Below are 72,089 nucleotides of genomic sequence, written 5' to 3'. Positions count from 1 at the left end.
CATTCTACCCTAGTGTCTGTCACCTTGGCTTTTAATCTAAAGGGAGGGAAGACAGGTATTTTATCCCGATTTTATAGATGAGAAAACTGAGACACAGAAAGGACAAATGATTTTCCCAAGGTCACATAGAAAGTGGCAGACCTGCTCCTGAGCCAGGAACACTCTCTACCCTCTATCTGACCACAACCTGCTTTCTCTCCCACACACCTCTGCCCCACAAATCTGTGCTGTTCCTTCACAGAGACCTCCAATCTTTTGACCCCATCCAATTTTTTAATCGATCATGCTCCATTTAGCTTCCATACCCAAACTACCTTTCCTTGATAACCAAGTTGACACTCTCAACACCACCGTCTCTACTGAACTCAACTCAATTACTCCCTTCTCCCTATCAGTCATTCAATCAGTTGTATTTATGGAATGTTTACTCTGTGTAGAGCACTGTACTAAGTGCTTAGGACTGTATAATATAACAATAAACATGCATATTTCCTACCCACAGTGAGCTTACAATATGGAAGTGGAGACAGACATTAAATATAAATAAATAAATTACATACATGCACATGAGTGTTGTGGGGCTCTAAGAGGGGATGCATAAAGAAAGGGAGCAAGTCAGGGCAATGCAGAAAGAAGTAGGAGAAGAAGAAAAGAGGGCTTAGTCAAGGAAGGCCTCCTGAAGGTGATGTGCCTTAAAAAAGGCTTAGAAGTAGGGGAGAGTAATTGTCTGTCATTCTGTCTGTCATAAGAAGAAGCACCTTCCCCTCTAAAACTTGATATTTTTGGAGAGGGTGTATGTGTTCTTTGATTTGATTTGTATGTCGCTATAGATGAGGGCAAATGTGTGTTTCCACGCACTTTAAGTAGGTGTTGTGTTAAGTATGTTAACTATGTGTGTGCATATGCAGTTAATGATAGGGATCCTAAAATGAGGAAGATCAGAGTAAGCAGAGTGAAACAAGAATAATAGTTTCAATCTGTAGTTTTCATTTTATTTTACTTTTATCAGTATAGCACTGGTAAACCAGATGGATAAAGCCTTGAACAAGTTCATTAGAAAAAGTCCAAATGTAATGGAGGTTGAAGTTAAAAGCACAAGCCACATGCATATGACTTAAGTTATGCTGTATTGTCCTACATGTAACATACTATAATAAAAGGTTACTGCAAGTACTCTGTTAGGTTGAATTTGTGCCTTGGGTCTATACTGGATGTAATTAGTTTTATGTAAAATGGCTATTTTCAATTTGTTATATATGAATTATATATACCAAAACTCTGGAACGCAAAATTGATCAGTAGGAAAATTGAATAAGATTTATCTGTCTTTGGTGAAATAGATAAATGGTCAATCCAGCAGCTGCCAAAAGATATATCTTACTATAAATTTGCCCACAAATGAAGTAATTAGCTCTATCAAAATAAAATTAAATAGTACATAAAGATGTCTCCACCAAGGGGAATGTGTAAATTGTAAAATTTACACAATAATAACTTTAAAACTTTAAAACATCAGAGTAGCAGCGTGGCTTTGTTGAAAGAGCACAGGCTTGGGAGTTAGAGGTCATGGGGTCTAATCCCGGCTCCGCCACTTGTCAGCTGTGGGACTTTGGGCAAGTCACTTAGCTTCTCTGTGCCTCAGTTACCTCATTTGTAAAATGGAGATTAAGACTGTGAGCCCCATGTGGGACAACCCGCTTACCTTATATCTACCTCAGGACTTAGAACAGTGCTTGGCACATAGTAAGTGCTTAACAAATACCATAATTATAATTAATTATTATTATTAAAATTGCCTATAAGTGCATTTGCCACATACAACTATATTTCTATTTGTGACATTTTTAAAAAATTGAGAAATAAATTGAATGAATTTGCTCTGGTTACTAAAAATGAATGATATTGAAATACAATGTACATATTGTTGTTGTCCTTTTATTAATTTAAAGAAAAATCAGTAGAGAATTATAATCATCATCAAAATCATTTACTGAGTACACAGATTAGGAACTAATGGATAGTCAGAGAAAAATTAATTGGAACAGTTTTCCCACATGTAAATCACAATCCTAGGAGAGAAGATAAACATAGAAACCATTGTACATTCACACTTCAGCAATAAATAATATGGGAAGTAATAGAAGAAAGCAGAATTCTGATGATTACTCAGTGCAGCACAACAAATCCCCTGCCTCTCCTGCCTTTACTGGTGGGAGTCAGCCTGGTATGGCACTAGATCACAAGAGATTTGGGTTCTATAACTGACGCAGCCACTGGCCATTGAGTAACCTTGGACAAGTCACTTACCCATCCTAGGCTTGAACTTCTGCATCTATAAAGAGCAAAAAATAGTATTATATAACCTTGCCTACCTCCAAAGATAACTGATGTGAGAGCTATGTTCTCCCAATAATAACAATAACAATAATAAAATAATAATAATAATAATAATAATAATAATAATAATAATAATAGTATTTATTAAGCACTTACTATGCACCAAGCACTGTTCTAAGCACTGGGAGAGATACAAGGTAATCAGGTTGTATCACAAGGGGCTCACAATCTTAATCCCCATTTTACAGATGAGGTAACTGAAGCACAGAGAAGTTAAGTGACTTGCCCAAAGTCACACGCTGACAATTGGAGGAGCCGGGATTAGAACCCACAGCCCCCACACATAGATAAGGGAAAGTATAAGGGCCAGAAAACTCCTTCCTGAAGGATTTCTTAGGACCTCTAATTTCGCATTCAATAATATTCAACTAACTGGTGGCATCAGCAAGAGCACAGCTGATTTCAAGATAGAAGTTGAGCAAGGAGGTATGGAGGAGAGGCAAGGAATTTAAGAAACAGAAAGGTTAAGTACTGAGTTCAGTTAGGAAGAAATACTAAACCAGTGACAGGTCATTACATCTAGACTTAATTTAAGATTCTATTTGTACAACTATTGCTGATGCATAAATACTTAATAATAGTATTCAGAAGTTCTTATTTCTGATCCAAATCACTGTGCTAAGTATTTTGAAGAGATACAAGAAAATTAAATCAGATGCACTTCCTCTCCCATTCAGCACTCATATTACAAGAGATAGGGAGAGTAAATATCATACCTCCATTCCACAGACGAAGAAACTGTGGTACAGAGAGGTTAAATGACTTAGCCACTCACCAGTGGCAGAGCTAGGATTACAGCCTGCACCTCTATATATCTAGTCCCAGGATTCATTCAATTGTATTTATTGAGCACTTACTGTGTACAGAGCACTGTACTAAGCACCTGGGAAGTACAAGTCGTCAATAAATAGAGACGGTCCCTACTCAACAACGGGCTCACAGTCTATTTCCACTGGGCCACACACAGTCTCCCAAAATCTTTAATTATGTAAATGCAGATTATCATGCAATGAATCAATCAATAAACGGTATTTATTGACCGCTTATTTATTGCAGAACACTGGAAGTACAATCCAATAGAGTTGGCAGGTATGTTCCCTGCTCACAAGGAGTTTGCAGCCCAGAGGGGGAGACAGGCACAAAAATAAATTACATATATGTACAGTAATTCTTTATGGATTACTGTTATGTACATAAGTGTTGAAGGTAGGATGAATATCAAGTACTTAAAAGGTAAAGATCCAGGTGCATAGGTGATATGGAAGGCAGAAAGAATAGAGAAAATGAGGGCTTAGTTGAGGAAGATCTCTTATTAATAATAATAATAATAATTTTGGTATTTTTTAAGCACTTACTATGTGCCAAGTACTAAGTGCGGGGGTAGATAAAAGGTAATCAGGATGTCCCATGTGGGGCTCACAGTTTTATTCCCCATTTCACAGGTGAGGGAACTGAGGCACAGAGAAGTGAAGTGACTTACCTAAGGTCACACAGCAGGCAAGTGGCGGAGCCAGGATTAGAATCCATGACCTTCTGACTCCCATGCCTGTATTCTATCCACTACACCATACTGCTTCTATGCTTCCTTCTCTTGAAGGAAACATGATTTTAATTTAGCTTTGAAGGTGGGAACAGTGGTGGTCTGTCTTATATGAAGAGGTCTTCATATAGGAGTCCTTCCCAGACTAAGTCCCCTTTTTCCTCTGCTCCTCCTCCCCTCCTCATCACCTCTACTCCCTCCCTCTGCTCTACCCCCTTTCCTTCCCCAGAGCACTTGTGTATATTTGTACATATTATTCTATTCATTTTATTAACGATGTGTATATATCTGTAATTCTACTCATCTATTATGATGCTATTGATGCCTGTCTACTTGTTTTGTTTTGTTTTCTGTCTCCCCTGTCTAGACTATGAGACCGTTGTTGGGTAGGGATTGTCTCTACCTGTTGCCAAATTGTACTTTCCAAGCGCTCAGTACAGTGCTCTGCACACAGTAAGTGCTCAATAAATACGAATGAATGAATGAATGAAGCTGAGGAATTACGGTCAGAAGGAGGATATGGATAATTATTGAGGTACAGGGAGTGGCTTGGAGGAGCAAAATGTGCTGACTTGGTTGTACTAGGAACTCAGTGAGGTAAGGCAAGATGGGGAGAGCAGTATGGCTTAGAGTTGGTATAGAGTTCGTTGGGTGTCAGGAGGACCTGGGTTCTAATTCTGCCATTGTTACATATCTGCTGTGTGACCTTGGGCAAGTCACTTAATGTCTCTGTTCCTTAGTTACCTCATCTGCAAAATTGGGATTAAGAATGTGAGTCCCATGTGGGACAGGGACTGTGTCCATCCTTATTAACTTGTAACTACCCCAGCACTTAGAACAGTGCTTGGCACACAGTAAAAGCTTAACAAGTATTATTGTTATTATTTATTATTGGTGCTTTAAAGCCAATGGTAAATAGTTTCCGTAACCAAGGGAAAGTTACTTGTGTCTGTATGTATAATCTATTTATTAGAAGACTCGCTGTCATAAGGGGAATGGTGCTTTGTAGGCCTCAAAGCTGCAGCCAGTAAGCCCTAAGTGTGCCTAACTCGTTTGAAGAATCGCAGATGCTTCCTATGCCTTTGGGGTTTCCAAATCAGAGTCATGACATGGTGGCGAATGGATCCACCAAACAAAAGTCCCAATTAAGTGAAAAATAACCACAGACTAAACATTAAAACTACCTCCAGGCATATGACCTAAAGAGGAACTGGAAATATCACAAAAGTAGCTTGGAAAAATGCAAGTGTTATTATAAAGTAAGGCATTGTTAATCAATTAATTGTATTTATTGATCATTGTACTAAGCACTTGGAGACTACACCATAACAGAGTGGTAGTTATGTTCCCTGCCCACAACGGGCTTATTGTCTAAATATTATTAAATAGTAAATTTCCCTGTGGAGAGTCTAGATTTTGTTTCAGTGTTCATGTGCTCTTCACCAGGACTTTTAGGACAAGAACCTAGAGTCTTTGTTCAGTGGAAAGGTTGGCAAGCAAAATGCTTTGAAAAATTAATGGCTTTACATAGGTATGGAGCTGATTCTCTTTAGCTTTCTTAGGGTCTGCTAACGTTTGGAGACATAAATAAAATTATGTACATCCTAGACAATAGGTGAAACAGGAAATTTGATAACGGTAGTGCCAGACACAGCCTGAGACATAAAAAGCAAAGCAAGACTGGTTAGTTACAATTATTTAGGATTCAGCAGTGGAACTATGCAGTAAAATAAATCAATACGGAACTGTCAAGACCTGCAACATCTTTGAAATAATCTCTTCATATTTCTGTTCACAAAGTGTTAAAGAGTTGTGTTCACTTTTTGTCACCAAAGGATAGAAAGTCATAGAGAATCTGGAAAGAGTCCAGAGAAAAATGACCAAAATTATTGATTCAATCAATCAATGTTATTAATTTAGCACTTGTGTGCAAAGCATTGCATTGTGCCTGCTGTCAATGAGCTTAAATTTAGTGGGGATTAGAAAATAGATTTTATAAGTAAAGATTAAAGGAGTTTTTAAAGGAGTGATTGATTAGCCTAAAGGTCAGAGGAGGCCTGTGGGTAACCAAATATTTGTCTTCTATGGGCAGTATACCATATCTTAAAGTGGTAATGGTTTATTTAGCACCCACTATGTACAATGTAAAGTACTTGACTACAAGAGTATAAATATAACAACAAGTATTTTCACTATTAAAGGGAAGATGGGTATAAAAATAACATGTTTAAAAGCAAAATTGTCCCACTTCCTCACTTGATTTCTGTTACATTAAAACATGGGTGGGGCAATTATGTGTAAAAGAAATGTCTAGTAACAAAAAAAGGAAGAAAGTGAAGGAAAATAGAGGAAATAAAGGTAGAAAGTAAAGAAGAAAGAAAGAAAGAATAAAGAAAATGTTGAAGGTGCTTGAGACTGGTCTCATGTCTACTGAACTCTTTAAAGGCCCTCATACAATAGGCACTCAGTGAATTAACTCCCCCTTCCTGCAGAATTATTATTCTTCCTCCTACCACTGCTTTACAAATTAACTCCCTGTCCCTGCATCTTATCCTTTCCTTCTTCTTCCCTGAGTGCACCCATTTCAAGAAGAACTTCATCTCCGCTGGAATCTGTCTAAATAAAGAAATCCTCTCTCCCTGCTGCATTTTTAGGATCTTTCTCTTCCACTCTCCATGAGCTCCCAGCTTAGTGAAGAAATTTCCCTCCTCATTTCTTCCCTTTCTCTTCCCTTTAATTTCCAACCAAAAAAAGCAGGATGGGTTAAAATCATATGGTCAAAGTATGAGAATAAATGATAAAATAAAAAAAATACACATACGTATTAACTTGAACTCTGAGGATAGTTATAAATAAATGCATAAGTGACAGTTGAGATAGTGGGGGAAAACTTAAGGATGGTTCCAGAGATGGGGAAATATGTTTTTTGGCAGATTTGGGAGGAAGATGAGGAGGAAGTTCTAGGCTGGGGCAACAGTCAAAATAGATCGAGACAAAAGAGTTGAGAATGTGGCATGAATAGGAGGTTATTTTGTGAGAAATGAAGATTGTGATGTGAGTAATGGAACTGTTATGCAAAATGGAAAGGACTGATAGCCCTAAAATCAGTGATAGTTGATCTAAACGTTTCCTCTGTTTTCACTCTCCAGACCATACTTTTCTCTCCTTCCAAGATTGTTTTTCTAATGTCATTATGCACATCACCTCACCCTTCAAAAATTTCCATTGTCTTCTCCATCCTGCCAACATTAAAGCAGATGCTTTAAGGCATTCAGTCAGCTCTCTTCCTCATATTTATTCATTCTTTTCCTACAACAAGTTCTCAAGCTAACAGACTCACTTTATATTTGTCTCTCCCACCACCACCTAATCTCTTGTTCATGTTGCTGACCTGGAAAGCCTTTGTCAGAAGTCCTTTATTAACATCAAGCCACTCAGGGAACCTCAACTCTCAAAGATTTCAACAAAGCTACTTTCTGTTATTGCCACTCAGTGGCACTGAGTCTTGAGAATTTGAGTTAAGCTCCAGGCATTATGAACATCCAAAACACTTGAAGGACTTCAATCCACTAAAGGATTGGTGTGGAATTTTGTTATTCCCATGCAAGGTCCATAAAGGAGCTGATTCCAGTATGCCCAGAAACTATGAACCTGTCCCTTTTGTATATAAATTTGGAGCCTGTCCCTCTTTGTGCCTCAAGCAAAAACTCCTCACTCTTGGCTTTGAGGCTCTTCATCAGCTCGCTCCCTCCTACCTCACCTCCCTTCTCTCCTTCTACAGCCCAGCCCGTACCCTCCGCTCCTCTGCTGCTAAACTCCTCACAGTGCCTCATTCTCGCCTATCCCATCGTCGACCCCTGTCCCATGTCTTTCCTCTGGCCTGGAATGCCCTCCCTCCACACATCCACCAAACTAGCTCTCTTCTTCCCTTCACAGCCCTACTGAGAGCTCACCTCTTCCAGGAGGCCTTCCCTGACTGAGCCCCCACTTTTTCCCTCTCCTCCTCCTCTGCCCCTCCCCATCGCCACCCCCGGCCCTCCCCATTCCCCTCCTCAAGGCACTTGAATACATTTGTACATATTTATTACTCTATTTATTTTATTTGTACATATTTACTATATTTATTTTAGTAATGATGTGTATATATAGCTATAATTCTATTTATTCTAATGTTATTGACACCTATCTACTTGTTTTGTTTTTTTCGTCTGTCTCCCCCCTTCTAGATGGTGAGCCCGTTGCTGGGTAGGGACCGTCTCTATATGTTGCTGATTTGTACTTTCCAAGTGCTTAGTACAGAGCGCTGCACACAGTAAGTGCTCAATAAATACGATTGAATGAATGAATGAATCAACTGGGATAGTCAGCTTCCCTGATTCTTCCCATTTCCGTTCTAATAGTCATTATTCTCTTTGTTCCAATTCCTTCTATCTCACTGTAGCTGTGCTATACCATTTATATTGACTGAAGGAAAATTCCACTTTAATGCCACAAATGGGGACCTTGCTATTTTGAGCTGACCATATGTTAAGGTTTTTTGAGGGGGTTTTTTAATGGTATTTGTTAAGTGCTTACTCTGTACCAGGCACTGTACTAAAAGCAGCATGGCTCTGTAGAAGCAGCGTGGCTCAGTGGAAAGAGCACGGGCTTGGGAGTCAGAGGTCATGGGTTCTAATTGTAGATCCACCACTGGTCAGCTGTGTGACTTTGGGCAAGTCACTTTACTTCTCTGTGCCTCAGTTACCTCATCTGTAAAATGGGGATCAGGACTGTGAGCCCCATGTGGGACAACCTGATTACCTTGTATTCCCCCCAGTGCTTAGAGCAGTGCATGGCACATAGTAAGTGCTTAATAAATGCCATCATTATTATTATTGTTATTTTGGGGTAGATCTAAGCAAATCATATTGGACACAGTCTGTGTCCCATGTGGGGTTCACAGCTGTAATTCCCATTTTACAGAGAAGATAACTGAGGCCCACAGCAGGCAAGTGTCAAAGCTGCCATTAGAACCCAGGACCTTCTGACTCCTAGGCCCACATGCTTTATCAACTAGGCAACACTGTTTGTTGTTAACTGTCCTTGGATAAGTCAAAACTAGACTTGACTATTGATTATCAATCAATCAATCAATCATATACATATATACAGGTGCTGAGGGGAAGGGAAGGAGGTTAGGCGGGGGGGATGGAGGGGGGAGGAGGGGGAGAGCAAGGAGGGGGCTCAGTCTGGGAAGGCCTCCTGGAGGAGGTGAACTCTCAGTAGGGCCTTGAAGGGAGGAAGAGAGCTAACTTGGCGGATGGGCAGAGGGAGGGCATTCCAGGCCAGGGGGATGACGTGGGCTGGGGGTCGATGGCGGGACAGGCGAGAGCGAGGTACGGTGAGGAGATTAGCAGCAGAGGAGTGGAGGGTGCGGGCTGGGCTGTAGAAGGAGAGAAGGGAGGTGAGGTAGGAGGGGGCGAGGTGATAGAGAGCCTTGAAGCCGAGGATGAGGAGTTTCTGCCTGATGCATAGGTTGATTGGTAGCCACTGGAGATTTTTGAGGAGGGGAGTAACATGCCCAGAGTGTTTCTAGACAAAGACAATCCGGGCAGCAGCGTGAAGTATGGATTGAAGTGGGAAGAGACAAGAGGATGGGAGACCAGAGAAGAGGCTGATACAGTAGTCCAGACAGGATAAGATGAGAGCTTGAACGAGCAGGGTAGCGGTTTGGATAGAGAGGAAAGGGCGGGTCTTGGCAATGTTGCGGAGCTGACACCGGCAGGTTTTAGATTAGTTCATGAGATCATTTCTGTGCAGTTCCTGCTATTCCAATTACTAGTGGCTATTCTTGTACTGATTGCTTTGTTATCTGTCCTTTTGTATAAAACAGGCTGAACCATGGAAAAGGTCTCTCACCTGGGCAACAAGTTGTTGGAAAAATCAGCAGAATTTAGCAGTAGATTAAGTGTGAGAATGGAAAAACAGTGAAGAGTCATAGATGACAGTATGGTGGGGGCCTTGAGAGATTAGTAATAGTTTTATCCATAAAGACGGGAAAGTTAGGAAGAGAGGAATGTGTTTAGGATCTAGTCTTCTCCAATGGAGGCAATATATCATAACTTTGATCAGCTTGAGGAGGACTAATTGCTGCATGAAGCAACCTGATGATTTTGCAGAATAGCAGTGACTGTCTGAAATTAGCTTTGCTCTGAAATATTTAATATCCTTTTCCACCTTTTGCAGTCATGAAAGAATTATTTAGTATTTATCATGACACATTCCTTATGATAAATTGGATTGATTTTTAAATTTTTTATTTTTAAGGGAATGTCTATTGAACCAACTTTAGTATACTTTGGTGAAGTGAAGGAACAGGACAGGATCCCTGGCTGGTGGGAAAAATAGTCATTCTCTTGTCCAGTGCTGCTAATTTTTTTATTTGCTTATGCAGTTTAAAATCTGCGGCAGGTCAACCATCTGCTTCCTTGATATAGTACAAAGATAATGAACAAAGAATTTTTGTTGGTCAATTTTGCAGGATATTATGTGTGTGGAAGAAAAAATAATTTGATTTTCCTTCCAATTCAAAGTCTAAAAAAGAAAGCATCAGGGAGATAGATGTTGAATATCACAATATAAGGGTGTTGGAGCAGAAGCATTTCATGTTTCTGTCAGTCTTCAAATGACTTGATAGGATAATTAAATAATATGACCCTAAATATTTAAGTGCGACTAGATTGCAAGCTAAGCTAAATTGTATCTAATTTTCGACCTTATGAGAATATTTGGTGCAGAATGGCCTAAGCAAAACTGAACCAAAAGAAGAAAGCCATTCAGCCCTAAACACTGTATGCTACAATAAAGCATATTTGAATAAATTTGTGAGTCTTCCTTTCTCTTTGGAGGCTTCATGGGCAGATTTATAACTAAAGGAGATTGCTGAACCAGAGACCTGAGGGAGTGCTGTCAATTAATTACAATGCTTTTTTATCTTTTTATATTGCTGTGTCAACTCTGGTTCCTCTTTGTGTACTGTGTGTGTTCTATTTCTCCTTTTCTACTGCTTGCTGAACAGCTGTTAAATGGAGCAGACTGATGTGCTGAGAATAGGACTCAGAGTCATTTTTGCAGCACATATTATTGCATTGTTTCATCAAATAAAAAAAGGGAAAGGATTTTGGAATGATGTCAGCTTGCAATAACTGAGGAGTAATTAATTATAATTTTCTCTATTTTTAAAACAATTATGAATATATAGAGAGTAGTACAATTTGTCATTCTGGCAGTCCACAGTTTCAATAAATAAATAAAAATTCAGTGTTTTTCAATTACTTAAAAATTCAAACTAAAGAATAATGCAGTAGATGTATATCAAGTTATCAGGTTTTAATTTCCCTATTGTAAAGGAAAAAAAATTACATTTAAAAATAGTTTTAAGTTTCTAAGATGTCTATGGATTTTTGACCTTGGTTTAATATTTAAAATCGAACTAATTGTAAAAGACATTTTTATGAACCCTAGTAGTTATTGTTCATTAACATATCAATATATTTCCACCCAAACGTTGTTCCTTGTGACATGGCTGATTCAGATATATTTTCATCTTTCATTGTTCTCCTTAAATTGTTTTGATCATGGACCCTTTGTTAATCTGCCTTTTTTCAATACAGTGCTAGAAGCATGTTTGATAACTTGTACTGTGGTCTAGATTCAATGGATCCCAAGATACATTTTAGAGTTACAGTTTATACTAGTAGAAAGTCACTTAGTTGCTTTTGAAGCTTGGTTCAGACACAGATAGTTAATTCAGTAGCATTCCTTGAGCTTTGCTCTGTGAAAAACATTGTGCTAGGTACTTATGGGACTATAATAAAATAGAAGACATAATACTTGCCTTCAAGGCACTTACAGTCTAATGGGGGAATATTTTTAAGTGATAACGTATCAAAATCAATTATTTTCTTCTGTCTTATTAAATATCTGGTAAGTCCAGAACATAATCAGAATCTCCTAAAGTTCGACTATGACTTTTCAAGTTGAGATATAGTAATAACCACATTTTGATCTGACTGTGTAAAACTGAAGTAACCATAGTTTTAACTGTGGAATACATTACATAGATGGTGTCCTCCTCTGTTAGCAATCCAAATTCAAGAACAGCAAAAGCCTGCTTGGTGGGTATTTTCAAGGCTAAATCCCACCAATAAAGGAACAAAACAAAACAAAAAAAACTTTTCATGTTACAAAATGTCAATGACAGTGAATTGAAGCAATGTTTAAGTAAGACACGTTTTAAACATGTCAGCATTCGACTGCTGCAGTAAATTTTAAATTCAGTTGTTGAGGTCACCAAATATCCTGTGATTTAGAGGACTTTAGTTTCCAGTGCTATCAACTTGGCCATTGTTGCTAATATTAAATTCTATTTTTGAAAGGCTGAATCATTTACTCATCTTCCACTGTAATTACTTCAGTCGATGAGAGATTGAGAAATAAAAATGAAAGATTTCAAGGATGAGTGAACATAGAAAATTGGTAAGATGTCAGGAAAGTCCATATTTGAAGAATGAGAGGGCTAGTCTACTTTAGGAAAGGGGATTTCAAAAATATATGAAAAAATACATAAATGTTTGCTATTTAAACATTAGAATGTGCATGTTCTCATTAATGCTTTGAAGAAGTTGACAATTTTTTGAACCCCTGGTGCTCATCTTATTGTTATAGACTTAAAGCAAGGATGATTTTAAGAAGAAAATGGTGTGCAAATATGCATACCAGTAGAAGTGACAAAAATTAGATTGTATACATATAAAGGTTATTGTTTATATTAAACCTAATTTTATAATATCACTAGTGAATAACCTAAGTACTATTATAAAATTAGTTTTAATATAAACAATATTAGGATATATGCATTTCTCATATTTTTTCTGTCTTTTCATTGGACTTTCAGGCTTCAATTCCAAAGGCTTATTGGGGTGGGTTTTTTATTATTTTGAGTAATAATATGACTACTGAAGAGCAGTTTTAAACTATCTACTGTGGGGTATCCAGGCTTCTAAATTCTTGATGTAGTTTCTCAACTCCATAAGCAATCTGGTGCATTCGGTCAATTATAATTAGCCCAGGCAATGGAACACATTTGCTCTAGTTGATTGAGTAGGTTGTCATGAGACTCACCACAAAATTTCAAGACTTGCCAAAAATCTCACAAGAAAACTCCCAAAATTTCCACACGGTCTCACTTGCTTTATAGTTAAAATAGTGAAGGAGAAAAGCTTAACTGCACACCTCAACCTGGTACTTGGGCAAAATACATATTCAGAGAAATAACAGCAGTTCTGACTGAGGTGTTGGTATTTCATGCTTTAACTTTATCCATGAAGGGTATTGTTGTTTTGCACAATGACTTGTTGATCAAGTAAAGAATTTCAGGATGACCCAATAAGCAGCTGCCATATTTCACTGCCTTATCTACTGTCTAATTGGTTTATCCTATGTAGTTGCCAGCCTAGCAACAAGGGGACGGAGTTGGGGAAAAGGAGGTGGAGCATTCCATGATCCTCATTATTGCTATATTCCTCTCCCTCCTGCAGCAGCATCTCTGTACTCCTCCAATGATCCAACAATCTGCTGATCCCCTGCACATCTATTTTGTCCCCCAGAGAGACAACATTGGCACCAGAACTACCCTTCCTGGAGTGAATGGTAGCTTTCCAAATCCAATTGGAGCAGCTTTCCAAGTCCATCTGAAGCATAAGGAGGCATGAAAATGAGCTATTCCATAGCAAACAGCAGCTCTTCTCATTTATCCTGGTGGAGGCAAGGGAACAATCCTTCCCAGAACCAGAAATCTTGGGGAGGTGGTGACAGGGGCAGCTATTGATTTTGATATCTCAGAAATAGTTTCTTTCAATGTCTGTGTCCAATTATGACCTCAGTGAATGGGAAGATTGAAGATTGGTAGATCCTCTAATCAACATTACAGATCCTATGTACAGGAAGCAATCAAACTGTGGTATTTATTGAGCACTTACTCTGTGCAGAGCATGGTACTAAGTGCTTGGATGAGTACAATGTAACAGAATTCGTAGACACATTTCCTATGCATAATAAGCTTATATAAAAATATTCCGAGAATATGGCTCCTGAGCAGTAAAATCAAACCCTTCAACTGAATTGGGGACAAAAGGATAAGGGAACCCAGACATTTCTGTAATCCAAACAGATATAGCAAATGCAATAGGTGCCTGTGTTATTAACCACTCTAACCTAACCATATCAACATCCTGCCTCTGGCCTGGAATGCCCTCCCTCCTCATATCCAATGGACAATTACTCTCCTCCCCTTTAAAACCTTATTGAAGGTACACCAAGATGCCTTTCCTGACTAAGCCCTCCTTTCCCCGTATGCATCACCCTGACTTGCTCCTTTATTCATCTCCCCTCCCAGGCCCGCAGCAATTATGTACATACCTGTAATTAATTTATCTCCCCTCTAGACTGTCTCCCCTCTAGACTGTAAGCTTGTTGTGGGAAGGGAATGTGTCTGTTTATTGTTTAATTGTACTCTCTAAGCCCTTAATACAGTGCTTTGCCAACAATAAGTGCTCAATAAATATGATTGAATGAATGAATGAATAGAAACATGGTTTGATGGTAAGATCCTCATGGGCAGGGATCACGTCTATCAACTCTCCCAAGCATTTAGAAAAGTGCTTCCTAGAGTAAGCACTCAGAAATAGCATTGATTGTCTGAATATTAAACAATATTGAAGAGGTGAAGTTGCTTTATTTCACACTTCACTGTGGAAGGAATTCTTGACCTGATTGTCGGGAAAAGGCTGGAACACAAGCCACCACCTTATATACTTCTGATTCTCTGTTCTCTGTTTTTTTAAAGCACTGGAATAGAAAGATGCTGAAACTGAAAAATGGATGACAGGAGGATGACAGTGCCTGCCTGGTGAATTGAACTGATGCACTTTAGACAAGAAGACACATGAAATACCAGCTAGACTCACTACAGAAAGAGGTAGTGTACCACAGACAATGATTCCTGGGTTTGAAAAGCTGCCTTACCACCAAGTGCTCAGCAAATCAGAGACAGGTTGATTCATTTTTGTCTGTAGGAATAGAACAGATTAATGGACAGCCCTGCAAGCAAGGAGAGGCCCAAAAGGAATATAGCTTCTAACTGGATGACAGACTCCATATCTACCCAGTAAGTTTAGGGCAGTGAATTACCGATTGAACTCCACAGCCATCTTCTACCCCTTGAATAATATCACAAAAAGCAGCATATTCAAATACAAAAGACATATCAACCATATGACTGATGTTAGAAGATGGAACCTCTGCTTAATAGGCAAAAACAAGGGAAGATAAAATGTTTTACAATAGCAAGACTGAAATGTCATTACTCTCAATTTTCTTAAATCCGTTTCTGGCTTATGGTGTTAGATTCTTCATTCAAATCCAGCATTCAGGCATTTATTTCAAGAAAAGGCTTTGGTCATATGAGGCAGCAGAAATCTGAGAAATGTCCCTGGATGAAACACTTGCCTATCAAATTTTTCATTAATATCAAAACTACAGAAGTTTTTGGAAATCTGCTTGCACTTTCATCAGCTTAAGGATGATCTCTGATAATCAGGGCATGGGTAATGTATATTGCTTAAGGGAAAAAAAGGATCTTTCACACACCCAGTAAGATATTTCACATCAAATATAGCCATTTAAATCTGTGGATTTGAAATATGCTTTTTGCTGCTTTCCTAGAAAAAAGCTTAAGTTTAAATATGAGGTTATCATCCCTTTCAGCTGCAAAAAGGGTCTTCACAACTTAATCAGTGCAAGCCTGTCACATATTAAGCCTTCATCCAATAGACTAACAATGGTAGTAGCAAAGATTGTACATATTAGAGAGGAGTTATTATTGGAATAAAAGAAGAACAAATTGAATATTAGCACTATTGGGCAAGTAAATCCAAACAGTCTCCTTGATATATATATATGTGTATGTGTGTGCATATGCGTGTGTGTGTACATATATATACATATGCACACATACATACATATACATATGATATATGTTACATGTATAACAATTCTAACATGAAAAAATAGACTTTTCTATCAGCAGTAAGGAAGATATCAGGGAATAGAACTCTCTACTTGAAATTGCCAAAATATTTAGACATATAGAAGTGATATTTCCAGAAATACTCCTGTCAATTGAGTAACCATGTTTCAGATTATTTACGCATTTATTAGTGCACCAGTACTGTGTTTGGTTCAGCAGACAGTCCATGACTCTGAGAATCAGGAGACCTGCAAGTAGTGAAATGCTTGCTAGGCCTATAGTAACAGTAGTGAATGCTTCTGACTGAAGAATTACCTATTTTATTATGCAAGATAGTCAATGGCAATCCTAAAAAGAGAAAGTGGTTAATATGGGTGGCAAAGACCTTATGGGCAACAAAGACAAATGCCTGCTGTGGTATGATACTCAGCACAAACTCAGAGCTATGCTGCTTTCAAAAAATAGTTCCTGCAGGGAAAAAAACAACAACAGAACAATGACCTTTGTGTTGTGTTTTTTGCCTTTTAAAGGTGCCATATCCCTATGCACATGTTTGTTCATAGCTTTTTGTGTCCCAGAGGAAAATGAATAACAGGGACAGGAGAGTGCAAGTGGCACTTGATGGCCATTATCTCTAGAATCAATTCCTTAATACTAGTGAATTGTACTAGTTGGTTTGGGAATTACAGTGGCCTGATACCAATTTGACCAGTAGAGCCACCAGGAAGAGTCTACATTTCCATTTTACTTTCTATGAAGTACAACTCGATTTCTCTTTCTTAGAACCTCTCGGTCACAACATCAAATATAGCCAAAATACTCACCTATAATATATTGTTGATGTAATTGTAGTATTGCTGATGATATTACCTTACTAGCAGAAAGTGAAGATTTGAAGGGCTTATTATTAAAAGTTAAGGAACAGAGCAAAAAGATGGGCCTACATTTGAATGTCAAGAAAACAAAGATTATGACAACTGTAAGTTTTAACACAATTGTAGTGGATAGAGAGAAGATTGAAATAGTGGACAATTTTTCTCTCCTGGAATTGATAATCAATCGATATTCTGGCTTGGGAGTCAGAGGTCATGGGTTCAAATCCCGGCTCTACCAGTTGTCAGCTGTGTGACCTTGGGCAAGTCACTTAGCTTCTCTGTGCCTCAGTTACTTCATCTGTAAAATGGGGATTAAGACTGTGAGCCTCATGTGGAACAACCTGATCACCTTGTGTTCATTCATTCAATCGTGTTTATTGAGAGCCTACTGTGTGTAGAGCACTGTACTAAGCTCTTGGGAAATACAAGTTTGCAACATATAGAGATGGTCCCTACCCAACAAACGACTCACAGTCTAGAAGAAGCAACATTAATAGTTGTGTTTGTTAAATGCATTCTTTTTTCCAAGCACTATACTAGGCACTAGGGTAGGTACAATACAATCAGATCAGACACATTTCCTGTCTCACACAGAGTCATAGGCCAAAAGAGAGGGACACTGTTCTTTACAGCATTTCCTAGTGGGTAGAGCGCAGGTCTCTGAGTAAGGAGGACCTGGGTTCTAATCCTAACTCCACCACCTGTCTGCTGTGTGACCATGGGCAAATCACTTAACTTTTCTGTGCTTCAGTTACCTCATCTGTAAAACAGGGATTAACACTGTGAGCCCCATGTGGGACAGGGACTGTGTCCAACCTGATCTACTTGTATCTACTTTAGCATATAGAACAGTGCTTGACACATAGTAAGTGCTTAACAAATATCCTTATCATTATTATTATTAATTCCCCACTTAATCACCATTTTACAGATGAGGCAACTGAGGCACAGAGAATTAAGTGGTTTACCCATGATCCTGCAGAAGGCAAGTAGCACAGCTGGAACTAGAACCTGGGTCTCCACAAGACCACATGAGCATTTCTATTTCTTTCATTTTAATCACCCTGAAAACATAATTTTTTAGATAGATTTTGGGCACAAATCACAAATCATTGTCCATCAGCAATGAATCACAGAATGAGCAAGAGAGGTTGGGTTGGAAGTTTTATTTCCCAGGTTTGTTTGGATTAGAAATAATGAATTGAGCTTTCTTTAGGGTTCTTCTTTCCTACTGTCCTCCCTTTCTTCTCTTTTGTGATCTAATCTGCCACCCAGATGTAAAATTGAAAATTGAAAAATTATGTTGAACTACTTAAGTAATATATGAAACTGTGAACTATGGAACTAGAGTCAGTGCATTTTAGATACTGATAGTCTGGAGCTTTATTGGCAATATTAATGAAAAATTATATTCTACAAATGTTCTCTCATAGGTTTCAAAACCAGTCACCTTAGAATGCCTAAGAGAAACCACAGTGAAAAAAATATGTTAATGTAGAAATTATAAAAACTATATGGCAATCTTTATAAACCCAGAAACTTGAATTCGACTTCTCTTTGTCTTCATCTCTTTGCCTTAATTCTGTGTGGGCCTGTATGAGTACATTTTCTTATTGCTAAGCCTATTTTTCTTTATCTTTCTTGATTTCTCTCTCCTTTAGACATTTTCCCCTGTAATTTTTTTTTTTACCAAAGACCTCACAACCACAAATGCCAGCCCTCTTACTTTGCATGAATCAAAAACAATGCAGTGGGCTTGGGATGATTCGGTGAAAGATGCACCTTTTAATTATTGGTTGCCTAGTAGTAACTTAAGCAGGTAATTTGAAAATAATAAATTAATATAAGAATTAGAGATTAATCATCCCATACACAAATGGTCTATTTTAAATACATATTTACTTTTGGTATTTGGAAGTTTGCAGTGTTTTGGTAATCTAGTTGAGCACATTCATCTGTAACCTATGAATTGATTTCCCAATCTACACAAGACGTATACACCACTTATACATTTGAACACCCTATAGTCATAGAAGTACATACTCCTAAATTGACCATATCCTCAAATTCAAAGAATAGGTGATGATATTTGCAGGGAACTCACTCTATCCACTTTAGAGGCATAGTATTGGAAGGATGAAGGGGTCTATGTTCCTGAGCTGAAGAAGCTGGGAAAACAGGCAGATAGTTGGGTTGACTATTTTCACTTTCTCTCTGTTTCTCTGCTCTTAGAACAGTGTGACAGACTAACACAGCATGGGGGAGTTAGTAGACAGAAAAATAGAAAGGCAGCTGGCTCACCCACATGGCAGCTTCAGTAACAGTTGTGAATCAAAAGATTACTTGAGGAATTAGGTGTCCCACAGATTGAAACCAAAAGCTGGACTATCCTACTCAGAAGAGAGATGTAGCTAGTTGCAGCTCTCAGGTGTCAGAGTGATGAGTACTTTCATAAAAACACAAGAAAGACACTGTAAAAGCCTGATCCCACTGAATAAAGAATACAGGGGGTATCTGCATTCAAAAAGACTATTAACTGTCCAGTTGACAAACTGTTCATACTCTGTGTACAAATGGTTATAAATCGTAAATCAAAATTCTATCCCATTCTATCCAGTTATTTTGGAGAGGTAAGATGTTATATTGGTGAAATTCAGCAGGATCTCTCAGAATCAGTTCCATTGCATCTGTGTGTTTCCATTTTGTGCCACGTGCAAATAGAAGATGCTGAGAGATCAAAGATGATCAGAGATGATCCTTGCGACACAGTCTCAAGATGAGTTAAACCGTGGTTCAATCTTGTACTCATTTTTTTTCATTATCCTCACACAACACGTCCCCTGTAAATCTCATTGAGAGAAGAAGGGGAAAAGACTGAAAATGAATGCATTAATCAATTTTAAAAGCCCTAATCATGGTTCTGTGAACCTAAGCAAGCTATCATGTCAAATCTAAACTTTTAATTTTAACTTTTAATGTAATTGTTCATAGTCATTTCATTTTAAGAAGATATCCCCATGAAATGAATGTATTTCTGGAATTGCAAAATGTTAATAGCCCTAGAAGTTAAAACATATTTCTGCTAAGGTATAGTGAAAAAGAAGAAAATAGTAGTTGTAATTTCTACAGCCTTCTCTCTCTCTTCTCCTTATCTAACTGGAACAGCCACATTATTTTATGTGTTCTTGGCACTGGATGTAGGCTGATAATAACATCCGGCTTGGCCACTCTTGCTCTTAAATCTAACACCAGATAGGCAGTAGCTAATGCAGATTCTTATGCCTTCACCTGCTCTTTCTGAATGATAGCTTTAAATGTATAATCTCTCCTTAGTCACTCATACTTTATATCAGTGAGACCAGAATTTTCTCCATACACTATTGCTTAGCCAGTGACATTCTCTGAAGGTAAGGCCACACAGTGGCAGAGCATAAAAAAGGAGTCAGGTTATCTTAGCAGCAGTCAGAGAGATCACAACAAATAAAGCATATTGCAAAAATAGTTAAGAAATGTAGTCTAATGTGAGTTTAGACCTTAAGTCCTCCCTCACCTTTCCGTACTATGAGGATTACCTTCATGGTGTAAATAGTCAAACAAAGTATTTTGGACAGACATGCCAGAGTCTTTCAAACAATGATCAGAATATTTTCCAGTAAGAAAGGGTGGATCAGGAATTAATACTTTTAGCTGTTAAAACACCTTTGCTTTTCTGATTGCCGTAAAGCTAAACTTTTAAAAATGTAGAATTGCAACATTTCAGTTACATTTAATTGTCTTCAAGTACCTTTCTACAAATTAGGCCTAGCTATGGTAATGAATCTGATGTCAGTTACAGTGATTAATAGTAGGATTCAAAATTTTTCATTTTTACCAAAAAGACCTAAAAAAATTAGGATTTAGGCTAATTTCATTCAGCTTCTGTTGATAAACCTGGCACATAATTGACTGTTGGGTTTGAGGTAGAACTCTCCCTTTAATTATATATAATGAAATGATAACAGTTCTACCCAAATCTGCAACTCTATTCCTGATCTCTCTCCCTCACTGCAGTCTCATATTTCCTCCTGCCATCAAGACATCTCTACTTGGATGTTCTCCCACCATATCAAACTTAACATCTCTAAAACAGAACTTCTTATCTTAGAGAAGCAGCGTGGCTTCATGGAAAGAGCACAGGTGTGGGAGTCAGAGGACATGGGTTCTAATCCTGGCTCTGCCACTCATCTGCTCTGTGACCTTAGGCAAGTCACTTAACTTTTCTGTGCCTCAGTTACCTCATCTGTAAAGTGGGGATTCAAAGTGTAAGCCCCATGTGGAACAACCTGATTACCCTGTATCTACCCCCGTGCTAAGAATGGTACTTGACATATAGCAAGCGCTCAACAAATACTATTAATAATAATACTACTACTACTACTAATAATAATAATAACGGCATTTATTAAGTGCTTACTATGTGCAAAGCACTGTTCTAAGTGCCAGGGAGGTTACAAGGTGATAAGGTTGTCCCACGGGGGGTTCACAGTCTTAATCCCCATTTTACAGATGAGGTAACTGAGGCAGAGAGAAGTCAAATGACTTGCCCAAAATCACACAGCTGACAATTGGAATCACACAGCTGACAAGTGGCGGAGCCGGGATTCAGACCCATGACCATGAGCTGGGTTTGAACCCATGACCTCTGACTCCAAAGCCCAGGTTCTTTCTACTGAGCCATGCTGCTTCTCAAAGTCATTCCTCTTTAATGAGGAGGTGGGTGGGCAATCCCTGAAAGGTCTTGAGTAGTGGGGTTGATCTGATCTGATCTGGTTGATCTGATCAACATGATATGAATGGTACTGTAGAAAAATGATCCTGGCAGCAGAATGAAATATGGACTGTATTATGGGGAGGCAGGAACTAGGAAGGTCAGCAAGGAGGCTGATACAGAAATAAAGGTTGGGTAGAATAAGTGTTTGGATCAATGGGGTAGCAGTTTGGAGGAAAATGTGGATTTTAGTGATGTTCTAAAGTTTGAACTGACAGGAAAATAAGGGTTGAATTCATTTATTCATTCATTTATTCAGCGCTTGGGAAAGTACAGTACAGCAATAAAGTGAGACAATACCTGCCTTCAAAGAGCTCTGAATGTGAGAGGTGAGTTGAGGATAATACTAAGGATGTGGACTTGTAAAACAAAGAGGACTATGGTGTTGTCTATATTCCTGGGGAGGACAGGGTTTTGGTGAGAAGGTGAAGAGTTCTGTTTCGGAGATGTTAATTTTGAGGTGTCCATAGAACAATCCAAGTACAAGTGTCCTGAAGGCAGAAGGAAATAAAAGACTGCAGAGGAGAAAGGTCTGGATATATAGATCTGAAAAATATACACATAGAGGTGGCAGTTTAAGCCATGAAAGTGAATGAGTTTTCCAAAGAACAGTGTGTAGACAATGTATACATGGAGAATAGAGAGTTAAGATACACCTACAGTTAGGTGATGAGAGGCAAGGAGACTCCTGCAAAAGAGACTGAGATTGAGTGGCCAGAGAGGTAGGAAGGGGAATCAGGAATGGACTGTATCAGTGAAGCCAAGGTTGGATAATATTTCTAGAAGAAGGTGGTGATTCACAGTGTCAAAAGTCAAGCTGAGAGGTTATGGAGGATTAAGACAGAGTAGAGGCCACTGAAATTTGACAATAAAGAGACCATTTGTGACCTGGGAGAGGTGCAGAGAATTCATAGGGAGTGCAGAGTCTGAAAGTTGGAAGGAGTAGAGGAATTAGGGGTAGAGATGCAAGAAAATAGATCATTAGATATCATAAAGAAGAAATCAATCAGTCAATCAAGCAGTGTGGCTTAGTCGAAAGAGTGCAGGTGTGGGAGTCAGAGGATGTGGGTTATAATCCTGCCTCTGCCACTTGTCTGCTGTGTGACCTTGGTCAAGTCACTTAACTTCTCTGTGCCTCAGTTATCTGTAAAATGGGAATTAAAAATGTAAGCCCCATGTGAGACAACCTGGTTTCCCTGTATCTACCCCTGTGCTTAGAATAGTGCTTGGCGCAGAGTAAGCGCTTAACAAATATTATTATTATTTTTATTGACCACTGCCATAAGCATGTGGAAGGGTATGTTACAACAGAGTTGGTTGATACATTCTCTGCCTACCAGGAGCTTACAGTCTAGAGGTAGAAACTATTGGATATGTACATGAGTGCTCTGGGGCTGAGGGTGTGGTGAATGATAAGTGTTTAAAGGATACAGATCCAAATGCATAACGGGATAGGTGGTGTAATGAGAGCTCAGATGGGGAAGGTTTCTTTTTTTTCTTTAATGGCAATTGTTAAGCACTTACTATGTGTCAAAAGCTGTTCTAAGTGCTGGGGTAGTTACAAGTTAATTAGTAACAAGTTAATTACACACTACCTGTCCTGCATAGGGGCTCACAGTCTAAGTAGGAGGGAGAACAATTTACAGTTGAATAGATGAGTTCAAATGAGAGAACTGAGTGAAGGCTAATGCTTGTAAGACAGAGAGATAGTGGTGTTAACAGTAATGGGAAAGACAGCGAGAAGGACAGAGTTTAGGTGGGAAGATGAGGAGTTCTGTTTTGGTTATGTTAAGTTTGAGGTTCAGTGGAACATCCAAATCGAGATGTCACGAAGGCAGGAGTAAATGCAAGACTGCAGAGGAGAGAGAGGTCTGCAGAGGAGAGAGAGGCACTGCAGAGAGGTCTGCAGAGGAGAGAGAGGCACTACCATCCTTCCCGTCTCACAAGCCCACAACCTTGGTGTCATCCTCGACTCCGCTCTCTCATTCACCCCTCACATCCAAGTCGTGACCAAAACTGCCAAGATCCGCCCTTTCCTCTCCATCCCAACTGCTACCCTGCTCAGTCAAGCTCTCATCCTATCCCGTCTGGACTACTGCATCAGCCTTCTCTCTGATCTCCCATCCTCGTGTCTCTCTCCACTTCAATCCATACTTCATGTTGCTGCCCGGATTATCTTTCTCCAGAAACGCTCTGGGCATATCACTCCCCTCCTCAAAAATCTCCAGTGGCTACCAATCAATCTGCGTATCAGGCAGAAACTCCTCACCCTCGGCTTCAAGGCTGTCCATCACCTCACCCCTCCTACCTCACCTCCCTTCTCTCCTTCTACATCCCAGCCCGCACCCTCCACTCCTCCGCCGCCAATCTCCTCACCGTACCTCGCTCTCGCCTGTCCCGCCATCGACCCCCGGCCCACGTCATCCCCCGGGCCTGGAATGCCCTCCCTCTGCCCATCCGCCAAGCTAGCTCTCTTCCTCCCTTCAAGGCCCTGCTGAGAGCTCACCTCCTCCAGGAGGCCTTCCCAGACTGAGCCCCTTCCTTCCTCTCCCCCTCGTCCCCCTCTCCATCCCCCCATCTTACCTCCTTCCCTTCCCCACAGCACCTGTATATATGTATATATGTTTGTACATATTTTTTTTACTCTATTTATTTATTTATTTTATTTGTACATATCTATTCTATTTATTTTATTTTGTTAGTATGTTTGGTTTTGTTCTCTGTCTCCCCCTTTTAGACTGTGAGCCCACTGTTGGGTAGGGACTGTCTCTATATGTTGCCAATTTGTACTTCCCAAGCGCTTAGTACAGTGCTCTGCACATAGTAAGCGCTCAATAAATACGATTGATGATGATGATGATGATGAGGTCAGAGGTTTTGGTAAGGCTGAAAGCCAAGTACAATCACGCTAGGAGGAAAAGGGAACAGTAGCAGAATATCATAAGGAATCAGGTAAAATGAAGAAGAATTGTTTACATGGTTACATCTACGTAATATTTATAGATAAACAATATTAGGGGGGACAATTTGGAGGGAGAGTTGATACAGGGTCTTAGATTATAAAACCTTATGAACAGGGTCTCGGTATTTACTTTTCATTATTCTCTCCAAGCTTCTATTAGTATTGTGCTCTACCTCTAGTAGGTTCTCAAAAAATGCTAATGAGCAAGTGAATGAGTCTTGAAGAAAAAGCAGTGCATTGATCAAGAACTGTATTCCTTAACACAGATAGTATGTTATTGTTCAGTATGTGCAATGAAAAATGGATAAACTTAGTGGGAAAATCAATGCCACAAAGATTTGATGACGGAGACTCCTGTAAGGAACAATAGATTTGCTTTTATCCAGAGATTTGTTTATAGTACTAGTGCCATGCACTATCCCCTCTAGACTGTGAGTTCATTGTGGACAGGGATTATCACTCTTCATTGTCATATTGTACTTTCCCAAGCACTTAGTATAGTGCTCTGAACACTGTAAGCACTTAATAAATACGAATGAATGAATGAATAAACGCACGCACATGAATACATGCATGCATGAATGAATGAATATGCCACTTATATTCTCTCATGCATGCCTGTCCTTCTGGGACGTGGGGTTCAGTGAGGGAGTAGGCGAATGGGGATGAAGTACATGAAGTACCTGACCTCTCTCTGAAGTGCATTGACCTCTCTCTCTGCAGTCTCTTATTTCTTCTTGCATTCAGGACATCTGTACCTGGATTTTCTGCTGGCACCTCAATCTAAGCATGTCAATACTGAATTCCTTATCCCTCATACAAACCATGTCCTCCCCCTCTTTCCCATCACATACCACTATCTTCCCTATCTCACAAGCCTGTAACCTTGATGTTTTCCTATTACTCATCTATCTTATTCCACCCACATAGTCAATGTCACCAAATCCTGTCAGTTCTATCTTCATAATATTGCTAAATTCTGTCCTTTTTTTTCCATCCAAATTCCTACATGCTGATCCAAGAATGCAATAGCAGCGTGGCTTAGTGGAAAGAGCATGGGAGAAGCAGTGTGGCTTAGTGGAAGGAGCACGGGCTTGGGAGTCATAGGTCATGGGTTCTAATTCTGGCTTCACCACATGTCAGCTGTGTGACTTTGGGCAAGTCACTTCACTTTCCTGGGCCTCAGTTCCTTCATCTGTAAAATGGGGATTAAGACTGTGAGCCCCACGTGGGACAACCTGATCACCTTGTATCTATCCCAGTGCATAGAACAGTGCTCGGCATATAGTAAGTGCTTAGCAAATACCATGATTATTATTATTTAGACTATTATTTATTATTTATTTTAATTATTATTTATTATGATTATTTAGATTATGATTATTTAGACTGTGTGCCCACTGTTGGGTAGGGACTGTCTCTACATGTTCCCAACTTGTACTTCCCAAGCACTTAGTACAGTGCTCTGCACACAGTAAGCGCTCAATAAATACTATTGATGATTATTATTATGGGCTTGGGAGTCAGAGGTCAAGGGTTCTAATCCTGCCTCCACCACTTGTCAGCTGTGTGACTTTGGGCAAGTCACTTAACTTCTCTGTGCCTCAGTTACCTCATCTGTAAAATGGGGATTAAGACTGTGAGCCCCCAAGTGGGACAATCTGATTACCTTGTATCTACTCTATTGCTTAGAACAGTGGTTGGCACAGTCCTTAACAAATGCCATTATTATTCTATTCCACCTTGACTACTGCATCTGGCTTTTTTTAATGGTATTTATTAAGTTCTTCCTATGTGCCAGGCACTGGTCTAAACACTGGGGTAGATACAAGCTAATCAAGTTGGACACAGTCCACATCCCACATGGGGTTCACATTCTTAATCCCCATTTTACAGATGAGATAACTGAGGTGCAGAAAAGTGAAGTGACTTGCTCAAGGTCACACAGCCGATAAGTGGCAGAGATGAGTTTAGCACAAGTTCCTTCTGACTCCCGGACTCACACTCTATCCACTAGGCACACTGCTTCTCACTGACTTCCCAAGCTCCTGTCTCTCCCCACTCCAGTCCATACTTCACTGTGCTGAACTGATCATTTTCTTCTAAAAAGATTTAAGTCCATGCCTCTGCAAGAACCTCCAGTGGTTGCCCATCCATCCACCTCTGCATTAAATAGAAATTTGTCTCCCCACCTTCAAAGTATGGAGGTTAAATTTTCTCCAAGAGGGCTTCCCCAGTTAAGCCTCTTTTCCCTACTTCCTACTTCCTTCTTTTATCAATGCCTTTGGATCTGTTACAATGGGGCATTTGATATTCACCCCAGCCTCATCCCCACATCACTTACATATATTAATTATATATTATAAATCATTTATTATATTCTCATCTGTCTCCCCCTCAAGACTGTGAACTCATAGTGATCAAGGCACTTGTCTACCAACTCTGTTTTATTGTGCTCTGCTGAGCACTTAGTACAGTGCTATGCACATAGTAAGCATTTTGGTCTAGAGGATAGAGCATGGGCCTGGGAGACAAAAGGTCATGGTTTCCAATCCTGGATCCACAACTTGACTGCTGTGTGACCTAGGTCAAGTCACTTAACTTCTCTGTGCCTCAGTTACCTCATCTGTAAAATGGGAATTGAGACTGTAAGCCCCAAGTGGTTCAGGGACTGTGTCCAACCTGATTGGCTGTATCCATCCCAGTAGAGAACCTTTCACATAGTAGCGCTTAACAAATACCATTATTATTCAATAAATAACATTGATTGATTAATTGATTGGTTGAGTTTGAAATGCATGCATGATATTTGTTCAGAAATATATATATATATATATATATATATATATATATACACACATATATACTATGTATATTTATGCATATCTTTAGCCTTGATTAAATAATATATGTATATTTGTAGCTTGTTTAGGAAATCAAATCCATGGTCAGGCTTTGCTTTTCTTGTTGCTTACCTCTCTCTCTTCAATACTTGATCATCACCATAAAGTCCAAATTTGGATGTTATTAAGTTTGGATGGATGCTGGAACTGATTCAGAGAATTAAGTAAAGTTTTCTTAGCATCTCCATTTATGCCTACAGGAAAACTGTGAAGTCATAGATGCATGGAATCTGATGGAAAGAGAATATAGAAAAAGACACATAGGACTGTTTGGTAAATTTAAGCAGGCTGAGATTAGGGAGGGAAATATATGTTTTATAGTTGGCATATCAGAGGAAACTGAAGGCTAAAGTGAACATAAAATTTGGGAATAACAGAGATAAAAACATATCCAAGAGAATTTGTGAAGAAAATGAAATATAAAAATGTTTGATTTCAGAGTGTGAAATAGCAAAAGCGTTTGGATGTCCTGGACAAAAGGAAATTGACGGAAAAGAAATAAAGAGGTTAGCATATAAGAAAATTACATGAAGTTTTCAGAAGAGGCACAGAAAAACATCTATAGAGATTAAAATATTGTGGGAGAGCAGAAATGCTGATTTTTTTTCCTGAACTAAAGCAGGGAATGGACAAGGTTTTTGAAAATGGTAATGGGAGATTATAAAAGAGCACTAATGGGATGAAGAAAAAGCTAAATATGTCATTGGTAAAACATGTAAATAGCAGTAAGTGTTAGTCTTGTGGATTAATTATGAGCTAATATAGAGCTCAAAAAACCACATGAAGTATTCCTTTTCATAGAACTTCCTCATGCTTTAACTTGACAGCAGACAGGTCACTGGAGATTTCTGATTTCTAACTTTATTATTTCTGAGGCATTCTAAGAAGATTCAACTAACAGGTCCAAGGCTCTTTTACTCCTGGCTTACTGCTGTTCCCACCATCCCATCACCCCATACATCAGCAGACAGGGGGCCGAGCCTGGGACTGTACTAGATAAGGCATAATGGACAACAGGCCAGATTTCTCCTCAAAGCTACAGTCCTCCTAGCGTGGACCTACCCCTTCACCCATGCCGTCTCTACGCTTTCTCCAGTGTTCTTCTTCCTTGTCAAAATGGTGCCCTTGTCCATGACCTTTAAGTCAGGGGCCAAGGTCAGGATTAGACAGGGACAGCTTGGAACGGAAATCAGGAAAGGGAGAAGAGGAAGAAGAGGGCTGCCAGGGAAAGAGCCTTGGACCTGATTAGAGCACCCCTTGTCCAGGGAATATCCTCCTTTGAAGAAATTGATTTAGAATACATGGGACCCCATGAACTGATCAATCCACTCTGAGCGGTCTTCACATCCCACCCAGCTATGGCAGGTCTTTAACAGCAGTCAGAAAGGTCACCATAGAGGTACAGGTGATGTGGTTGCTCCCAGAAGTGGATGGGGATGCCATTGGCAGAACTTGAGAAGCAGCATGGCTCAGTGGAAAGAGCACAGGCTTGGGAGTCAGAGGTCATGGGTTCAAATCCAGGCTCTGCAAATTGTCAGCTGTGTGAATTTGGACAAGTCACTTAACTTCTCTGTGCCTGTTACCTCATCTGTAAAATGGGGATTAAGACTGTGAGCCCCCCATGGAACAACCTAATCACCTTGTAACCTCCCCAGCATTTAGAACAGTGCTCTGCACATAGTAAGTGCTTAATGAATGCCATAATTATTATTATTGGGAGTCAGAGGTCATGGTTTCAAATCCAGGCTCTGCCAATTGTCAGCTGTGTGACTTTGGGCAAGTCACTTAACTTCTCTGTGCCTGTTACATCATCTGTAAAATGGGAATTAAGATTGTGAGCCCCATGTGGGACAACCTGATTACCTTGTATTCCCCCACCCCCCCCCCAGTGCTTAGAACAGTGCTTGGCACATAGTAAGCACTTAACAAATACAAAAAAAAACCTTCCACAGTACAGTGGGGAGAGGAACATGGGAGGTGACCTTCCAAGAGTCCAGTTGAGAGCTTCTCCTAAGGGCTTTGTGTAAATTGCCAGCAGTGTACATATCCTCTCTAAATTGCTATTCCTGTTTCTAAAACAAATATGTGAGAAGCAATATGTAAAGAGAAGGTTGCTGTACATGTTAAGTACCTAGTAAAATGCTTTGAGTAAAGTATGAACTAAATGAATACAAACAGTACAGATAAGGAAGATTGTTTTGAACATAGATTATATGATCTATGTGAGAATATAGCCATGAAGGTTGGAAGAGATAGCTAGCAGCATGGTGTAGTGGATAGAGCAGGGGTCTCAGAGTCAGAAGGTGATGAGTTCTAATGCTGGTTCTGCCACCTGTCTGTTGTATGACTTTGGACAAGTTACTTCATTTCTCTGGGCCTCAGGTTACCTATCCACCCAGTACCTAGTACAGTGCCTGGCACATAGTAAGCCCTTAATAAATGCCATTATTATTATGTGCACAAGGGCTGTTGGCACACAAACACCCAGGTTTGTGGCATCTGAAAGAACATCAATTTGATTGTGACATCCATGTGGGAAACAGTTCAATTTGTTCATTTTATTATCTGATTACCACAGTTCTTATTACCCTCTCCAATATGACTGATAGAGGAATTCATGGTAGCTGCCACCTTTTCTCCACCAACAATAGTCCCTGTTCCAGGCATGCTGGGCATGCAGGCACAGAATAAAAGCTGCTTCTGTGCACCTTTTGCACTTCCCCCCAACAGACAGCTAGTCATGCTGGCTCCCTGGGAACTAGCATGGACTCTCAGCTCCATCCTATCCAGTCTTCTGCAATGCCAACAGGAAAGAGAAAAATGAGGCCTCCACCAAGATGTAGTTAGGGGTATGCCTGGGATTCTAAGCACCAAAGAACCAATATTCTGCTCCTCGAGCGTATCATCCTACTGTGTTTTTTTTGAGTGTATCCTGCATTATAAGGAAATGCATGCCCATTAGTAGCTGGATAATCCTTGTCATCCCCTCATGTGAAACTTCCCATTATCAAAATAGTATCCAATTCTTTATAAGGGAACACTGTAGTCAGCTCCCACCTAGCAATTTAATTCAATTCAATTCAGTTGTTTTTTTGAATACTTACTGTGTGCAGAGCACCATACTAAACACTGGAAGAGTACAAAATAAAAATAAATGAACACATGCCTTTCCCATAACTCAGACACATTCTATTTTTATAACAAGTTTACAGTCTGGCGGGGGAGACAGACAATTAATATCAATGAATTACAGGAATGTACATAAATGTTATGGGGTTGGGAGGGGGATGAATAAAGGGAGCAAGTTAGGGTGATGCAGAAGGGAGAGGGAGAAGAGGGAAGGGGGGCTTGGTCAGGGAAGGCCTCTTGGAGGAGATGTGTTTTCAATAAGGCTTTGAAGGGGAAGAGAGTCATTGTCTGTCAAGTTTGAGGAGAGAGGGCATTCCAGTCCAGAGGGAAGATGTGGGTGAGGGGTCAGCAGCGAGATAGATATGACTGAGATACGGTGAGAAGGTTAGCATTAGAGGAGGAAGTGTGCCAGCTGGGTTGTAGTAGGAGAGCAGTGAGGTGAGGTAAGAGGGGGCAAGTTGATTGAATATTTTAAAGACAATGGCGAGAATTTTTTTTTGGATGTGGACGTGGATGGGCAACTACTGGAGTTTCTTGAGGAGAGAGGAAACATGTCCTGAACTGGTTTGTTCATTTTATTATCTGATTATCTGATTACCACAGTTCTTATTACCCTCTCCAATATGACTAATAGAGGAATTCATGGTAGCTGCCACCTTTTCTCCACCAACAATAGTCCCTGTTCCAGGCATGCTGGGCATGCCCAGCATAAAAGCTGCTTCTGTGCGCCTTTTGCACTTCCCCCCAACAGAAAGCTATTCAGTTGTTCTTGTTGGATGTGGACATGGATGGGCAACTAATGGAGTTTCGTGAGGAGAGAGGAAACATGTCCTGAACATTTTTGTAGAAAAGTGATCCAGCAGAGTGAAGTATGGATTGGAGTGGGGAGAGATAGGAGGCTGGGAGGTCAGCAAGGAGGCTGATACAATAATAAAGGCATGAGAGGAAAAGAGACTGTATTAATGAGGTGGCAGTTTGGATGGAGAGGAAAGGGTAGATTTTAGAGATGTGAAGGTGGAACCAGTAGGAGTTCATTCATTCATTCATTTAATTATATTTGTTGAAAGCTTACCGTGTGCATATCACTGAACTAAGCACTTGGGATAGTACAATATAATACTGAACAGACACATTCCCTGCCCAAAATGAGCTTACAGTCTAGAGAGGGAGACAGGCATTAATATAAATAAACAAATTACAGATATGTACTGTATGGACCACTAAATGAGCACCACTCATTACCATTTTGAGTATTAACTCTCATAAAATGTTTCTGTGGTGGTGTGCATCACATATATTTATCATCATTTCCTCTCATTGGCAGAGGATGGATGCTGGCTGCTAGAAGCATATGTGAGGATCATTTGTCATAGCTTGAAGCAGTGTAGGATGCTTCTCAAATATAGAGCATGTGCTCAGACCTTTGGGCATAAAAAACTAACACTACAAAGAAAGGTGTCCTGATGGAGGTGGAGGCAGAGGGAATTCACTTACAGGTAAAGAGCAGTAATCTATAGCTAAAAGTTATGCTACTATGTCCCACTAAGACAAAAGTCTGCCATCCTCAATCAATAAATCAATGGCATTTTTTAAAAACTTGCTGTGGCAGAGTACTGTACTAAGTACTTTGGAGAATAGAAGAGTTTGGAGGCAGAAGTCTAGAGGACGAGCTTAACATTTACTGATTTCTCTGTCTAGTAAATGATTGTTCTTAACTCATTATCATCAAGTGCCAAGTCGTATACAATCCAAAATAACTCTATGAACATATTTTCTCCAGACGTCCTAGCTTTGTTCTTCTGAAGTCACTCTTGTATGTATATCCATTGAGTTTCCTTGGTATAAAATGCGGAAGTAGTTTACCATTGCCTTCTTACTCTCAGTAAAAACTTGTCCGCCGTTTTCTTTGATCAACATTTTGATCAATTGATCATTCCCCTTGAACTCTTTCCCATGCTGCTGCCATCCAGTAAAGGTGAATTAACTTTGATGCTTCAGCTTAGATCTTTCCATTACGGGTAACCCTGATGAAAGAACAACTCTCAACGGCATAGCCCTAAGCTTCATTGATGTAAGTAAACTCTCCCTCTGTGATAAGGTGTTGATTCTTAGGAAAGTGTCCTTAACTAAAGCTGCTTTAAAAGTCTCAAATATGCATTGAATTAATCATTTAATATGATTAAGGTAGTTTAAAATATTTCAGTTTTATAAAATTTGATTTTAATTTTAGACTACTTGTTGACATACCAATTTAGCTAAAGCTACTTTTAAAAAAAAAACTCTTTTTAAAAAAAATCAGCATATTTTATCAAAATTTGAGGGTTAGAGCATGAACAAAGCTCCAAAGGTGTGGGTAAATTCTAGTTATCCAATCAGGGTATTTTATCTAGTTGCTCTATTTAAGAATACTTGACTTCCATCTCGGGGCAGTTGACATTTTTGGAAAATCAGCAATTTTCTTTCGCCTTGTTTCTCCCTCTGGATTAAATTTCCCACTTGTTATAAATCTATGGTGAGTTCTCTGTTCTGGTCCCCTGGCATACATGTCCTTAAGGTTACTTAGAAGTCATGATTAATCCAGGCTCAAAGCAAGTCTATCAGCTACAGATGGAATAGGTTTTTTTCTTATCCCACCCCAGCCCAAATAGCTGGTCCAGGTATGCAATATCAAAGCCACCTTGAATGACCAAAAGCTTGGTCACCTTGTAGCCATTGTTTATATGCAGAGACATTCCAGGAATCCCAGGAGCTGTGGACTTTTAGAGTACCAATCCTGATTCTTCCTCAATATCTCAGTCATCTAATAAAAAATATAGTAGTGGTATTTGTTAAGTCCTTACTTGTTATCAATCAATCAATCAATCAATCAATCATATTTATTGAGTGCTTACTGTGTGCAGAGCACTGTATTAAGCACTTGGGAAGTACAAGTTGGCAACATATAGAGACAGTCCCTACCCAACAGTGGGCTCACAGCCTAAAAGGGGGAGACAGAGAACAAAACCAAATATACTAACAAAATAAAATAAATAGAAGAGATATGTACAAGTAAAATAAATAAATAAATAGAGTAATAAATATATACAAACATATATACATATATACAGGTCATATATGTACAGGTACATAGGTACATATGTAGTTATATACAGGTTATATATATATATATACTTGTTATGCCAAAAACTATACTAAACAGTGGGGTAGATAAAAAAATAATCAGGCTGGACATTGTCCCTGCCCAACCTGGTGCTCATAATCTAATTAGAAGGGGCAAAAGACATTGAATCCACACTTTACAGATGAGAGAATGAAGCAAATAGAAGTTAAGTGACCGAAGTCACACAGCATACAAGTGGCAGAGCTGGGATTAGAACCCAGGTCCCCTATCTCCTAAACCTGTGCTCTTTCCACTTGGCCACATGCTTTTTATCTGCCTCCCTTAGACAACAACCACCAACTGCCCTAGTTCAAGACTCACTCCCTTTTGAATACAATCACAACTGCCATAGTTCAAAACTAACCAATCTGGTTCACCTTAACAGCCTCCACTCACCAGCTTCTAGCTACTTCTGTCTTTGCTTCCTGGTTGTTTTTCACATCAAACCAAAACACCTAACCCTAGGCTTCAAAGCTTTCCACCAAGTGACCCTCCCACCCATCGCATTATCTATATACATTCATCTCTCCAAATCCCCAGCATTGTTCTCTGCTCCTGTGCTCCAGTTGCTTGTTCACTGCTTATGCACTATCTCACTATCAAGCCATTTTGCCACCCACACCCACTATACATACACCCTGACCCTTATACTTTGTCTATTTTCACTATGAAATATTTCTCATACCCACCATATGGCTGTAAAATCCTTGTCTTCCAAATAGAATTCTCAAGGGTCTTCTATAGGGTCCACTCCATTGGACTGTAAGTTGTTGGTGGGCAGGGAACATATCTTGTGCTTCTGTTATATTTTCCATATGCTTGATTCAGTGCAATACATTCATTAGTCCCTTAAAAACATCATTATAATTACTAATTAATTGTGCTGTTTTCATGAGGGGTGTTTCATAGATACTATGTTAATTATGATGTATGAGCTCAATGTCATGTAAATTTGAAGGTTGGTGGGCTCCCTGCATTGTGTGGGTGCACATATGGAGAAGAGACCGGCCTGTGCATTGTATATTTTATATTAATTAATTAATTAATTCATTCATTCATTCAATCATATTTATTGAGCGCTTACTGTGTGCAGAGCACTGTACTAAGCGCTTGGGAAGTACAAGTTGGCAACATATAGAGACGGTCCCTACCCAACAGTGGGCTCACAAATGGTACTTGTTAAGTGTTTACTTTGTGTCAAGCATTGCTCTAAGCACTGGGTAAATACAAGTTAATCTAGTCAGTCACAGTTTCTGTCCTGCATAGGACTCACAGTCTAAGTCAGAAGGTTAACAGGTATTGAATCCCCATTTTAAAGTTGAGAAACCTGAGGTATAGTGAAGCTAAGTGACTTCCCCAGGTCATCCTGCAGGCAAGTGACTGTGCTGGGATTAGAACCCAGGTCCTCTGATTTCTAGGCCCAGGCTCCTTTCACTAGGCCCTGCTGCTTCTCCATATTTGAGTCTGAGAAAGGAGAACCAGTGATGAACCAGATCCATTATTGGGTGCTTACTTTGTGCAAAAGACTGTACTAAGAGTTTGGGAAAGTACAATATGAAGAGTTTGTAGACGTGATCCCGGTCCGCAAGACAGGGATCTATAGGGAGAGTCTAGAGGAGGAGACAGGCCTTCCACTCATTTGGGATAAAGGGAGAGGCTCCTACTGTGTGCATGCACCTAGGCCACTGGACCCGAAGTCCCAGCAGTCCTACAGGATCATGAGGCTGTGCCCCTTCAGACTGAGGAGACAGTCACTCTCTGTCAGCTTGGCTGTGTTTCCTTCTGCTTGCACACCATCCATGAAAGCAGCACCATTCGAATGAAGCACCATCTGAGAAGCAGCAGGACATAGTGAATAGAGCACAGGCCTGGGAGTCAGAAGGTCATGGGTTCTGATTCCCGCTCCGCCACTTGTCTGCTGTGTGACCATGGTCAAGTCACTTCACTTCTCTGTGCCTCAGTTACTTCATCGTAAAGTGGGGATTAAGACTGTGAGTCCCACATGGGACAGGGACTGTGTCCAACTCAACTTGCTTGTATCCACCCCAGTACAGTACCTGGCATGAAGTAAGTGCTTAAATACCATCATTTCCTCTAGACTGAAAGTCAGTTGTAGACAGGATTGTTTCTCTTTATTACTATATAGTACTTTCCAAGTGTTTAGTATAGTGCTCTGTACACAATAAGCACTTTACAAATAATAATAATAGCATTTATTAAGCACTTCCTATGCGCAAAGCACAAAGCTGGGGAGGGTACAAGGTGATCAGGTTGTCCCACGTGGGTCGTAATCCCCATTTTACAGATGATGTAACTGAGCCACAGAGAAGTTAAGTGACTTGCCCAAAGTCATACAGCTGACAGTTGGTGGAGCTGGGATTTTAACCCATGACCTCTGACTCCAAAGCCCATGCTCTTTCCACTGAGCCATGCCACTTCTCAATACGATTGAATGAATGGAGAACAGTATTTTTTTTTTCTGCATCTCCTGCAAATATTTAGCAGTACACCTTCCTGGTCTCTGACACTGAACACTGCCATTTAGGATTGGAGGCAGAGGCAACAGAGTATGTTCGGTATGTTGGATACTTCTGCACAGCATCGGTCACAAGCCCTTTGGAGATAGGTGTATTGGAGTATGCAGGGATCCAATGATAATAATGATGATAATAATAACACTATTTTGTTAAATGCTTACTATGAACCAAGACTGTATAAGCACTGGAGTAAATACAATCAGGTCCTACAAGGGGCTTACAGTCTAAGTAGGATGGAGAACATGCCCTGAATCCCCATTTTGCAGATGAGGATGCAGAGGCACAGAAAAGTGACTTCTCCAAGCTCACACCACAAGCAAGTGGTGCAAACAGGATCTGTTGACCCCCAGGCTGTACTTTTTCCACTTGCCATGCTGCTTCTAATACTACTACTACTAATAATAATCGTTAATACTCCTCTCCCACACACCTTCTCCTCATATATCTGTACTATTCCCCCGCAGTGACCACCAACATTTTGACCCATCCAATTTTCTCAACTCCTCATGCCCCACTTAGCCTCCACATCCAAACCACCTTCTTTTGATGACCAAACTGATGCTCTCAACACCACCCTCTCTACTGAATTCAACTCACTCAATCTCCTATCCCTTCATCAATCTTGTACTACTAACCCACAGCCCTGGATCACCTCCACAGTCTGCCTCCTTTGCTTTGAGCACAGTCTGCTTTGTCCACATCAACTTTATCCTTTCATGCTTCATTAATGATAATAATAATAATCACAAGAATAGTGGTATTTCTTAAGTTCTTACTATGTGCTGAGTGCAGGGGTAGATACAAGCAAATCAGGCTGCACACAATCTCTGTCCCAAGAGGGGCTCACAGCCTCAATCCATATTTTACAGATGAGGTAACTGAGGTCCATAAAAGTGAAGTGACCTGCACAAGTGCTTAGTACAGTGCTCTGCACACAGTAAGTGCTCAATAAATATGATTAAATGAATGAAAGGTGACAGCAGACAAGTGGTGGAGTCGGGATTAGAACCCATGACCTTCTGACACTTAGGTCCATGCTCTATCCACTACACCATGCTTTAATCCTGCCCTCTCTGCTGCCAGCAAAATTATTTCTCCACCTTTACTGACACCGACGCCCATTGCCCTTGCAAGTTGCTCCAGACATTTAACTCCCTCCTCCGGCCCTCTGTCCACCTACCTCCCCCATCCCTTTCCCCCAATGACCTGGCCACCTACTTTATCAAGAAAAGCGGTACTATCAGTCATGATCTTCCTAAAATCTCCCCTTTTCCTCCTCAGTGCCACCCTGCTGCCATCCTTTCTTCAACACTCCCATCTTTCCCAGCTGCATCTCTAGAGGAGATATCCTGCCTCTTCTCAAAATTCACCCCCTCCATCTGAGCCTCCAACCCCTCCAAACTGCACCTCCAACCACATTCCTTCACACTTCAAAACACTTGCACCCCTCCTTCTGCCCTCTCTAACAGCCATCTTCAGTTGTTCACTCTCCAATGGCTTCTTCCCCATTGCCTTCAAAGAGGTCCAGTCATTCATTCATTCATTTAATCATATTTATTGAATGCTTACTGTGTGCACAGCACCGTACTAAGCACTTGGGAAGTACAAGTTGGCAACATATAGAGACGGTCCCTACCCAACAATGGGCTCACAGTCTAAAATGGGGAGACAGACAACAAAACCAAACTTGTGGACAGAGAGGGCAGTTTCGGTGGAGTCTAGGGGACGGAAGCCAAATTGGAGGGGGTCTAGGAGAGAATTGAAGTTGAGGAATTCGAGGCAGCGAGCATAGATGACTCATTCTAGGAGTTTGGAAAGGAAAGGTAGGAGGGAGATAGGTGATAACTGGAAGGGGCAGTGGGGTCAAGAGAAGGTATTACAATTGAATCATTCAATCTAATTTATTGAGCACTTACTGGGTGCAGAGCACTGCATTAAACCCTTAGGAGAGCAAAATATATCAGATTTTGTAGACATGTCCCATACCTACATTCATTCAATTGTATTTATTGAGTGCTTACTGTGGTCAGAGCATTACATTGACCTTACAATCTAGAGGAGGATACAGAAATTAAAATAAATGAATAAATTATGGATATGTATATCAATACTGTGGGGTTGAGGAAGAATTGAATAGGAGGATTCAATCTAAGTGCAAGGGTAATGCAGAAGGAAGTGGGAGAAGAGGCATTTAGGGTTTGTAGGGAAGGTCTCTTGGAGGAGATGTGCCTTCAATAAGTTTTGGATTGTCTGTCGGAGATGAAGGGTGAGGACCTTTCAGGCCAGAATCAGGACATGGACAAAACTCAGTGATGAGATAGATGATATCAAGGAACAGTGAGTAGTTTGGCATTTGTGAAGCGAAGTGTGCGGGCTGGCCTCTAGTAGGAAAGTGATAAGGTACAAGGGGAAAGCTGATTGAGTTCTTTAAAGACAGTGGAGAGGAGTTTATATCTGATGTTTGGACAACCACTGGAGGTTCTTGAGGAGGATTTAGTATTGAATATTGTTATTATTATTAATAACAATAATAACAGCAATAATCATGGCATTTGTTAAGCTCTTAGTAATAATGATGGTATTTCTTAAGTGCTTACTATGTGCAAAGCACTGCTCTAAGCACTGGGGAGGTTACAAGGTGATCAGGTTGTCCCACAGGAGGTTCACAATCTTCATTCGCATTTTACAGATGAGATAACTGAGGCACAGAGAAGTTAAGTAACTTGCCCAAAGTCACACAGCTGACAGCTGGCGGAGCCGGGATTTGAACCCATGACCTCTGACTCCAAAGCCCGTGCTCTTTCCACTGAGCCACGCTGCTTCTCATGATGGCACTAAGTGCTTACTACATGCAAAGCACTGTTCAAAGTGCTGGGGAGGTTACAAGGAGATCAGGTTGTCCCACAGGGGGCTCACAGTCTTAATCCCCATTTTAAAGATGAGGTAACTGAGGCACAGAGAAGTTAAGTGACTTGCCAAAAGTCACACAGCTGACAGTTGGCAGAGGCAGGATTTGAACCCATGACCACTGACTCCAAAGCCCGTGCTCTTTCCACTGAGCCACAAACACCATACTAAACACTGTATAGATACAAAATAGGTTAATTCATTTATTCATTCATTCAATCAAATTTATTGAGCAGTTACTGTGCGCAGAGCACTGCACTAAGTGCTTCAGAGAATACATTACAACAATAATTGGACACAGTCCCTGACCCACAAAGCGGAGAACATGTATTTAATCCCCATTTTATAGATGGGAAAACTGTCACGGACAAGTGAAGTGATTCATCCAAAATGACACAGCAGGCAATTAGCAGAACATTGATTGTGAGTCCTGTAATAGTAATATTAGTATTTATTTATGGTCATCCTCTAGGTGTGCTTCAGTTTACTAAGTGCTTAAGAAGTACAAATAATTAAATCACACATTCCTTGCTTACAAGGAATTTACAGTTTGATGGGGAGACAAACATAAAAATGTGTTTTCCCAGAAAAATGCAAGTGGATCTAGCTTGAATGGATTCATGCCTTAGGGGCTAGTGGGAGAGGCTTTGAGGCTGGGAAGGGTTTGGAGGCACTCCTAAGAAGTGGAAAGTTCCCGTCACAATTCAATCTTTCCTCACTGGAGTAGTTCCATGATTCATGATAGAGAAGCAGCATGATGTAGTGGATAGAGCATGGGCCTGAGAGTCAGAAGGTCATGGTTTCAAACCCCAGTTATTCCACTTGTCTGCTAAGTGACCTTGGGAAAGTCACTTCACTTCTCTGTGCCGCAGTTACCTCATCTGTAAAATTGGGATTGAGACTGTGAGCCTCATGTGCGACAGGGACTGTGTCCAACTCGATTTGCTTGTATCCACTTCAGTGAGTAGTACAGTGATTGGCACATAATATTTAACAAATACCATTATTATCATTATTATTATTATTAATAACAATAATAATAAGCAGTGTGGTTGGGAAGCAGCATGGCTCAGTGGAAAGAGCCCGGGCTTGGGAGTCAGAGGTGGTGGGTTCTAATCCCAGCTCCGCCACATATCAGCTATGTGACTTTGGGCAAGTCACTTAACTTTTCTGGGCCTCAGTTACCTCATCTGTAAAATGGGGATTAAGACTGCGAACCCCACGTGGGACAACCTGATTACGTTGTATCCCCGATAGCGCTTGGAACAGTGCTAGTAAGTGCTTAACAAATGCCATCATTATTATTATTACTTGGAACGTGTGGTTGAACAGATGAACTCCCTACAAAGACTCCTTGCAAAACTAATAATTGTGGCATTCATTAAATGCTTACTATGTGCCAGCACTGTACTAAGCAAGGGTAGATACAAGATAAATTGTCCCATATAGGGCTCAGGTCTAAGTAGGAGGGACCCCAGGTGTGGATCCCCCATTTTGTAGATGACAGAACTGAGGCACAGAGAAGTGAAATTTCTTTCCCAAGTTCACACAGCAGACAAGTGGCAGAGCCTGGATTTTGATGCCCGTAATAGTAGTATTAGTATTTATGAGTGTCCACTTGGTGTGGTCCACTGTATTAAATGCTTGAGAAAATTAAAACCCAGGGCCTCTGACTCCTAGATCTGTGCTCTTTCCTCTAGGCCAGGCTGCATCTCTCAGGTCATGCTTCTTCCTTGTGTTACCTGCATGTCTAGGGCAGTGAAGGTGGGGTAATGCGGACCAATTCATTCAATCTGGAAAAAGTGTCCTGCCATGAACTGTGTTCAGAGCACAGACTATTTTCCAGGGAATCAATCTTCAAGAGACTTGCCTTAGCCTGACTTCAAGTATGTTTTCCGGGGCCAAGCCACACGTGTCCTCTATCAGACAACTCAGTACAGATGATATTAGGGCCTCCAGGTGAATAAATAGGTAATGGTGCTTTCTGCCCTTTCTTTGTTTCCCTGCTGGGCCCTTTGATGGTGACATCTGCTCAGAATTCTTTGATCACTGTTGCCTCTGATAGCTTCTGCTTGCTGTCTGATCAGCCATTAAAGCAAAGCTCTCCTTTAATTCCCATAGGTATGTGCTGGCAGAGGCTTCTTGTCAATTAAAGAGACCATAGGAAAGTAGCAGGCATCCTGTGTTTACTTTGGACTTTGGCTCCTGTGGACTCGTATTAACTTTTCCCCTTATTCAAAACTTCTCTATTAAGAAATAGGCTTTCTGTGTTCATAGCATTATAACTCTAACTCGGGATATCTATGGTTGCCAGAAACCTGGTCAACTTGCTCTGTGTCATAAGGAGAGCCAGAAAAATGGGATTAGAACTAGAAAGTTGGCGAGATAAAGAAGTGAATGGGAGAAAAGAGTGAAGAGAAGTGGGAAATATGGGAAATATGGGAAGAATGAAAAGGATGAAGAGGGGAAAAAGGAAAATAAGGGAAGGGGATAAAGAAAATGTATAAAAAGGGGAAGAGAGAGAATGGAATGGACAAATGCAAAAAGGAGAGAGAAGGAGGGTGGAAAGTGAGAGAAAAGGAAAACAAAGAGTAGCGAGGTAAAAGTTGAGCATTCACTTCATTCCTTCATAGAGGTGCAGCCCAGAACAAACATGATGGCACCTGATTCGGACAACTACTGGTCGTATTATTTCCTCAGAGTCACCCTAGGCTGTAGCTTGCCAGAACTCCGGACTCCCTCACCTGGAGTTTTCTGGGCAGCCACAACTAGCCTGTCGGTCTTCACACCAGCTCCTTCCCTACATTGGAAGTTTCCAATGAAGGACAAGGAGTGTGTCCTGATCTGATTGGATTGGATTTATCCTAGCACTTAATGCGTGGTGTTTGGCACAAAGTGGAAGAAGCATGGTCCTGGGAGTCAGAGGACCTAATTTCTAAAAAAAGCTCTGCCACTTGTCTTGGTGAACAAGTCACTGAACTTCTCTATGCCTCAGTTTCCTTATCTGTAAAATAGGGATTAAATCTCTACCCTTTTACTTAGACTGTGAACCCCTTGTGGGACTGGGACTGTGTCCAACCTGATTAGCTTGTACTTACCCCAGAGTTTAGTAGAGTGCATGACATCTAATAAGTACGTAAGGTTCTAATCCCGGCTCCACCATTTTTCTGCTATATGACCTTGGGCAAGTCAGTTCATTTCTCCAAGGACAGTGCTTCGCATCTAGTAAGTGCTTAACAAGTACCATCATCATCATCATCATTCTCTGTTCTTCAGTTACCTCATCTGAAAAAATGGGAATTGAGACTCTGAGCCCCACATGGGATAGGGACTGTGTCCAACTCAATTTACTTGTATCCACCCCAGTGCCTGGCACATAGTAAGCACTTAACAACTACCATTATTATTAATTAAGCAGTTAACAAATACCACTATAAGTTTATGATTATTTTACACTCCCCATAGCTCAACTGAGCATCTGAAGATGAATCAGTCATATTTATTGAGTGCTAACTTTGTGCAGAGTACGGTAGCAAAAGCTTGGAAGTACAGTAAAGCAGGGTTGATAGACATGTTCCCTGCCCACAAGGAGCTTACAGTCTAGAGAGACAATAGTGTATTATTACCCTCAGAAAAGCCCACCTAGAAAGGGGAATAGCTTGAATAAGGTTTCTGGAGAATCAATATGGAAGAGGAACCCAAAGAATGGGATTTGTCTGAAGATTGAACTTTGGGCCTGCCAACCCAAATAATGTTTCTAATAGGAACTCAACATGCTTCTCTCTCCAAAACAGAGGTTATTAAGGTGATATCAAAATATGCCTTGAGGGACCAAAGGGAGAAAGGAGGCCCTTCTCACAACAGTGGGAGAACATAAGAGGCCCCAAACATGTGTTTGGAACCAGGGAGAGAGAGAGTGAGCTAAAATTGGAGCTACAAAAGCTGCAGAGCCACTAGGAGGGACTGGACCTGCATCTAGGAACAGCGTTTTGTGGAATGACCCAATGTGTTAGGGCAGATAGACCTTTCCCCAGTTACTATTAATCACTTGCTTGGATCAGGATAATTGATGCAGAAACTAGTTCAGAATGGTAATGAGATAGTGAGCTGAGTGTTTGAGAGTGTTGCTTTCTATTCAGACCTCTTCCTTCCCTGCTCTGGATGTGTGAGAACAGCATTACACGCAGCTAAGTATGAGCACATGATCATTTTCCCAGCTGTGCATTAATCAATCAATCAATGGTATTTATTGAATCCTTACTCTGTGCAGAACATGGGTCTAAGTTCTTTGGACAGTACAAAGCATCAAAGTTGGTAAGACACGTTTCCTGCCTACAAAGACCTTACAGTTTAGAGGACCTGGGAGCAATTTCTTTTTGGTATTTGTTAAGTGTTTATTATGTGCCAGGCACTGTACTTAACAATGAGATAGATAAAAGACAATCAGATTGGACAGAGTCCATGTCCCACATGGAACTTGCAGTTTTAAAGCATTTGCTTCAAAGCACTCAGTCACCTTTCCCCCTCCTACTTCACCTCCCTAATATTCCTACTACAACACAGCCTGCACACTTCGCTCCTCTTATGCTACTCTTCTAACTGAACCTCAAGCTCATCTATCTAGGCACTGACCCCTTGCCCACATCCTGTCTATGGCCTGGACTTCCCTCCCTCCTCTAATCTGACAGGCAGTTACTCTCCCCATACTTCAAAGCCTTATTGCAGGCACAGCTGTCTCCCATTCTCTTCAGCGTCACCCTGACTAGCTTCCTTTATTTATCCCACTTCACAGCCTCACAGCACTTATTTGCATCTCTGTAATTTATTTACTTATATTAATTATCTGTCTCCCCTTTCAGACTGTAAGCATGCTGTGGATAGGGAATGGGTCTGTTTATTGTTATTTTGTAGTTTCCCAAATGCTTAGTACAGTGCTTTGCACACAGCAAGCACTCAATAAATACGATTGAATGAATGCGTGAATTCAGTGCTCTGCACTCAATAAGCTCTCAATAAACATGTTGAATGAATGAATTAATTAATCCCCATTTTACATATGAGGTAACTGAAGCACAAAGAAGTTAAGTGTCTAATTCAAGGTCATGCAGCAGACAAGTAGCAGAGCTGGAATTAGAACCCTGGTCCTCTGATTCTCAGGCCCATGCTCTTTCCACCAGACCATGCTTATTTCATACGTGAATGAATTGTGATAACCAATAAAGCATGAAACATCACTGTGCCCCTGCGGATGTGTGAATCAATAGGTCAAGATGCAAAAGCAAAGACATATTTTTGCATTTTGTAAAGCTTTTGCCAGCATATGCATGTGGGGATTATTGTATGCAAAACTGTATTTTACTTATTCTTGAGCACTTGAAGGTTTCCTGTTAATTTGCTTTCCAATATATTTCAAGTAAACCTTTTCAATTAAGGAGTATTTTCTTCCATCTTCTTCAGTGACCTTTGTCTAAATGTGTTGACCATTTATCTAAATACCTCCTTTTCAATAACCTAGTGATTCATTAAGAGATAGCTAATGAGAGAACTAAGGGATGCATCATGTCCTTGGAGGTGACTTTTGGAATATTGCTTAGAATAAATGTAAGTCCAAGGGCAAAATGTGTCATTAACTAAGCAAATATGATTATTTAGTCAGTAAATCATAATCACATAACTATGTCAAGTGCTTTTTTCAGGAGAAAAGAAACATCAGGAACCCATATTAATCCAGGTCAAGGGGTAAGATTTCAAAGAAGTAGGGCTTCAAAATAAGGATAATACCAAAGTAAATATTCTAATACAATTCATTTTACATGGCCAAATATTGGCTTATCAAAAATCACTGTTCATTTTATTACTATCATGACTTGGAAATTCAGAAAATGACAATTCAGCAACCAGCATGCAACCAGAGAAGCAGCATGGCTTAGTGGCAAGAGCATGGGCTTGGGTGTCAGAGGATGTGGGTTCTAATCCCAGATCTGCCACTTGTCTGCTGTGTGACCTTGGGCAAGCCATTTATCTTCCCTGTGCCTCAGTTACCTCATCTGTAAAATGGGGATTATGATTGTGAGCCCCACTTGGGAAAACCTGATTACCTTGAATCTACCCCAGTGCTTAGAACAGTGCTTGGCACATAGTAAAGTGCTTAACAAATACCATAATTATTATTATTATTCCTTTCTCCTCCAAGGGTGGAAGATGTATGCAATCAGTGAGCTCTGTGTTCACCCACGTTCAATAAAACTTTACATTACATTATCAGAATATAAATTGGCTTTTCTTTTCAACAATTTCTTTCAAATAGAGAATTTATGTTGTTAAATATTGATATTGCCTGTATTGTTGCCTATGTTAATGTCAGGTGTCCAGATGTGTTTATCTGTAGAAGACCATAAATGTAGGCCAAAATTTCAAGTTATGTATCACTCTCACAATACACTGTTAGTATGAATAATATTTTCTAATTGCAAGTTCTTTGAGGCAGGGAATCATGATAATAATAATAACGATAACGGTGGTATTTATTAAGCACTTACTATGTGCAAAGCACTGTTCTAAGCGCTGGGGAAGTTACAAGGTGATCAGGTTGTCCCACAAGGGGGCTCACAGTCTTAATCCCCATTTTACAGATGAGGTAACTGAGGCACAGAGAAGTTGATAATTGATAACTGATAACTTCCTGTACTGAGGATTAATAAACAGTTATAAATTTTAGGAAATAATTCCCTACTCTTCCACCAACCTATTCCCATTGTCTTGGATCCATCTTCATTTTTGCTCTAGCATATCCACCTCATTTTCACCCACCCATCATCCTGTCACTTTTGTCAATGCACCATATTTCAAATGCTGAAATTCACTCATGGTGTTACTCTCAGGGCCTTTTCTCCTCATCCTATATTTGCTTCTTTCCCTGTCATTTGTGAGGTTCTCTGGTCTTCCTTTCCAGGCATCTTGCATCCTTTTGTCCTGAATTTTTCTCCTTCTAGTAGCAGTAATAGCAGCAACAGCATCATTCATTGAGAGCCCACTATGAATTAAACAGTACCAGACACTTGGGAAATGCAGAATGATGTAGTGATACTATCAGTCAATGATATTTATTGAGTGCTTACTCTGTTCAGAGCACTGAGTTGGGAGAGTACAATGCAATAGAGTTGGTAGAAATATTCCACACCCACAAGGAGCTTACTGTCTAGTGGGGGACATAGACATTAAAATGTATGTAAGTGCTATGGGGCTGAGGGTGAGGTGAATATCAAGTGCTTAAGGAGTACAGAGCTGAGAGTTTAGGTTATAAGGAAGGGAGAATGATTTGGGGGAATGAGGGCTTAGCCAGGACTTTTCCTTTACTCGTGGAGGAGAGTTGATTTTGTAAGTCTTTGAAGTTGGGTAGAGTGGCGGTCTGTCAGATATGAGAGGGGATGTGAGTCCCAAACTAGAGGAAAGAGTTAGTGGCATGATACATGAGAGCAACATACCGAGAGTAGCTTGGTAAGTGTAGGTTTGCAAGCTGCATGCAATAAGAGATAATAGGGATAAGGTTAGGGAGGTGATAGCTGATTGAGTGCCCTAAAGTTGATGGTAATCATATTTTTCTGATATGAAAGTGGATGGAAAGGAATTGGAGGCTTGAAGGAGTTAGGAGATATAGGCTGATTTTTTTAAGAGAAAAGATTCAGGCATCAGAGTGAAATATAGACTGCAGTGGGGCAAGATAGGAAACTGGTAGGTCAGCAAGGAGGATGATGCAGTAGTCAAGGCAGGATATGATATGTACTTGGCTCAGCATGGTAGCACTTTGAATAGGTACATAGGGATGGATTCTAGAGCTCGTGAAGGAAGAATAAATAGATTTTGGTGCCAGATTGAATATGTGGGTTGAATGAGAGTGATGAGGTGAAGAGAAGCAGCATGGCATATTGGATAGAACATAGGCCTGGAAGTCAGAATGTCATGGATTCCAATTCTAGCTCCACCACTTGTCTGCTGTGTGACCTTGGGCAAATTACTTTCTTTCTCTGTGCCTCAGTTATCTCATCTGTTAAATGATGGATGAGACTGTGAGTCCCACATGAGGCAGGGGCTGTGTCCAACTCAATTTGCTTGTATCCACTCCAGTGCTTAGTTCAGTGCCTGGCAAGTAATAAGTGCTTAACAAATACTATCATTATTATTATTGTTATAATGCCAAGGTTACAGGTTTATGAGACAGAGCGGGTGATGGTGATGTCTCAAGTGATGGGAAAGTTTGTGGGGAGGACCGAATCTGGGTGAGAAGATGAGTAGTTCTGTTGTGGACGTGAACAAATGCTTAGGCATGGAAAGAGGAATGCAAAATCAATATCTGTGGTGTTGCTGTCTTCATCTGAACCATAAGAGTCTGGGATGGTAAATGTACTTTTAGGATATAAGAATCTGGAACTTAGTTTAGAAGCAACCATGAAATCTCAAGCTTTGTCCACATTGTATCTCACATAGAGTCACAGTCAAAGAATCAACTGTATTGACAAATGATCCCATGTTGAGTAAAGCACTATCCACTGCATATATATGCCTTACCCTGGGACCAAGGAAGCAGTTGCCTCACTAAGGTCAGTGGACATTTTGGTGAGTAGCCGCATAGCACCTGACCTCTCTTGAATTTTAAAGATCTGCTCCTCTCACCAGTACTCTCCCAAATAGGCTCTCGGATGGGTAGACTTGTTTTCCCTGCCTCTGATGGCTCCAACTTAACCTGATGAAATTATATTTATAGAAATTTGTATTTAGCAAATTTACCAGAAAGTAGCTCTGCCTTGATCTTCTGGGTGCCCTTGTATTTCTGGCCTGTCCTCCTCCCAAATGTGCTAGAGTAGATAGACTGATTAATCAACTTATCTATACAAGATAAACAAGCCCTATATGGGTCTGACAATCCAAGCAGGAGGGATTGGATTGGGAATGGATATTGAATTTCCATTTATCTGGTGGGAATCAACACACAGAGAAGCCAATGATTTTTCCAAGGTTAAGAATTGAGAAGAGCAAGAATGTGGGCTGGCAGACATAGGGGTTTGAGTGGGGAAGGTCCAAGCAATTGCATTCATTCATTCAATCATATTTATTGAGCGCTTACTGTGTGCAGAGCACTGTACTAAGCACTTGGGAAGCACAAGTTGGCAACATATAGAGATGGTCCCTATCCAACAACGGGCTCACAGTCTAGAAAGGGGAGACAGACAACGAAACAAAACATGTGGACAGGTGTCAAGTCGTCAGAACAAATAGAATTAAAGCTAAATGCACATCATTAACAAAATAAATAGAATAGTAAATATGTACAAGTAAAATAAATAGAGTAATAAATCTGTATAAACATATATACAGGTGCTGTGGGGAGGGGAAGGAGTAGGGCAGGGGGATGGGGAGGAGGAGAGGAAAAAGGGGGCTAAGTCTGGGAAGGCCTCTTTGAGGAGGTGAGCTCTCAGTAGGGCTTTGAAGGGAGGAAGGGAGATAGTTTGGCGGATGTGTGGAGGGTGTCATTCCAGGTCAGGGGAAGGATGTGGGTCAGGCATCAACGGCAGGACAGGGAAGAATGAGGCACAGTGAGGAGGTTAGCGGCAGAGGAGCGGAGCGTGTGGGCTGGGCTGTAGAAGGAGAGAAGGGAGGTCCAGTGGGGATTACAGATCCTGGACAATGTTAGTGCATGATATAATTCATGATTTTAAGTATTGTTGTCAGTCAGAACACTAGGTGTACAGATGTTCATATGTAGATATATGCATATTCATGTACATCTCTGCCTTTTCATTCCACTTCTATTAACATACAATAAATACTTGGAATTTTCATAAGGCAAAGATTCTCTAAGATTTTTTTCAATGGAAAGCATTTCAGGAAAAGCTATTATCCTTGTCTGTCCTTCAGGTTCTGTAAGTCCACTTTAGTGAAGCTCTCAAAGCAAGAGATCGAAGATGTACAACAGCATAAAGACTTGTAATGAAAGACAACATCCAAAGAAATGATTATGGAAAACATGATAGTCCTTGAGGACACTAAAAGGCATAACAGATAATACTGTTGTATTTGACAATATTTGTTTCCTCTGCCTGGGGCTGAATAATTTTTCTGCTGATGTGCTCAGTGAAAAGAACAATAATAATCATTTCAAGATATTTCATTTGTAAAAATGAAATTTTGTTTACTTGTTCTTTCCCCTCTAAATTTATCTTATATTAAAAAGACGTTATGACAGTAATTGCCCTTTAAATATGGTTCAAATTAATACTGTCTCACTTTTCAGTGGAATGTTCCTTGTAAACATTTATGTCTGACAAAAACTTTGTATTTCATGCTTCATTTCTTATACTGAATTGGGAAAATTCCATTCACCATAAAATATGGAGCTGGGATATCCAGAAGTAATATTAATAATGATAGTATAATGATAATTGTGGCATTTTTTAAGTGCTTACTATGTGTCAAACACTGAACTAAATAGGATAGATAATCCAGCCCCACAAGGGTTTCACAGTCTGAGTAGGAGGGAGAACTGTATTGAATCCCCATTTTGCAGTTGAGGGAACTGAGGCAGAGAAAAGTTAAATGACTTGCCCAAGGTCAAACTGCAGACAAGAGGTGGAGCCAGGACTGGAACCCAGGTCCTCTGATTCCTAGGCCCATGCTCACTCCAGTTGGCCTCACAGCTTTTTAATATCAGTGCCTTTTAGTTAACATATGCTCTAGAAACTTATACACCTGTTATTCTTTGTTTGCACCTTGTTTCCAGGTTCTTTAAGTGTTTGGAAGTCTCTCCAGCCACCAATATATACTTACTCTTTTTTAGATGGTTTTGCAGCAAGGCATGCTATGAAAACATGATTTTTAGTCCCTAGAAAAGCAGCAGGGCTTAGTGGATAGAGCACGGGCCTGGAAGTAAGAAGGACATAGGTTCTAATCCTGGCTCTGCCACATGTCTGCTGTGTGACCTTGGTTGAGTCATTTAACTTTTCTCTGCCTCAGTTACGTCATCTGTAAAATGGAGATGAGTGTGAACCCATTTGGGACAGGGACTGTGTCCAACCTGATGAACTGGTATCTACCCCAGTGCTTAGAAGAGTGCTTGGCCCATAGTAAGTGCTTAACAAGAATCGTAATATTTATTATTATTTATTTATCTTGATGCACGATCGTCTCTATTTTGACCATAAATCCTGAATTCAGAGAGATAGTGGTTTTTTTTTTCCCATAGTTTCTGTCCATCTATAGCTCCTGCATCCGTAGTTCTTGGTTCCTTCTTTTGAGACCTTTATTGCTTTTACTATCTATCCGTACCCCTAACCACCCTCTGTGAGAGTGAATTAAATATCCTTCTCTAAAGGATAGTAGAGATATCTATCTGTATCTATCTATCACTGATAACTATCACTGATAGATGTTCATTTTCTACTTGAATAAACTATGAAATAAACTATGCATGAAGTATTTTCTATCTCGGAAGGAACAAAGTAGTATTAAAAACCAAGATATATTCCATATTTTCCTCACAGTAATTTATATCTGCTCATTTATTCCATTTTCATTTCATTTTAAAAGGTTCATTTTAGAAATTTTAATACTGGAAATGTTCCATATTTATATATACATATTTTTATTAACTAATTCTGGGCTCACCTTAAAAAAGAGTTGAGCAGATGTGCAGTTTGTCTATTAATCAATGGCATTTACTGAGCACTTGCTATGTGCAAAGCACTATATTATGTGCTTGGGAGTGTGCAGCACAACCGAGTAGGTAGACATTGTTTTGTGACCACAATGAGTACTATGTAAATAAATTTTAAAAGGAGGACATGATAGAATATTTTATTATCATTCATCTGCTCTATTCATCTGTTCACTCATAGGTGTATTTCTACCAAATGTCCTACTAAAATTCATGAAGATATTGCTATGTAGAATAACAAAATACCTGCTGAAAGATTTGATTAATGATAAATTTCATACAGTCACTCTTGTTAATATGCTCAAAAAACTGTCTCTGTATGTTGCCAACTTGTACTTTCCAAGCTTTTAGTACAGTGCTCTGCACAAAGTAAGTGCTCAATAAATACAATTGAATGAATGAAACACTATGCTCTGAGAATGTTGAGTTTAACAATTGACATCACGTTTTCAGTTCTTTTATGTAATGGCATTATCTGCTAAGGATTGAGTAATTTAGGTTCTAATTGGGTTTATCTTACTAAACTATTTCCTTAAAATTCACAATTTTGTATTGAAAATATCAGTCTTGTTCACAATTATCATATTGGGTTCCGTCCTGGGGTATTTCATTTTATTCATTTTTCAACTTAGGAGCAGAGATATTGTTTGTACAGTTAGTTCAGAGGTATCATTTTAAGAATCTTGGGACTGCTTGTCAAACCTTGATATGGAGGAACATTAATTTATGGTTATGAAGCCCAAGAGATTTAGAAAATATGAAGCTGGAAAAAATTCTGTGCTTTATTTTGCATTCTCAAATGAGTGATCTCATCATTTTGTATCAATGATTTATTCAAAATTGAAAAACAATTGGTTGAAATAGATGAAAAAATAAGTCATAAGGAATAATCTGTCCCTTATCTTTAAAATTCACTCTTCCTCTCCTAAAGGGTTGTCTCTGCCTTTTTCTTCCTTTTCTCTTAAACACTGCTCTAGCCCCATTCCAATTCTTCTATCAAATCTCTCTCTGTCTCTCTGTCTTTTCCTTTCACCCTATGTCCCTCCTCCACAAATTCTCCTTCTGACTGATGCATACCCACTGGCTCTCCTCTCTATCCCCAAAGCCCACCATTCACCATAGAATAATACTTTATGGAGCAACATTTTAAATTTAAATCCTTATTGCAAAAACATCCTTACTAGAGTACTTCAAATAAGGAGCAAGAAGAGAAAATCTATACCAAAAAGCACATTCCTAAAAATTAAAAAGATTTGGAATGTGACCGAATCTAGAGGAAACTGTAGATTTTGCATGAATGTTTTCAAAAATGTACAAAATTCTGAAGGAATATGTCTAGAACAATTTCCAAAATGAGTAGTTGACAGTAAATAATATGGTGTTATGAAGATCCACTTGATGAAGACAGGAAAGGGCAAACTAAAGTTTGAAACCAAACCAGAAAACAAACCCCTCATCAATTAAATTTTAAAATGACTCATGGCCTAGGTTTAGAGGAGAAAAGATTATCAGCTACATCTGAGTGAAAAGAGAAAGGACACATTTTTATGTTAACTCCACCTAGAACAACATCTTTGGTATTGTGAAAGGTAGTAAAGCAGATCATCAATCTACCAGGAATTGTAGTTTCACATTCTTTCTCTATAATTTCCTTGACAAAATCCAAAAGGAGCACTAGGTCAATTACTTCAGAATTGTGCTTTAACTTACCCTCAATTTAATGAGTAGCTTAGGGGGCAATGGAGAGGATAAGGTTAACAAACTTTAATTAGCTTTAATATTTTATTAATTTACAGTTTTCCTGTCTAAAAATTCTTTGAAGTTAATGTTTTCTAAGAAGACAATCAATTAATCGATCAATCAGTGTTTTTACTGAGTGCTTACAGAGCACACCGTACTTATTGTGTGCTTGGGAGAGTTGCAGTTATGCAATAACTGCAAATATGTGTCTAATATTACCATACATGTTTATTATACAACTCTCTCATATTAGTACCTAAAAATGAAATGGAAATGAAATGTGCATCATTAAATAGACCGAACCTATTTAGGGCTAGATTTTGAACATCATTAATTAGGAACTTTCCACTGATATGGACTCTTTATTATAAAATAAAGGATGGTAATAAGTGTGCATTATATGAAATGTGGCAGAATACACTTTACCAAAGTGAAATCACAATTCCACTGGTAGCATACAGATTATCTTTTTGAAACTATGGGAAATGTTTCTAGCAGAACCTAGCAATCTTTTTTGTATTTTTAATTTTCATCGTTGGTAAGAGTAAACATTTTAACTTGGAGCTTTAATCTGGAGCTTCTTTCACCATCACGTGTTGCCATTCTAAACCTAATGCCTGGTAAAAACAGAGACTCAACCCTTAGTGTCCATAATATCCGCTGATTGGAAAAACAGTTTCCCACAGACATTGAGAACAAGATCAGAAATGAAAAAATAGTTTCAGAATGGTAACTCCTAGAAAAGTCACAAGTTATAAGGTGGAAAGAAGTTCTGTGACTGGAAGATATGTCTGCTCTAGGCAGGAATGGTTCTATTCTACTATTTTTATTAATATATCTAAACTTTATTTAAAGACACTTAGTGATTTTGCCATATCTACCTCATTAGTCAAACTTTCCACAGTATGATTGACCTTACTGTCATTATCTAAGATAAATATAGATTTTTTTTTTCAATTTTGGTCCAGTATTTCAATTTAAAAGAAGTCTTTAGGCAAGGCTGCAGTGCAGGTAATTATATATTATTGTCATCTTAATTTCCAAATTGTGACTTGTTTTAAATTTTTTTATTTCTCTCTTTTATCAATGTTTGTTTCACTTCAATTGCAATCCTTTGTGTTTCAAACTTTTGATAAGCACAGATTTCCCTTCTTCTTGTGCTTCTTCTGCAATATTGAGTGGCAGCCATGGTGATGTCTGGTCCCACAATATAATCATGGTGACAGCAAGGACCAATGGTAAGAGGGAGTGACAGAGCAAGGCTGATTCCTCTTCCCAGAAAAGCTCAGTGTGGATTTGATTCTTAAGGAGAAGATATGGGAAATAATAGTACTGAATTTTTATTTCAAATTCCCTATCACCAGTTGATGATCACTCATTGGAGATTTCAGATGGAAAATTCAAGCTCATGAAAAAGAAATATTTATTTTTTCAGTGGTGGCTTAGACTCACTAAGACAAATAGTTGCTGAGGTTGAAATATCAATCGGTGGAAGAATGAATTAGGCAAGATCTTGGATTATAGATCTACGGGATTATGAGTGATAAAATTGTAGGATGATGGAAAGCTCAAGAAGAATGTAAATAAACTTTTTTATGCTAGGTTGCTATCAGAGTTTATCAAAAAGAACAAATTTCACCCATTCTTGGATTCCAATCTTGAGACAATATTCTAGACTGAGATGAACTAACTAACCTAGTATGACTTTGCTATATATATAATCCCAATCAATTAATCAATCGATCGTATTTATTGAGCACTTACTGTGTGCAGAGCACTGTACTAAGCGCTTGGGAAGTACAAGTTGGCAACACATAGAGACAGTCCCTACCCACAGTGGGTTCACAGTCTAAAAGGGGGAGACAGAGAACAAAACCAAACATACTAACAAAATAAAATAAATCCCAAGCGAAGCAGATGTGTAACAAATATATATATATATTTGTATATATATATACATATATATGTAGGCATATTCGAAGAAGGCACCACCAATGATGAAGGGCACCTAGAAGTGCATGCCCTGAAAAGTTCAGTGTGGAAACTGGAGTCCCAGTCACATTGTGCACACAAAAATACTGTATTTTGTTGTTTTGTTATTTTGATGATTGTAGTACCTGGCTCTGTTTTTTCTTTGGCATTCTTATCTCCCTTATCTTAGGAAACTTTTCTTGAAGAGAGCCACTCCTTTCATTTTTGTATTGTATATTCTAAGTTTTACAATGTGCCAGGCACAGTACTAAGCACTGGGGTAGATACAAGAACACATTCCATGTCCCGCAAGGGGCTCGCAGTCTTATTCCTCATTTTACAAATGAGGGAACTGAAGCACAGAGAAGTTAAGTGACTTGCCCCAGTAGAGCTGAAATTAGAACCCAGGTCCTTCTGACTCCCATGCCCATGACTACTATTCACTCATTCAGTCATATTTATTGAGCACTTACTGTATGCAGAGCATTCTACTAAGTGCTTGGAAAGTCCAATGCAGCAACAAATAGAGAAAATCTCTACCCAACAAAGGGTTCACAGTCTAGAAGGGGGAAAACAGACATCAAAACAAGTAAACAGGCATAAATAGCATCAATATAAATAAATAGAATTATAGAGATATACACAGCATTAATAAAAAATAGAATAATAAATATGTACATATATACACAAGTGCTTTGGGGCGGGGAGGGGGAGCAGGGGAAAAGAGGGCTTAGTCTGGGAAGGCCTCCTGGAGGAGGTGAACTTTCAGTATGGCTTTGAAGGGGAGAAGTGTGCTAGTTGGGCTGATTTGAGGAGGGAGGTCATTCCAGGCCCGGGGTAGGATGTGACCAGTGGTTAACAGTGAGACAGGCAAAAACAAGGCACAGTGAGAAGGTTAGCACCAGAGGAGTGGAGTGCACGGGCTAGGCTGTAGAAGGTGAGAAGGGAGGTGAGGTAGGAGAGGGCAAGGTGATGGAAAGCTTTGAAACCGATAATGAGGAGTTTTTGCTTGATGCGGAGATTGTTAGGCAACCGCTGGAGAATTTTGAGGAGGGGGGTGACCCAGAGCATTTCTGTAGAAAGATAATCCGGGTAGTAGAGTGAAGTATTTACTGAAGTGGGGAGAGAAGGGAGGTTGTGAGATCATAAAGGATAGTGGATACTATCCACTATCCCATCCACTAGGCCATGATATGCCACACTGGTCCATTCTCAGTCATTGGTTCCTAGTATTCTTCTGGATGTTTTGTTTTACTGTGACTTTAAAACCTGGGTAAAATCAGAATGATTCTTTTGCAAAAACATTGTCCATGCAATTATTTAGGGGAAAATTAAAAACATTTGCGTGCATTCAAATTGACTATCAATAACAGAGTTATTTCTTTAAATTGAATGCCATCATCTTCTGCAAAACGTTTTCCTATTCAGAAACCTACTACAGAGGATCTTTTCTTTTCCTTTGTTAGTCCATTCCCTCCTTTAAAGACCACAAAGGTAAGGCCTGGGATTAAGAACAACTGCAGATCCTCATGTACTCCAAATTTTTCTTTGTAAGCATACCAAAAATCTTATGGAAGCCTTAAGGAGATCTGTAAGATGGAGTTTTGTCTCCTCTGATTATAAATTGTGTCAGAGGTTCCTTTTACATTGGGAAAAGGAAATATCTAGGCCTGAATAGGATAGAACATTAAAATGTCTTTCTCCATGCCGATACACCTATCAAAATGTGTGTTGGGAAGGAAATACATATCATTCCTCGGGTTGTTGCGGAAGTTTTGATTACCACGTAGTCAATAGCCTTTGGACCTAGCAGAGCACCCCAAGTCACAAAATGAATACGTTACCTGGTATGCTCAGGAAATGTGAAATACCAGTTAAAAAGGAGAATAATGGTTAAGAAAGAATGAGTGTTGACCAATAGGGATCATAGATTGTGAACGCTTGAGTACCTGTCTAATTTGCTTTCCCAGTAAGCACTTAATATTACCACTACAACTTGGGAGCTTTGCATATTGGCTTAAAGTCCTTCTAGAAATCCTGGGACAATCTATAAATAGCAGAATACAGTGAACTTTGGATATGCTTAAATCTGTGTAATGATAAGGTTAGGAAAAAAATCACACTGAAAGCTGGTGACAGAGGCAAAGCGTTGGTTGCTAATCACACTAGTAGAAAGCCCAGGACTGCCCAAGAAAACCTCATTGTGATTTGGGAAGGATTAATTACATAATGTCTCTGAAAACAAAACAAAAACCCTATACTTTGAAGACCAGCCACGAAGGACAGAAAACTCCAGAATGGGCAGTAATTGATAATGTTTGCTAATCAGATTAGTGGCACTTATGTAAATAGCCCAGGGGAGTTGCATACCTTTTAGAAAGCAGCATATCAGCCAGAGCATAGTTCTTTAAAATCCCAAGGAGGACTGGCAGGAGAATTGCAGGAAAGGAAACACAGACTACACATTCCATGTTGCAAAGAGGCTGCTTATTGCCTACACTTCCCACTGAAGCATCTTGAAACAACCAGAGAGAATAGCATCTCTGCCAATAATGGTAAAGTCTCATCCCATTTAGAGCAATACTTGGTTTCCCTGAAGGAGAAGTTAATAACTGTGGTATTTGTTAAGCACTTTCTATGTGTCAGGCACTGTACTAAGTACTGGGGTAGATACAAGCAAATCGGGTTGGACTGAATCCCTGTCCTGCATGAGACTCACAGTCTTAATCCCCATGTTATAGATAAGGTAACTGAGGCACAGAGAAGTGAAGTGACTTGCCCAAGACCACACAGCAGACACGTAAGAGAGTCAGAATTAGAATCCATGACCTTCTGATTCTCAAGCCCGTGCTCTAGCCACTAAGTCAAGTTAGTATTGAAGTAGCATGACATACTGGATAGACCATGGGCCTGGGAATCAGAAGGTCATGTGATCTTCTCTGGGCCTCAGTTTCCTCATCTGTAAAATTCATTCATTCATTCAATCATATTTATTGCGCGCCGGGGATGGAAACTGTGAGCCCCATGTGGGACAGGGACTGTGTCCAACCTGATTTGCTTGCATCCACCCTTGCACTTAGTATAGCACATAGTAGGCACTTAACAAATGCCATAATTATTATTATCATCATTATTGATAGTTAATCAATGGCATTTATTGAGTGCTTATTGTGTGCAGACTACCCTACTAAATACTTAGGAGAGTACAATGTAATAAAGTTGGTAGAGACGTACCCTGCACACAAGGAATTCACAGTCTAAAAGGAGGAGCTTAGAAGGCAGGTAGATAGATTTTGGTTTGCTGTGGTGTCTTTGCAGGGTGTACTTCCCTGACAGAGAAGAGTTTAGTTAGAAGAGATCACCACCTTAATTCTTTGACCTCTGTCACCTGTGGTATGTATTTTTGATTATGATTCCAAACTTTTATGTTTCTAGCACTTGAATTTTTTACTTAATCCTATGAGCCTCTCCTTGCAAATTGTAAAATTTTTGAAGTTATGGACCCTGCCTTTCTTCTTTGTAATTTTCTTCAGCTATTAATATATAGTCCTTGCTTGGTATAAGCAATAATGATGATAATGATGTTACCTGAAAATCTTCTATTTGCAAGTGCTTTTCTCAAAAATGGCTGTAGTAATGACTTGTCATTTTTATTAATTCATCAAAAGCTTTCATTTTATATTCCTACAAAAACGTATACATACTTTACATATGGTAGTACATGAAATCAAATAACTGTGACCAAAGAAAATCTGACAAACCACTCTGTGTGACTGTTGACAGCTAAACATTCAATTCATTTTTCAATGAAATCAATATTCTACCCACCTTCCATTTATTCCCCAACTATAAGGCAGTCTATTTAAATTCCCTTTACCGGATTCTTTTCATATACTACATGAATAGCAGGTAAAGTGAATTTGTGAACTCATTGTCCTTGATGTACTGTAGAAGTGTTTCCAGGTGGAACTGATTATGTTTAATCTTCTGTGTTACCCAGTTAAAAAATATTCTGAACGATAACAATAAATAATTGCAGCTCTACCTTTATTCAAATTTGTTCTGCTGCTGTTATGGAACAAAGCAGATAAATAGCTAGGGATCTTTCACATTGTCGAAAGCATGGTCCCTCAACAGTAATTATGTTCCTGTTTGTGACTCGCAGCCATCTTCAGTAGATGACAGCTGACTGATTGAAAATATTCAAGGAATAGAAATGAAACGCTCATTTGCTTTTTGGTGAGTGGCTTAAGTACTTAAGAATGTGCAGACTCACTCTCTGAATATCATACATAGCATTTAGCAAATCAATCAATAAATCATATTTTTTGAGCACTTATATAGGGCAGAGCACTGTACTAAGTGTTTGGGAGGGTACAATATAAATGAGCTGGTAGACACTTTCTTTGCCCACATCAGCTTACCGTCTAGAGAGGGAGACACATTAAAATAAATAAAAAAATTATGAATATGAATGTAAGTGCCCTAGGGCTGAGGAAGAGGTGAATAAAGGGTACACATCTTGGTGCCAGGACAGCATGGAAGCAAGTGAGGACAAAGGAAATAAGAGCTTAGTTGGGGAAGGGTATTTGGAGGGGATTTGATTTTAATAAGGTTTTGAAGGTTTGGAGAGTGATTGTTTATTCAATTCAATTCAATCATATTTATTGAGCACTTACTGTGTGCAGAGCAGTGTACTAAGCACTTGGGAAATACAAGTTGGCAACATATAGAGACAGTTCCTACCCAACAGCGGGCTCACAGTCTAGAAGGGGGAAACAGACAACAAAACAAAACATATTAACAAAATAAAATAAATAGAATAAATATGTACAAATAAAATAAATAAATAAATAGAGTAACAAATACGTGCAAACATATATACAGGTGCTGTGGAGAGGGGAAGGAGGTAAGGCGGGGGGATGGGGAGGTGGAAGAGGGGGAGAGGAAGGAGGGGTCTCAGTCTGGGAAGGCCTACTGGAGGAGGTGAGCTCTCAGTAGGGCTTTGAAGGGAGGAAGAGGTAAAGAGGTAGGACAAAGCAATATTAATAATAATAATGATGGTATTTGTTAAGCACTTATTATGTGCCAAGTACTTTTCTAAGCGCTGGGGTAGATACAAGGTAATCATGTTGTCCTGTGTAGGGCTCACAGTCTTAATCCCCATTTTACAGATAGACAGCATCAATAGGATCAACATAAGTAAATATAGATATTTACACATCATTAATAAAATAAATAGAATAATAAATATCTACATACATATACAAGTGCTGTGGGGCAAGGAGGGGGATAAAGCAGAGGGAGGAAGTAGGGGTGATGGGAAGGGGAAGAGGAGCAGAGGAAAAGGGGGTCAGTCTGGGAAGGCCTCCTGGAGGAGTTGAGCTCTCAGTAGGGCTTTGAAAGGGGGAAGTGAACTAGTTTAGCGGATGTGAGGAGGAGGGGCATTCCAGGCCAGAGGTAGGACATGGGCCAGGGGTCAATGGCGGGACAGGTGAGAACGAGGCACAGTGAGGAGGTTAGCAGCAGAGGAGCAGAGTGTGTGGGCTTAGCTGTAGGAGAGAAGGAGGTAGGTGGGGGCAAGGTGATGGAGAACTTTGAAGCCAATAGTGAGAAGGTTTTGCTTGATTCGAAGGTTGACAAGCAACCACTGGAGATTTTTGAGGAGGGGACTGACATGCCCAGTGTGCTTCTGTAGAAAGATAATCCAGGCAGCAGAGTGAAATATAGACTGAAGTGGGGAGAGACTGGAGGTTGGGAGGTCAAAAAGAAGGTTGGGGCAGTAATCCAGTTGGGATATGATGAGTGACTGTACTAACAAGGTAGCAGTTTGGATGGAGAGGAAAGGTCAGATCTTGGCAATGCAGTGAAGGTGAGACTGGCAGGTTTTGGTGATGAAATGGATGTGTGGGGTGAATGAGAGAGCAGAGTCAAGAATGACAACAAGGTTGTGGGCTTGTAAGATAGAAAGGATGGTAGTGTCATCCACTGTGACAGGAAAGTCAGGGAGAGGACTGTGTTTGAGAGGCAAGATAAGTAGCTCAGTCTTCGAAATGTTGAATTTTATGTGGTGGGCTGGACATCCAGTTGGAGATGTCCTGAAGGCAGGAGGAGATACGAGCCTGGAGGGAGGGGGAAAGAACAGGGGAAGAGATGTAGATATCATCCGCATAGAAATGAGGTTAGTGTTACCATACTGGCCAAAGGAGAGGGGAGTGAGGGGATTGTTTCAGTAGAGAGGGTGTTAATTTGGTTGTCTAGGAAATAATAGTAATACTAATGATGGTATTTGTTAAGTGATTACTGTGTGCTAGGCACTGTACTGAGGTGCTGGAGTGGATACAAGCAAGTTGGGTTGAACACAGTCTCATTCATTCATTCATTCGATCATTTATTGAGTGCTTACTGTGTGCAGAGCACTGTACTAAGCACTTGGGAAGTACAAGTCGGCAACATATAGAGACGGTCCCTACCCAACAACGGGTTCACAGTCTAGAAGGGGGAGACAGACAACAGAGCAAAATATGTAGACAGGTGTCAAAATCCTCAGAACAAATAGGGCTCACAGTTTTAATCCATATTTTACAGATGAGGGAACTGAGACATAAGGAAGTGAAATGATGTGCCCAAGGTCACAAAACAGACAAGTGGCAGAGCCAGGATTATAACCCATGATCTTCTGATTCCCAGGCCTGTGCTATAACAACTAGGCTACGCTTGAGCATGGAAACTAAATGGGGCATGATGTCTTCAGAAAATTATATGGGGTAAAAAGATTGTAGATCTCAATAGGGAAACAGGACAGATTTGGAGGGAAGTGATGTGTGGGTTAGAATGCAGGTGAGGAGGTTGTGATCAGATAGAGGGATTTCAGATTTGGTGAGGGTAAAGATTGTGACAAGCATAATTTTTAAACTTTTTCCCATAGATTAGAAAAAGCTAATCCACATTCTGTAGCTTTGATGCACTCTTTTTCTTTTGTGCTTACCCAAGGCACCTTCTTCATATATAAAAATGACATTCTCAATATAGAGAATACACAGCTGACGATATTTTACAGTTTAAACTTTTCACTAGTTTTTTTTAAAATCACAATTAAATTCTTAAAATTGTAGTACTACTGCATTAGAAATATATTAACATTCCTGCCGCACATGTTTCAAATCTTATTCCCACTTTTATCCTTGGGTAAGATTAAAATTGTAGATTTGTTGATATAGTTGAATAAATGCTTTACACAAGTTCTTGTTTTAAAAGTTAAAGTAGGACATTATGGGTAACTCTGCGGCTGTGTTGCCTTTCCACTACCATGTACTTCCCACAATAAGAAATGATAGCTTAAACACTTCGGCAAACCACTGAAATAGTTGCTAAATTAGTGAAAGTAGAAATATTATTAGTTGTATTTCCTAATGGAAAATGAGGAAACTGGTTGTTTTGGGCATTATAAATGTTGCTATTCTTGCTTGAATCCTTCTTGTAATCACAACTGGCAGATTGCTAATTATTTTAGAAACATTAGAAATTAGAAATATTTTAGAAAATGTACATGGAAAATTAGTCAGGTCAGAAACAAAAAAATTGAAAGAAGAGTAGTGTACTAAATGCTCAATCCAGTCCAGTTAGCAGACTGGTTCCCTGTTCATAATGAGTTTACAGTTTAGAAGGGGAGACAGACATTGATTCTTTTATTCTCACAAATACCATGTCTAATATTTATTTATTATTATCGATTATATCTCCTCACCAGCACTTTACATATGTGTGTATGAATATGAACAGTCCCTGCTCTGTTCTGAGTACTCCGTTTGTAAGTATTTTTATCTGTTTCCTTTCATTCAAGTGTAAGCACTTTGGGCACTGGGACCATTTCTCTTGTTTTGTGGTCTTTCCTAAGGATATGGTATACCTGAATTACATTCAGTGGGTATTCAGTAAACATTGTTGCTAATATCACTATACATTATGTTTGATCGGGAAAAGATGAGTAGCCTATTTTACATGTGAGGAAATTGAATCTCGAAGAGAATAAGTGACTTATCGTAGAGGACAAAGTGGGCCAATTGGAAGAGTCATGAGACTAGAATTAAGTCTCCTGATTCCCAGGCTGGAAAATATGAATGTAGAGTTTGCATTTGGAATAATGAAATGAATTCTACACATAAAGAAATTTCCTCAAAGGTAGGAAATTGTAAATTTAAAAAGTAGTGTGAGAGAATTTGTGAAAGAAAGAATGTTGACATGAAGAGAGAAATGAGAAGGTTAAAGTTGAAGGGAATAATATTAAGTGGCTAGGTCCTATTCCTATCTAGAAACAGCATGGCCTAGTGCAAAGAGCCTGGGCTTGGGAGTCCAAGGACCTGTATTCTAATCCTGGCTCAGCCACTTGTCTGCTGTGTGACCTTGGACAAGTCACTTAACTTCTCTGTGATTCAGTTTCCCCAGCTGTAACATTGGGATTCAATAACTGTACTCCTTCCTACTTGGACTGTGAGACACGTGTATATCAGAGACTGTATCTGATCTGATTAACTTGTATCTACCCCCAGTGCTTTTGCATAGTAAGCACTTAACAAATACTATAAAAAAGAAGAGGAATCTCACCTCAAAATTTATTTTAAGATAGAAAGAGAGGTTCAGATGAGGAATGAGATGAGAAGGGTTGGTAAGATTTAGGGCTGTGAGGCGGATCTAGTCTACTTAGAGGTACCCTCAGTCCCAGGTTTCTTCCTATTCAATATGCTTCTTTCTTCAATTTCTTTTGCTCCTCTATCCCCTTTCCCACCAGCCCTCCTGCTGTTCTTGGGGCCATGAATTTGGTGATATACTTTGAAAGGTGCTCAGAAACGTCTGATAACCCAAAACTCTTGTTGCATAAATATAGTAGACTCTCACTGGAATAGATCATTTCCCTTTGATAGAATAATATGAATTGGGTTTTTCAAATCCAGTCTGGCAGCATTGATAGCTACCTAGGAACTTGTAGATTAGTGACCTAAGAAAATTATTCAAGAAGGAATAGATAAATGATGCAATATGGTATTGATGCTACAAAGATGAGCATGAGGAGACTTGGATAAAATGTGGTGCTAAAGGGAAGTAGATTGAACAAGCTTCATTTTGGATCAGGCAAGCAGCAACTTGTTAGTTACTTGATTAATTGTGGTATTTATTAACTGCCTATTATGTGCCAGGCACCGTACTAAGGGCTGGAGTAGATACAAGGTGGTTGGGTTGGACACAGTCCCTGTCCCACATAGGGCTATCAGTTTCCTTTGATAGATGAGGTAATTGAAGCACAGAAAAGTTAAGTGACTTGTCTAAGGTCACACAGCAGACAATTGGTTGAGTTGGGATTAGAATCTAGGTCCATTGGACTCCCAGGCCCATATTCTATCCACTAGGCCACCTTCATCTTTGAAAGAGATGAAGCAGTTGATGAAGCAGTGATGAAGCAGATGAAGAGTTGAAAATAGATACTACAAAAATTAAGGGAAAAAGAAATTGGAAGCAAGAATGCATCTCAAGAGCACAAATCTGTCTTTAAAAGTTTCATTTTCAAACATTTGATTTTATTCCCTCAGTTATTCCTTACAAGCTGCTCAGTTATAAATGTGCTATTCATTTACTTTCACTGACCATGCATAGATAATGATCAGGGATAATAATAATAATGGCATTTGTTAAGCACTTACTATGTGCAAAGCACTGTTCTAAGCACTGGGGTTGATCAGATTGTCCCATGTGCGGCTCACAATCTTAATCCCCATTTTACAAATGAGGTAACTGAGGCACAGGGAAGTTAAGTGACTTGCCCAAAGTCACCCAGCTGACAAGTGGCAGAGCCAGGATTTGAACCCATGACCTCTCACTCCCAAGCCCATGCTCTTTCCACTGAGCTGCTTCTTCTGGATAAGGGCTAACTGTCAATATATTACGTTAAAGAAGCGACTCTGCACCTGATGCCTTAAACATTGGAGTCTCGGGTCAAGCTCTGAGTGGTTTCAGGCCTATCAGTTACTATAGTAACAGCAGGAATCAGATGAATAATGGGAGCATTGTACTTCTCAATTTCTTTCTAGCTCTGAAGATCTTTCATTCCCATTCTCAGCAAATTCTGCATTTTCAGGTCAAAGAAATGCATACTATACCATTTGCCTCACAAGTAATTGAGGAACTTCTTAAAAAAAAACTAGTGTAGTGACTCAGATGCAGCATAATGTGGTTGACGCACAAACATGATTTAGAGCAATTAACTATTTTGTGATTCTTTATAAGGTATCTAAATTTGCATCATTCTGTGAGTTTAGAAACAAATTTTACTTAGATTCATAACATACCCTTTAGAAACAATATATGATGTGACTATGGTTTCATTTTATTTGTTAAAGACTAGTATTCAGGAATGCAAATTCATTTTCAAGCACAATCTGGAAACACAATCTTTGTAGAAAAACAAATAACAAAAGCAGTGATTTTCCATTCACCTCTTCAAATAAGATGGGAGGAAAATTGTATTTTGTCACCTTCCTTTAAGTTGCATCATGAATGTCACTGCATTTCCAAACTTCAAAATTTTATAACATAGGACACACACACACACACACACACACACACACACACACACACACACACACACACACTCACACACACAAGAGCACGCTCACGCATAAGTCCTTTGGTTCCTGGATGACTCACTGACAATAGGATTTCTATCAGTGTATGCTAATTATAGGAAATTTTACTTTAACCAGTGATCCTATCCCCTTCTAGTAATTGCAAAGACTACCTTTTGTTGCATTTTCCATCCTTAGTTTCTAAGAACAATTCATTTCTTCTTTTGGGTGTCAATTTTCTTAAGTCAGAGCTCAAAGTAAATCAACCACCCCATTTATATTGCTGTAAAGATTACTGATCTTGCTTTGTTGCTATCCCCCCCGAAATAATAGTTATACCATGTTTTGTTTTCCTGTTGAAATTCCACAGTATTTTGACTAAAATGACCCCAAAGTAATTCAATCTAATTACCTTTTTACCCCAGATTTAGCTAAGCAGGCAGAAATACCTCAACTTGTGGAAAACTTCTTCTATCTAGGTTCCAGTCAAGCAGCAGGCAGGAGCAGGATTTAAAAACAGTTTACCAAATTGAGGTTATTTCCCAAAATTACCTTAGAGGAAGACTTTGTCCATGGGGTGGAACTCTTTCACTATTGGCAGAGAAGCCAAACTTCCAGAATTCCCCAAAAGTTTCTGTGAAGTATAGGCAAAACCTTTGAACTTTGGATTTGCAATTCTTCTGTTCCTTACCTTTCCTAAAGTTCTCTTTTAGTCAGGCCAGTTTGGTGTGCCTTTGATATAGACCAAAAGTACTGAGTTGGTAGTTGGGACATCTACAGAGACACCCATGCTCCTTTTGCACTCTTAGAGATAGTCACCTCTGATAAATGAATCTGATTGATTCATTTAAAGGAGGTGTTAAGCGGACAGGCCTTAGGATCATTCATATACAAGAAGAGTTTCTTTTTACTTAACATTTATTAAGTTAAGAAACCTTAACTTAGCCAAATATAAATGAGGTATTAACATTGGCAGATTGAAAGCTAAGGTGTTAAATGAAAAAGCAAACCTAGGAGTGAATTTACCTTGCAAATTTAACAGATTCACTTTTTTGCACAAAAGCATTTGAAGTTCTGAGCATTTTTAGCTGTTAATTTTTTAGTAGAAACAGAATGTTCTGAGTCTCAGATAAAGATGCCCATTAAAAAAAATCCAGGAGTATCCAACTATATGGCTAAATCTTCCTGATATATTGTGTGGAATAAGACTTCAAGAAAGCTGTTGTGTGTCTTCTTTTCTCTGAGAAGCAAACCAGTCACTACAGGTTTTAGGAAAATGAAAGTTTGCATATGAAGACTAATTGGATCACAGTGTACTGAAGTGAAACTTTATCAAATTATGATTCCATCGTTTGTGGACCCTAACCTCCTAACAGCGTTTTCCATGTGTCTTAAAATAGGCTATTTCTTCAGAGAAGCTGCATGGCCTAATGGATAGAGTATGGGCTTGGAAGTCAGAAGGATATGGGTTCTAAACCCAGCTCTGTCACTTTTTCATTCATTCAATCGTATTTATTGAGCGCTTACTGTGTGCAGAGCACTGTATTAAGCACTTGGGAAGTACAAGTTGGCAACATATAGAGATGGTCCCTACCCAACAGCGGGCTCACAGTCTAGAAGGGGGATACAGACAACAAAACAAAACATATTAACAAAATAAAAAATAGAATAAATGTGTACAAATAAAGTAAATAAATAAATAGAGTAATAAATATGTACAAACATATATACATCTGCAGTGTGGCCTTGGGCAAGTCACTTACCTTCTCTGTCCCTTAGTTACCTCATCTGTAAAGGGAATTTGAGACTGGGAGCCCTGTGTGGGACAGGGACTGTGTCCCACATGATTATCCTGTATTCATTCATTCATTCATTCATTCAGTCGAATTTATTGAGCACTTACTGTTTGCAGAACACTGTACTAAGCACTTGGGAAGTACAAGTTGGTGACATATAGAGACGGTCCCTACCCAACAATGGGCTCACAGTCTAGAAGGGGGAGACAGACAACAAAACAAAACACGTGGACAGGTGTCAAGTCATCAGAACAAATAGAATTAAAGTTAAATGCACATCATTAACAAAATAAGTAGAATAGTAAACATGTACAAGTAAAATAGAGTAATACATCTGTACAAACATATATACAAGTGCTGTGGGGAGGGGAAGGAGGTAGGGGATGGGGAGGAGGAGAGGAAAAAGGGGGCTCAGTCTGGGAAGGCCTCTTGGAGGAGGTGAGCTTTCAGTAGGGCTTTAAAGGGAGGAAGAGAGCTAGCTTGGCGGATGTGTGGAGGGAGGGCATTCCAGGCTGGGGGAGGACGTGGGCCGGGGGTCGACGGCGGGACAGGCGAGAACGAGGTACAGCGAGGAGGTTAGCGGCAGAGGAGCAGAGGGTGTGGGCTGGGCTGTAGAAAGAGAGAAGGGATGTGAGGTGCGGGGGGGCAGGTGATGGAGAGACTTGAAGCTGAGAGTGAGGAGTTTTTGCTTGATGTGTAGGTTGATATGCAGCCACTGGAGATTTTTGAGGAGGGGAGTAACATGCCCAGAGCGTTTCTGCACAAAGATGATCCAGGCAGCAGCGTGAAGTATAGACTGAAGTAGGGAGAGACAGGAGGATGGGAGATCAGAGAGGAGGCTGATGCAGTAATCCAGTCGGGATAAGATGAGAGATTGAACCAGCAAGGTAGTGGTTTGGATGGAGAGGAAAGGGCGGATCTTGGCAATGTTGCGGAGGTGAGACCGGTACTATATGTACCCCAATGCTTATCCCAGTGTATGCCTGGCAAACAGTAAGCACTTAACAAATTCCACCATAATTGATATTTATATGTTAACTAACCGCATTGTCCAGTACTTTTTCCATTTTCAGAATTTCTACATATAAGATATGTAGTATACATATTTACATATATATGACTGATTAAAATATTTCTCTATATTCATATTGATATAAGCAAGTTAGTAGGTGAAAGAAAGAGAAAGAGCCAGAGACCCAATAAAGAACAAGGTTGGAACTGTAAGAGAAACCAAGGTTAGATAGTGTTTTCAGGAGAAAGGAATTGTCCATGGTGTTAAAGGCAGCTGCAGGGTGTCAAGGATGGAGTAGAGTCCATGAGATTTGGAAAGAAGGAGGTCATTAGTCACCTTGAAGAGATAAGTTCAGGAGAAGTGAAGCAGATGAAAGTTATGTTATGAAAGTTCAAGGAGGGAAGTGAAGGGTAAACAACTCATTTTAATGAGTTTGGATAGGAATGATAATGGAATGGTTCAGTGGGTTCAAGAGAGGAGACATGTGAGAATGGGAAACGGGGGAAAAAGTGCATCAGAAAGTGAGTAGCTGAAATTGATAATCAAGAAGGGAAGAAGAATAGGCAAGAACTGTTTTTATTAGGTTTAAAGGTAAGCAGTCAGATGCGTGGTTGGAGGATTTAGACTTTGAGAGCAGATGGGATATATCCTCTTGAAAGATGGCTGAAATATTTGAGAGTGAATTGGGGCATAGGAGACAGGTGGGAAGATTAGGAGAGATGTGGAGTTCACATCTTATAGCTTTAGGAGACCCAGTACAAGGAGGTTCCTGGTCTACTTGTTTCTCTTCCTCTTCATCCCCCTTTTCCTCTCACTCTTACCTAATTACACCTGGTAATGTGGGATGTCATGGAAGTCTACAACACTCCTTTGGGAAACGGGGCATCAAAGGCAGAATGGGAAGGCATATTTGGATTTCATCAATGCAATATTAGCTTAGGACCTCAGGGCTAATCAACTGAAACTTCACCTGGAGTTATTCTTGACTCCTTTTTATTTACATTCAATTGGTACTTCACCTGGAATCATTCTTGATTCCTTCTTATTTATGTTCAATTTGATGCCAAATCCCACTGGTTTACTTTACCCAACATCTTCTGGATGTGCCCCTGGATCACCATTTAAATAGCTACCACTTTGATAAAAACTCTGTATGATATCATCAATCAGTCAATCAATAGTATTCATTGAACACTTACTGTGTGTGGAGTACTGTACTAAGTTCTTGAGAATGTAAGGTACAACAAAGTTGGTAGTTGCAATCTCTGACAAAAGGAGATTACAGTCTATCATGGATATAATGGATAACTAGTGTATAAAAGCCTTTTGGATAGCTTCCCTGCCTCCAAACTCTCCCCTCTCCAATCTGAACTACCCACTGCTGAATAAATCATCTTCCTGAAGTTTTGTTTGGCACACCTCTCCAATCACCAAAATCCTCCACTAGCTCCCTAGGTTCTAATTGCTTAGAGAAGCAGCATGGCCTAGTGAAAAGAGCACAGGTATGGGAGTCAGAGGACATCTAATCCCAGCTCTGCCACTTGTTTGCGATCTTGGGAAAGTCACTCAATTGATTTGTGCCTCAGTTACCTCACTGTGAAGTGGGATGAAGAGTGTGAGCCCTGTGTGGGACGTGGACTGTGTCTAAACTGATTAGCTTGTATTTATCCCCATGCTTAATATATTACCTGGAACATAGTAAGTGCTTAACAAAGACATCTTAGGAAGAAATCCACATCAAATTCAAACTTGCTTCTTGTAACACTTTCCTTTCTTTTGGTCAGCAACATTATTTCTCCTTCCTCATTGACTCCCAAACCCATTCATTGTTCACCAATACTTTGACTCCCTTCCAAAGCTCCTATTACCCATTCTATTCCCTTCTCTTGATCTAGGCCACTTTGTAAAGTTTTGTGTTAGCAAAATAGAAATCATTAGGTGAAAACTTCCTAAAACCTCCTTCTCACCTATCCAGCTTCCTCCCTCCCCTACATCCACTCTCTCATCATTTCCGTCTCTTGAAGGATAATTCCCACATGCTTTCAAAATCTGCCTCTTCGACCTCTGCATCTGACCCAATTCCCTCTAACCATCGAAAAATATGTGCTTCCTTCATTCTTCTCTCCATAACCAGCACCATCAATGGCTCACTATCTGATGCTCACTATTTGATGGTTCCTTTCCCAAAGGTTCAGCTGTCTCACATACTTAAAAAGCCTTTTGATTGATTTATCTGGATCTTCCAGTGAAATCCTTACATTTCCTTGTTTGCATGCCTGTGCAAACCTCAAACAGGTTGTAATAATAATAATGATGACTTTTGCTAAGAGTTTACTATGTGCCATGCACTGTTGTAGATACCTGGTGCATCCAATTCTTCTTTCCAACTTCAATCCTGACCCTTCTTAATCTGGTTTCCTTCCTCTTTCCCCCTGTAGATTGTAATCTCACTGTGGGCAGGGAATGTGTCTCTTTATTGTTATATTGTAGTCTTCCAAGAGCTTATTACAGTGCCTTGCACAGAGTAAGTGCTCAATAAATATGACTGACAAATGAATGAATGAATGAACACTGAGATTGCCCTCTCCAAAATCACATGTGACCTTCTCCTCACCAAATCCAATGGTCTCTACTCCATTCTACTGCATTCTAATTAGCCTTGAATGGTCTCTACTCCATTCTAATTAACCTTGAAATCTAAGCCATATTGTGGACTCCTCCCTTGTCTTTATTAGTCTAACTAAACCTGGTTCCACTGATAGAGTTCTCTTCTCATTCTCCTCCTACCTCTCTGGGTGCCCTTTCTCAGCCTCATGCTAGATCCTCTTCTAACGCTGACCCCAGAACTGTGAGTGTTTCTTGAGGATGCTGTGGGCCCTCCAATTTTCTCATTTTATATTTACGCATTTGGAGAGTTCATGCACTCCCATGTTTCAACCTACCACCTCTATGTGGATATGCAAATCTATTTCCCCAACTATGACTCTTCCCCAAATCTATTTTGTATTTCCTTTTTCTTGCAATGCATCTCCACATGGATGATGCACCTTCTCATCTTCTCCCCCATGTCTTCTCTCCTAACATACCCATTATAGTCCTATTTCTAAAGCCTGCAACCTTGACATTATCAGTGTTTACTTGATTCCTTTCAATACTTGCATTAAATCTTTTGCTACATTTCATTGATTTATTTTTCCCCACACTATTTCCTAGATCCAGCCCCTTGGGTCCTTCCCAGTGGTCACTATCTTGATAGAAGTATTTATCATCTCCTGCCTTGACTATGGTATTAACTTTGTGTGATTTTTTATATACCGCCACTGAAAGAAGACAGGATTGTATTTTTCATTCTGTTCTTGAAGACACACAGAGAACATGGAAATTAGTATCAGATTGGTAGTTTATCCTCCAGGAATTCTCCTTCAGTGGGTAGGATAGTTATTGAAGCCCCTTTATACCATGTCTATGCAGATAGATCCTGTGATCCCACAGAATCTGAGCTACATGTTGTTCAACATCCTAAAAGCATTTCCTTTGCAATCCCTTACTATCACTCATCAAATATTAATTTGCTATGTTGCCATTTAGAGGCAAATTGTTAGTAAATATAAAGTAATACTCAACTAATCTAATCATTTAACTTTCATTATGAATTCTGTAGATCTCTGAAAGAAAAAGGTTGGCCCAAACTGCATGCTCATAGTACATTGGAGTGAATGCCGTTTTTCCCCCTGCACTGGCATTCTGAAGCTTTGTGTTTCTTCCTAGTTTTTAATGTAAACAACTGTGCTCAGGAATGATGAAGTGTCATTCTTTGCCTCCCCAGGACTAAGATGGTTCTTGACATTGGGGTTTTTGTCATTGATTAAATTGTCATAGTCTATTTTCAGCCTAAATCCTGCCTTTTGGTCATTGCTCTTTTTCTTCTTGAGAAAGTGACCTTTATGAATAATTGCATGACCC

Source organism: Tachyglossus aculeatus, chromosome 2 (genome assembly GCF_015852505.1).
Source record: "Tachyglossus aculeatus isolate mTacAcu1 chromosome 2, mTacAcu1.pri, whole genome shotgun sequence".
Taxonomy (NCBI): domain Eukaryota; kingdom Metazoa; phylum Chordata; class Mammalia; order Monotremata; family Tachyglossidae; genus Tachyglossus; species Tachyglossus aculeatus.
The sequence above is the reverse complement of the archived record's forward strand: the minus strand, read 5'-3'. Positions refer to the sequence as shown.